The sequence below is a fragment of the Anomalospiza imberbis genome, chromosome 5, assembly GCF_031753505.1.
Source record: "Anomalospiza imberbis isolate Cuckoo-Finch-1a 21T00152 chromosome 5, ASM3175350v1, whole genome shotgun sequence".
Lineage (NCBI taxonomy): Eukaryota > Metazoa > Chordata > Aves > Passeriformes > Viduidae > Anomalospiza > Anomalospiza imberbis.
Window position 1 is genome coordinate 33,930,949 of NC_089685.1, and position 64,854 is coordinate 33,995,802.

The 64,854-nt window shown below is 39.5% G+C and overlaps 2 protein-coding genes and 1 long non-coding RNA gene across 3 annotated transcripts; 1 reads left to right on the top strand and 2 right to left on the bottom strand.

Annotated features, from left to right (window-relative positions):
- Positions 1 to 30,761: 30,761 nt before the first annotated feature.
- IFNG (interferon gamma) lies at positions 30,762 to 35,114 on the bottom strand. The gene is made up of 4 exons (XM_068192001.1): positions 34,954 to 35,114; positions 32,941 to 33,009; positions 32,429 to 32,608; positions 30,762 to 31,771 (listed from the first exon to the last, which is right to left on the bottom strand). The coding sequence occupies exons 1-4, from the start codon at positions 35,074 to 35,076 to the stop codon at positions 31,646 to 31,648; spliced, it is 498 nt and encodes a 165-aa protein (XP_068048102.1). The 5' UTR covers positions 35,077 to 35,114; the 3' UTR covers positions 30,762 to 31,645.
- Positions 35,115 to 47,951: 12,837 nt separating this feature from the next.
- On the top strand, positions 47,952 to 53,665 carry LOC137474985 (uncharacterized). The gene is made up of 3 exons (XR_010999608.1): positions 47,952 to 48,045; positions 51,782 to 53,230; positions 53,630 to 53,665. It is a non-coding gene; the product is annotated as an uncharacterized lncRNA (long non-coding RNA).
- Positions 53,666 to 54,616: 951 nt separating this feature from the next.
- On the bottom strand, positions 54,617 to 60,707 carry IL26 (interleukin 26). The gene is made up of 5 exons (XM_068192002.1): positions 60,537 to 60,707; positions 60,101 to 60,157; positions 58,499 to 58,630; positions 55,141 to 55,206; positions 54,617 to 55,055 (listed from the first exon to the last, which is right to left on the bottom strand). The coding sequence occupies exons 1-5, from the start codon at positions 60,705 to 60,707 to the stop codon at positions 54,969 to 54,971; spliced, it is 513 nt and encodes a 170-aa protein (XP_068048103.1). The 3' UTR covers positions 54,617 to 54,968.
- Positions 60,708 to 64,854: the final 4,147 nt, after the last annotated feature.

Below are 64,854 nucleotides of genomic sequence, written 5' to 3' on the forward strand. Positions count from 1 at the left end.
AACAGCTTGCTGCTGTTGGGATGGCAGCAAGTCCTGCTTGTCTGCAGAGTCCTCCTGGTTTTTTATTATTTCTTTTTGGAGCAATCTCATATTTAATAATGTTCTCAAAACACAACTGTTCTGATCAACTAAATGGATTGGCTGGATGCTAAGCAACATATTCTCTGAGTTCTTATAAATCTTTCTACCACACCTCAACACTGATTTTTGAAGTCAGACTTGATAAAGTAATTCTTTTTTCAGAAGTTAGTAAGCCGCAAGTGGCATTTGTATGCCCAGAACCTCTCATCATTTAACACTGGCACAGGAAAAATATGCTGGAAATAGTGAGCTATTGATGGGACATGTTACCACACAATGAGAAGGAAAATTCCCTACTTGGCAGACATTTAAAAATAATTGCCTTTTTTTGGATTTTATATAACAGCAAACTTGAAATTACAGCAATTTTAAGTGCTTTTGAGAAAGCAAAACCAATGTTTACCAGGAAGTCCTAAACATATCTTAAAAAAAATAATGGGGTCTTTAGGGTATATAATATTTGTAAGCATGTGGCTATGGATAAAGCATCCAGGCCTAACTCATCATTCTCATGCTAGTCTGATGTGACTTTATGAGGTAATTCTTATGAATTAAACTTGCTTTGACATTTAAGCTCCATCATGGAGTTCTGGTCCAGTTTTATGAAAGTTTGAGTATTAGCTCTTTGAAGGACATTCAGTGAGATGATGAATCTCAGAGAATTTGTTTTGTGGTGGTAAGACTTGCTCCCCCAGAGAGTAAGACGCTCTTCAGGTCTTCTCCCTCTCCATCCCCCTTCTGAAATCTATGAAGGATCAGGGAGATTTACAAAAAAAAAAAAAAAAAGGTCTACTTCTTTTTACTCATGGTCAGGCCCACCCAAATAAGAGCAAGAAGAAATGGCAAGACTCTTTCAAACACATCAGACAACTTCTCTGGAAGTTTAAGGTTGTTGTTTACTGCCTCACATTCATCACTTTCTCTAAATGCCTTCACATATTACTTAATTCTGAATTGTTACATTTAGAACACTTCATTAGTTTCTTCCCTAGAGTTACTCTTTTATAACTGTAGACTAACTCTGTACTCTCCATCAAGCCAGTGAGTCTTCTTAGCACTAGTTGTGCTATTTTTCCTTTCCATACTTACTAAACAGAGATCCTACCACTAGAAGCAAGAATGTCAAATCTCTTATCTACCATAGCAAATGCAATTTGAAACCCCACTTTATATGTGGGTGGAATGAGAAACTTTTCTGTAAGTCTGCAGTATACTAATAAAGCTTAAGAGTAAAGCTCTTTTAAGGTGAAATCCAAATGCAGTTTCAAGATAAGAATCTCCTTAGTGAGATAAGACTGCCACAAAATACATGCTGGTATTAGATCAAAAGTAACTGCTTACTCATTTCTGGAAGTTTAATTCTAATCACAGACACAAAAGACACTTTCCTGTGTGTCTCTCTGCTGAAAGAACGGAGGGTGAGGTATGTTTGTAATCAGCAGATTTTGGAAGAGAATAGCTGAAAATAGATGTCTTTGGTCATATTAAATAAACTCTAGTTTGTAATCAATTAACTTCCCAGTGATACTCATGCACCACTTGTTTTACTGTCCTCTCCATTTCTTAAGGTCTATCAACAAACCTAAACGTGATGATGTCTGCACTTGTATGAATTTCTGTATCTATGCATGTTCCAGTTTTTTTTTAATCCCTACTCGGTACATTTACCTAGACTGCTATTTTAAATTTTTCATATGGTTTTTAGGAGCTCAAATAGAAGTTGTATTTGTTGCAAGAGAACAATGTTTTGCAGAGATGCAAAGATGGTAATTCTGAAGTTATGGCTTTGTTGTACAGAGCTGGATGTGTAGAATCAAAGAAACATCAAGGCTGGAAGAGACCTTTAAGATCATCAGGTCCAAGAATCCACTCAGCACTACCACCGTAACCCCTAAACCACTAAACCACCACCCAGCTCCAGATCCATACACCCCTTGAAACACCTTCAGGGGTGGTGACCCCACCACCTCCCAGGGCAGCCTATTCCAATGCCTGACCACTCAGACAGTGAAAATTTTTTCCTAATGTCTAATGTGAATCTCCCCTGTCCCAGCTTAAGGCCATTTTCTCTGGTCCTCCCATTGCAGGCATGGCAGAAAATACCAACCTCCACCTCCTTTCAGAGAGTTGTAGAGAGCGATGAGGTCCCTCTGAGCCTCCTGTTCTTGAGACTAAACAAACCCAGCTCCATCAGCCATTCCTCACAAGACATGTTTTCCAGACCTTTCACGAGCGTTGTTGTCCTTTGCTGGACATGCTCTGGAACCTCATTGTCCTCTTTAACATGAGGGGCCCAGAACAGTCACAGCACTTGAGGTGTGGCATCACCAGTGTTGAGTACAGGGGAATGATCACTGCCCTAGTCCTGATGGCCACACTATTCTTGATCCAGGCCAAAAGGCCATCGGCCTTCTTGGCCACCCAAGCACACTGTTGGCTTGTATTGAGCCAGCTGTCAACCAGCACCCCCAAGTCCCTTTATGCTTAACAGCTCTCAAACCACTCTTCCCCAGCCTATAGTGCTACAGGTGGTTGTTGTGACCCAAGGGCAGGATCTTCCACTTGGCTTTATTGAGCCTCATGGAGTTGTCCTCACCTCACTGATGGAGTCTTTCCAGGTCTCTCTGCAGAACCTTCCTACTCTCCATCAGATCAACACTCCCACCAAAATTAGTGTCATCCACAAATTTACTGAATGTGCACTCAATCCCCTGTCTGGGTCATTAAAAAAGCTGTCAAACAGGACTGGAGCATTCAACAACTGGTGTAATTCAAATGGGACAAACTTTAAGACAATGAGTTCCCATTACAGATCTTGACAACCTTCCAGAACATGAAACACCTCAAGCTTCTCCTTTTATGAGGGAACATAGAAAGCATCCACTCACTCCTCACTACAGGGCCCAAACTGAATAGTGCATTCTTCCTCTCTGCCCCCACAACCACCTCCTCCTCTCCACATGTCTGGGTCATGGTGCTCTCTGAAACCAGCTCACTCACTCACCACCCCAAATTGCAGGAAAAAAATTACTCCCTCCAATGCTTGCTTTCCTTGAGTTCCTTCCAAGTTACATCCACCCAGAGGACACTTGTTGAGGGTTTAGTGCCACTGAGAAAGCCATCTTTAAAATCAGTACCCATCAAGTGAGCTGGTAGCCACAGGGGGAGAGTCAGAGTGAGGGTAGGATGAAGTCACCTCAGCCTTGCTAAAAAACACAGAAATAGCTGGTCTAGGAATTTTGTGGTTTTGTTAAATTTCTTTTAGAAAGATGCTTAGTGTACTGTGATGTTTGTACACGTGTCTCTCACTGCAGGTGTGTGTATAGATATGTGCATGTGTATGTACAAACACCACACATATTTATGGCAAAACTGCTTAACTGCCAAGTTAAAAAGTTGAAAGGGACCTACAACAATCATGTAGTCCAATTACCTGACCAGTTCAGGGGTGACTACACAGGACTGTTTTTGTCATGGGGTGGTGGCACATGCTGGGTGGGATGGGGAGAGAGACAAGGATAAATTCAATGGATCTGGTGGCACAGAACCCTCAGACACCTCACTGCAGAGTAGAGGAGTTGTAAGGACTACTGGTTTGAGTCTGTCACACCACACAAAGTCTAGCACAGAAATTCTTCTCCCACTACAAAATGGGGTTGGAGGTCCCTAGTCTTTAGTCCTGCTTTTCAAGATAGAAATGTCAAGAAGGTTTTGAACATTAGCAAAGCAATCTTTTAATCTCCTAAAACACAGTATAATGAATCCCACTCATTGTATCTGTCTAGATGAATGTGTAGAAACTCCCCGATGTATTTTTCTTGATGGCTAGATGGAAAATCAATATTTAGGTTTTAGTTAGCCGAAAGTTGATTTCAGCTGGGGAGCATCTGCTGAAGCAAAAGGTCACCTCTGAAAGACATTTTATATCATAGAGAGAAGAACGTTAGCAAGATCTTAAAGCTAAAAACGCTGCATAAAATTTGCTTAACAGCAAATCTAACATTTTCCTTTCATACTGTGCTGTAATTTCTGTATTTCATTCAGCAGCAATCTCAGCTCTAAACAGCATTTCACCCAGGGGGAATTAGCCACACATTTTTAATTAGACAAAAGTGCTCCAGGATTGGCAGTATTTTGGTTTATGTAAAGCACTTCTATTTTGAAAGTATTATGCATGAACACCACGTTTCTTTAGATAACTGCCTGCACATGTTGCCTCATCAAACATTTTAGCAGTACTGTTCTTGATGGTAAACTCATCCTGTACCAGAATGAAATACTGAAGAATATGCAAAAATGGTTTTAAAGCAATCTATAAACCACCAAATTTTAACTTTTGACCAAGAAATTTTAGTATTTATATTCTGAATAAAACAAGATTAAATTCTGGGCAGAGGAAGTAGTCTGGACTTTTTAAGCCAGCTTCTGCTCATACCCTCTAGCTATTTCATAGTGGTCAGGGAGATGATTGAAGTTCACACTAGAAACAAAGCTTTATTTACAGCTTGTTGGGATATAGAAAACATTCCTCAACATTTCTGAAAAGTTTTACATTGAAATTGAATGTTGCAGATTTTTAAGAAAGCAACTTATCTCTGATTTTATTAAGGTATGGAGGGGTTTGACCTGAATAAATCTCTCAGTTCAGCCAACATTTCCAGTTATATGCAGCCATAGTTCTTCCTATAGAGAGACTATAATTTGCACTGCATTTATCTCCAGGCACTTTCTGTAACCAACTTCCAGATTGTTTTTCTCCTACTTGGGGAACTACAGTAGTCTTTTCCCATTGCCTCACCAGGCAAAGGCTATCACAAGTCTTCATGTCAAAGATGGGAAGCCAACATAGTATTTATAGCATTTTTATGGTATTATATTTTCTATTGTAATATTTGTATTTATTTTATAATTTGTCCTTTATTAATTAAAGTTATTTTTTATCCACGTTGCAACAAAGCTGAAGCATCTTAAAGCTATAAATTACTCAGACAAGTAGTTTAAACCTGAATTCCCCCATACCTCTTCCATCCTTATTTTTTTCTTTCTAAAGTAAAAAGTCAGTTTGAGTGCCGAAGAGATTGGTTGCCATGAAATTTCATCTCCCAGTAAACTCTCTTTACATTTTTACATATAAAAATGCAGTAATAACACGTGCAAAAAATGTGCTATGCTGAAGGCAGAGCCGGTCATACTATCTAATGTTTGCGTGGCTGGACTCTCACCAGTAGAAGATTTTTTTTTAATGGTTAATAACCCTGTTAAATGCTCGAGTATTTCATGCTAGGCATCCAATCCAGGGTGATTATATTTTCTTAGTTCACCGAAAACTATTTAATCACTTCCAAGGAAATGTTAGAGGGGAAAAAAGCCCTGGCTCTGTCTGTGTTAACAAAACCTGTTGACCTTTCTGACAGCTTTTATGCTTCTCTGTCAAATGAACCCTAGTACTGTGTGCATTATGTGGCAGGATTCCTCACTCCTGCTGCTCTGAGAGCTAGAAAAACTATAGACATAGCATAAACACTTCAAGAAACTGTGGTTTACAAATGGTCAAGAAAGTGCTGTTTCTTTCACTTTAGGAGACTTCCATTTTAGTAGATAAAAGCTCTGATGAGCCTTTCTCCCCACCAAGCATTCTGCAACCTCTTGGTCCTTCCAGCTGTAAGCCAGCCATACATGCATTTTCTCAGAGCTCTAGCAGGTGGCAGGACTGGAGATGCACCATCCTCACAGAGCAGTTAAGCAGATTTCTCCTGGTTGCAGCTCAAAAGATAGCAATAGGATTTTTCCTGTAGAGTTGTTTCCAGATCTTCCGAGATAGGACATAGTTCAAGAATAAAAGTTCTCCCAGCTGATACTCTGAGTGTGTTGGAAATAGACAAACAGAAACAAGCAGTTTTGGCAGAAGTGTTTCAAATGTTCCAGTTAAAATTATTTGAAGAAGTTATTCAGCTTCTGCAAATTTGCAGAGCACAGAGGAGATTCCAACAGGATCTGTGAGATGTCCGCTAGAAATCTGCCAACTTCCCTGCCACCCACTGCTCCTATGCTGTCCCTTCATTCACAGACTCAGAATGAGGATACCTGTAGGTTGTTCCGCCCTCCAGTCTTAGACAATGCAAGCAGCTCCATTTCCAAGTGCTCTTGGCTCAAGGCTGGTCCTGTCTCTAATGAACCACTCCTCAGATTTACATCATGCTGGATACTCCAAATCTCATGATAAGTGATGACTATAACCCATTTCTATATTTGTAGTTTTCTCACTACTAAGAAAATGGAGTAGACTCCAACATGACAAGACCCTTGTTACCAGCTCTGCTGCACCCAACCAGGGCTGGATTCTGTTTTGGGGAGAGTGGCACAGGCAGCTCTGAAATGTGTTTTTCTAGTACTTCTATTTGGTTACTATTGTCCTGTGCTTGGCTTTCTATTCTGATTAATTAATTTTTATCTACTTTACAGAACAGTTTTGAGGACTTTTTACTTTATTTTCATGTGTGTGTCAGATGGTCCCAGTGCTGCAGCAGCAAATAAAAAACTGGAAGCAGTGCTGGGGTCTGGCAGGATGCATTGTGTCAGGCGCAAGGAAGGGGACGCTAATGGCGGCTCCTGGCATCAGCTCTGCACTGGGCCAGAAGGAGCTGGGCCAGACCCAGCCATGCTGAGATCAGGGGGTCAGGGGATGGTCACTCATCCAGCACATCCAGCCACTGCTTGGGCAAGGCTTCTGTCAGGCCCCTGGTGCCTCCCTCCTTCCTTGGATATTGTGTTTGCCTATCACGTGGTGTGGGCCCATGGCTAGCAAAGCCCCTAACCCTGCCCCAGAGAAGCAATGGGAGGGGAAAGCTGCACAGACCAGCTTGCAACTCAGCAGGGGGTTTTGATGAAAAAGGGGAAAATATCAACCAAACAATCTCCTTTTCCTCTTATTCAGAATCAGGTAATAATGATTTGAGTCATATGGGTAATAATGAGTTTGAGTCATATGGGAAAGCACATCCACCACTTGCTTTCAACAGCTCATAGTTCAGTTCACCATGGGTTTGGTATCTTCACTACCTAAATGCTATTTACTGACAGCCATGTTTTCTAACATCTGTCCACCCACTACTTCTACCAATAAACACTGTGAATGTTCACCATTTATCTTCTTCCTAGTCCAAACTTATTTTCCATGTCCAGGTTATACCTCGCCCACAAATTAGTCCACCATTTTCAAAGTATTTAAGGACTCCTACATCAAATAGAAGTACTTAAGAAATTTTTGTCATTCTCTGTGGTTAAGCAAACTTCTCTGTCCATCCAGAAGCCACTCTGACAGTCACTCTCACACCACCTGAGCTGGGACAAGAGCCCCTCCGCAGCTACACACCCCCCTCATCATGCAGCCACACCAGGTGTCCTTACCAGCTTGACCACAGGTTTCCCATAGCAGAGTCTCAGACATCCAGCTCCTTAGAATAATTTAATCATGGTGCAATAACTAAATAACAAAATAACAGGTTGAGCTAGGTCCAAGGAGGGACCCCAAACAGAGGAACCGCTGGGCTTTTATATCCCCAGACTCTCAGGGAAACAAAGTCTGAGGTCCTCAGCTCCTGCTGTGCCTCTGAGTGTCCCATCCCCTGGCTGCGCCACAGGTCCCCAAGCCCTTTGTTCAGCAAGGGGTTGGCAGTTCACAGCCTCTTGTCTCAGCTTAGGCTCCTGCCCCCAGAGCTCAGCCTACTGCTGGCACAGCAGCTTCACACCGAAATACCTGCACTGAATGTGTTCCTCAACACATCATTATCTGTAAGAGGCAGTATTAGTGTACTACTTTTAGGTTATGCCCTGACTAGTGGTTTCCCTGAGCTAAAAGGAATTAGTGCAGGCTCCAGCAGTAGTCCTTCTGCAGCAAACCAGCTGGGCTGCAGCAGTGATCTCATCATGCTTGACAACTTGCTATGGGAAAAGAGGAAATTCATTTTATGTGTAAAGACTGCATTTATTGTTAACATAATTGAAATCTTAACAGGGCATCAGTATTAGCACAGATGTAATTATTATGGCAAAAGAGAGAAAAAGTAAATAAAGAATTCTATTACAGAGAAAAAGATGAAATAAGAAACTACACACTTAAAATTCCTATACACACATCCTGGCTATTACCTCTTTCTTAGGTGTTGTGCTCAGCCTTTCACTGCCCCCCTGGGTCCTAATATTGATGGTTGCACTCTAGGAAGTGGGGAGGGATGTGGCAAGTTATCCACCACCCAAGTCTGTTGCAGAGAGAAATACAAAGCTAATGTTAATGGCTTCTTCTTCCTCATGGTGTCATCTGCAGACTTGCTGGCACTGTTCTCGATGCCACTGTCTCCGTCATAAATAAAGATATTGAACAATTACCATCCCAAAATACTGTCCTGAGGAAGACCACCTGCAGGTCTCCATTTGGACACTGAGCCATTGACTACAACTCTTTGGATGCAACTATCCAGACGATTTCTTATTCATCAAATAGTTCAATCCTCAACCCCAAATATCTCCAGTTTAACAACAAGGATATCGTGTGGGACCATGCCAAGGGCTTTACAGAAGTCCATGTAGATGACATTAGTAGCTCTTTCCTTGTTCACTGACAACATGGTTTGCCCCTGGTGAAGCCACTTTGGCTGTGTTTAATTGCCTCCTTGTCACCTATATGCCTTGACATACCTTCTGGGAGTATCTGTTCCATGATGTTTCTGGGCACAGAGGTGAGGCTGGCTGGCTGATATTTCCCAACATTGTTTTTTTTTACCCTCTCAATAGCATAGACATGATGTTTCCCTTTTTCACTGAGAAGGGACTTCACCTGACTGCCGTGACTTTTCAAATACAGTGAAAAGCAGTTGAAGTGCTAAATCTGCCAGTTCACTCAGGACTCTGGGATGCATCTCTTCAAGTTCCCCAGATGGCCTCAGACATGATCTTATCTTACCATGAGTGAGTCTTCATTGTCCCAGTTCATGCTTCGAGATTCAGAGGCTCAAGGTGTATTGAACCCCAATTGTCATTGAAAACTGAGGCAAATAAAAACTTGTGGTGCATGTTACCCCACAATCAGAAAAAAAAATTTGTTTAAGCAAGTGAAAATGAAGCTTCAGCCATGTCAAGATAAATTCAGGTAAAGCAAGGCCTGAGGCTTTGTAAACTCACTGCAAAATCTGTGGCCAGTTTGTAGGAGTGGCAATACTGTGTATACAGGCTGCAGGGCCACAGAAATCCAGACATCTGTGTAACTGAGTGAGTCCAAAAGTATTTCCCCACATAATCATGAATGTACTGAGATCCTTTTTGCTATTGCAGCCTTGCCTGAGAAGATCCAATTTTCACACACCTCACATATCCACTCAGAAGCACAAATAGCCATTAATTTCAGCTGACTTTACATTGTGTTTGATTCTTGCTGCAATTACCCCATCCGAGTCAGAAGGAAATATTCAGGCAATGAGTGCACCTCTTGCACACAAGATACCTCCAGATAAAAGGTTGTACAAAATATTAGCAAGCTGCACTGTCTACAGGACACATCCTGCCCCTATTAAAAGTAAAACTGGAGAATTCAGGGAGAGTAATTTAAAAATAATGACAATAAAGTTGGTGATGGAGACAAGAGCAGGAACTATCTAGGTGGTTTTGTATTTTGCATTAAACTATTGTCTTTCTGCAAAGATGTTTTCTGTATCTGCTAACCTGGAGGCAGTTTTGGTCCAAAGCCTTTGAATTTATGGAGAAGAACTTTATTATGATGATGTAGCAGGAGCTAGTTTTCAGTGAAACAGATGATGAGTAAGCTGAAACAAAGCAGTTTTCAAGGAAACACCTCAGTCAAACATGACCTGGTGCAGCCACAGAGGTATAAATGACTTCGCTGGGCTTCTCAACAAAGAGAAATACATAACCACAGGAAGCAAGCACCCCATTTCATGTTAAGAGCATGTTCTTTCTGCTCCTGAGCAGCTCTACAAAGAAAGCATACCCAAGGAAAACCAGAAGGTTTTCACACTTTTCAGTGGGTTTTATTTTACAGTAAAGAAGGAATAAGAAGTCCCAACCTAGCAGAATTGCCATGGAAAGCAAAGCCCCTGCTTTTGTGTCCTCAGCTTGATTCAGCTTGTTGCTTACTCCTCCACTATTGTTAGAACAGAAGTGAAAGCATTTGACAAAACACAAAGTACCAACCAATGTGCAGAAGGAAATATTTTTAATCCCACAGTTTTGCACAAATTTTGGGTTTCTGAAGGAAAGTACGGTTGCTCATTTTAAACCTGCCTGTGCTTGGTCTTCTCTGCACACCCAAGCTCTGAACTTGCAAGACACCACAATGGCTTTGAAACTGCTCCTTCAAAGCTTTTTCACACATTGCTAGATCAATTTACCTCTGCTCTACTTGTCTTTAGCAGTTCAAATGCTGATTTTAATCTATGTTGTTCTTCCCTAAGATGCCCTGTATAAAATCATATGAGAAAAATATTCCCCAAAGTTTTGTAGAATTTTACAGGAGGAAATACATTACACCTGGCAGCAGGAAGACATATCTTCACTCATTTTCCTTCTGGAGGAGCCAGAGAGCTTAAAATGAAAGTAGCAGGTGGGATACTTTTCCAGCTTTCCTTTCCTCTCCTAAAGAGGGAGTTAGAAAGCTGGATGGGGGGTTTTATTGGTTTTTGGTTTTTGTTTTTTGCTTTTTTTTTTTATGTTGGTGTTTAGGGGTTTCTTTTAACTAACCTCTTGGTGTCCTGGGCTGCATCCAAAGCAGCATGGCCAGCAGGGGTAGGGAGGGGATTCTGCCCCTCTGCTCTGCTGGGGTGAGACCCACCTGGAGAGCTGCATCCAGCTCTGGGGTCCCCAGCACAGGAAGGACATCAACCTGTTGGAGAGAGTCCAGAGGAGGCCACCAAGATGACAGAGGGATGGAGCACGTCTTCTTTGAGGGAAGGCTGAGAGAGTTGAGTTTGTTCAGCCTGAAAAAGAGAAGGTTTTGGAGCCATCTAATTGTGGCCTTCCAGTACCTGAAGGGAGCCTACAAGAAAGATGGAGAGAGGCTTGTTGCAAAGGCCTGTAGTGACAGGACAAGGCGTAATGGCTTCAAATTGAAAAAGAGCAGACATTATATTAGTTATCAGAAAAAATTCTTTGCTATGAATCTAGGGAGGCACTGAAAAATGTTGCCCAGCCAAGTCATGGGTACTCCCTCCCCGAAAGTGTCCAAGACCAAATTGGATAGAGGTTTGAGCAACCTGATCTAGTGAAATATGTCCCTGTCCATGGCAAGGGAACTGGAATCTATAGACTTTCTGCATGGAAGGTTCTTCACTTAACATCAAATTGAGTTTATTAGAAATAATATGAAGCAAATTTGTTTAATGGTATTACACATCTGTATCCTGGGCAATTACTTTTTTTCTGCTATACTGGTGGAGAGTCTGGTTTTCATTAATATAGAAATGTGACTGAGGGGAAAAAACTGAAGATGGCTAATTAAAATATTTTTTAATTTTTTAAACTTTTTTTTATGATGGTAACATCCCCAAGCCTCGTGACCTGTTCTGTGTTTTCCTCTATTCCTTTTGCCAGTTATTTTATACTTTTCTCTTTCCATTTCTCCTGATAAAGACAGAGGTAATAATCCCTACCATCTCCTGTAAAATGCTGTGAAACCTGGCAAATTGAACTGCAGCATCTGAATGAGAAGTTTTTATTTCCTCGAGCACATCTGTTAAAGAAAATCCTATGCGTAAGGTACTGAAGATTTAACATCTGGTAAAGAATGGTCAAAAATCTGTGGAATTTTATTGTGGTTCACCTTGAAAGAATTGGCAGTAAAATAAACCACGCTTTTCGGTTCCTTGTATAAGAGAGTCAAACACTTCCTCTTTCAGGGATGAACTGTTGTCACACTGCGACACGAAATAACTCACAGAAGCAGGCTAGATGTAAAAGGAAAGAAAAAGAACCCAAAAAGCCAACTTTATTTTCTGACTCCACTATATATACAATAGCAAAAGTGACAGTGGATTGGAGGGTGAAACTGCCACCTCTCCAACCACACTGGTCAAACCAACAGTCCATCAATTCTCCCCACCCACAAAGAAGAATGCAAAACAATCATTATTTACATGAACCTGCCTGAGAAAACTCAGTTGAAATATGTAAATATCAGAAGGCATAGGAACTTTTAGAAGAACTTTAAAACTCTAAAAAGAACAGGGCGACAAACTATGAACCTATTATACTCTCTATGAGAATCTTCACACCTTAAAAAAAAAGGTAGGCTTCAAATGCTTACCTTTCCTGTTGAAATTGCCTGACTTATGCAAGAATTGATCGAACCTATAGTCATCCACAACGACTTTTAGACAATTTCCTATTAGTCTGTTGTGGTTTTGCTTGCTGCAAAATCAGCTGAGCAGTTTTAAAACAGGTTTAAAGGAGGCTGAAGGAGCTGAGTGCCAGACAAAAGTGGTGTTTGCATACTTTACATATTTCTCTGCAAGGAAGACATTATGGGAAATTATTGAAAAAGTATTATGAAACACTGGCAATAATCTGAGAAATATACTTGAAGTCTTTGTCTGACAGAGTTCGTGCTTTTAAGATTTTATTTACATTTGGTTCAGTAGATATTTCTCTCATAGAAGTGATACTCTAACAAGAAAATAACACATAGCCCAAAAAGGTATTGCTTTACTTGACTGGAGAGAAGCAATTTCTGAGTCTATGCATGGAGTTTACGATATCATATGTCTGTGACAAAAATAACAAAACTTTTAAATTTAAACATAAGAAGTCAGTTTCTTTTCCATTTGACTAATTAAAGTCCCTGTTGCATCTTCACTGTGACCATGATTCAAAGTTTACAGAAGTAAAGGGAATGCTATTCATTGAAATCTGGACATACTGGATTCGTCCCTGGTATGTTTAGCAGAGATATCAAACTTTTATATAACGTTCAGCAAACCTGATTAGCTGTTGTAGAAGCCTTTTTGTGGTTAATCAGCACATACACTTGCTGCCACAGAGGTTACTGGAGACAAAGTCTTGCTTTTTTTTTCTCTTTTTGACAACCAAGTTCCTGTATTGTAACTTGAAACTCTACTTGAGGATACTGGATGAGGTTTTCCTTCTGCAGTTCACTTGTCCATCCAAAGCAACCTAAGAACACAGGAAGTTTCCTCCTGTGCTTGAAAAATTATTCCTCATCTGCAGCTGAACTACTTTGCTCCAATGAAGTATAAATACTATGTGTATATACACATTATAGTACATGGTACAATGCACTACCACATACTAGTAAACAGCAAGAAATAAGCTCAGTTGCTGGTATGACTATTTGACCATTTGAAAAATGGTCAAAAGGAAAGTAATTGCATTCCAATTCTTTATGTGTATATGAGCTGTCTCAAAAGCGTTTGGGGAGTTTTTTGGTTTTTTTAAATTTTGGGGGTTTTATATATTTACATTTAGATATTTTCAGGTATTTAGGAGACAGGAATGCTGAGCTCACTTTCAAAGGAGGACAAAATGTCACCCTTAGCATTTCTCATCCCCTTTGGCCAGCAAAGCCTGTTCCTGTGATCAGGTGGTAGCTGTAGTTAGTCTCACATTTATACCATTTTTTGGTATGTTTTCCTGAGGAGGAACTTCAAATTAAGCAGTCTTACCAAGCCAGAAAAATTGTCACCTGCCCTTGCACTTTGTCTAGTGTGTTCTGACCTCCTGCAGGCCCTAATGCCTCGTCGGTCATACACACCATGTGCTGGCTCAGCTGATCCAATGTCAACTCCTTAAAACCATCATGTCATTCATCTTCATGTTTTGCCACGGACAAGCCTGCTGTTGCTCCTCAGCTTATTAAGGCTATGTTTTCCACAAAGCCGGTGGAAAAATGCTCCAATGCTTAAAAAAAGTTGGTAAGTGGGTGAACTGGATGCCACCTGGAAAGGTGAAGATATGATGGTTAAAAATCCTGTTTTCCAGAAGGTGATGGGATGAATTGCTGGTACCTTACAAGTAACCAAAACAGACTACTGGGTTTTTATCAGACTTTAGATTCTCATAGTCTGCAGTGGGGCTGCATGAGGCAGCTGCTGGCACCTTGTGGCTGCCTTTGGCTGAAGATTTCATGGTCGTTCATCCCCAAATCCCTCATTTCCGTGCTTGCTGGTGTCATCCAGTTGGATCAGGTGTTTTGCCTGACCAAGCACCTGAAATGAAACCTTTCACATTCCTTCCCTCTGTGATTAGTTTGGAAGTCATTTGAAGGGATTTATATCCTGCAGGACAGTGACTGAATTCCCTGGTCATCTTCTGTTGCACTTAGCCACATAAACTCCTGTCCCTTCAAAGATGGGTGTGGAAAGGCAGGGACAGGCTGGTCCCCAAATGCAGTTGCTTGGGTCAGTCTTGTGACATCTATTATCAATTTCATTTGGGAGTAACTTAGATGGGTATTTGTGTGGTGTAGGTTTGTTGGGTTTTTTTTACACAGCAAACTGAATTAATAGTATTTACCTTCATAAATGATGTTATCATGAAATTCCTAAGTATTATTTATTGAGATCCTGAAGACAAGACCACTGAAGTAAGAACTAGTGAGTTTTAAGGATGAGTAATAGGTGATTTGGTGCTATGAAGACAGATAACTTTAGACACAGAAGATGATGTGAGGAGAGGAAAACACAGCACAAAGAGCCATCAGAGAGGTCAAGGGCAGTGTGATTAAGGCTGAAAGAGGGATTCATGAAAGCAGAATCATGATGACTCAACAGTGCTGCTTGTCCTCTGCCACTTGGAGGAGGACACCAGCCAGCTGTGGCACTGGCAGTGTTTCCACAGCAGAGCAATGAGATCTTCAGCTTCAGGGACAGCCTGGGATGCTCGAAGCCTAAGCTTCTCCCATAGAGCAAAGAGGAGCTCTCTGTGATACTTGCACCCAGTGTTGGTGTCTGAGCCTGAAGTTAGAAAATAGAGCTTTTTTAGCTCTAAGAGCTCTGCTTGTGGTTTTTGTATGAGGCCTCACATGGAAAAACACCTCTGCCCTACCGGAAAGAAGGAATGCCCCTGGTTGAACTTTGAGCTCTCTGTGCCAGTAGCCCCACCAGCCCTAAGAGAGGCATGATATACGGTAACAAAACAAAAGCTTAATTTTTCTCTGCAGTTTTAACTTTTTCTACCATTTGTCTTCCTCCTTATGGGAATTTCAGCAGAATGTGTGGTGTCCTTTGGAGCTACAGTACACTTTTTTTTTCTGCGACTTACAGGTTCAAAAACCTGTGCTAGCATCAGGCAATTTTGTTTCCTGTCATTTATTACCCTGTTAGTGCAAACGCTTTTTTTTCTAAAGCACATAACTTGTGGTCAGCTGCATCTGGTACTACTACACAATTACGGTAAATTTATATTTTACCAGCTGAAATTTCCTGTAAGCCTTCTGTGGGCTAGAAATATAAAATGAAACTAAGCAAACACAGTCTGACAAATGAGAAATATTATTTTATTTTAATTTTTTGTTTGTTTTTTTCATAACAGTATCTGGACTGACTGCTGTCCTACCACAACTTGTGACAGGCATGAAAAAAATCATACAACAAAAAATTATTTTCAAGATATTTGCAGACATTGTCCTCTGTCACAATAAACTCTGCACAGGCTTATGGGCTTGATACTCTGCACAGGCTTATGGGTGGGAATGTTTCTAGTGAACAGTCAATTCTGAAGGAGCTTGCAAAAGGTCTGTTTTACTATGTAGTCTTCTAAGCTGTGCATAAGAATGAGAACATCATCACTTGTTACTTCGGTCTCACATAATGTGTGAAAGCATAGTCCCCAAGGCCCATGGTGTTTGCTTTGTTTGAGTTAAATTGAAGTGATTGGTGCCATTAGGAATATGTAGTATAAGGTATCAGTAAGTATTAAATATTACATGTAGCTGAAACTTTATTCTGTAGGGCTTCAGCTGTGACTGGAGATTTCTGACTGAGATTGCATGCAAAGAATAATGTTGGTGATGAAAATTATGGGTTTTCTCCTTCCAAAGACAAAAAGGAAGGTGATCAGAAGTAGTAGCATCTATATTTGCTAGTTACTCCTATGTAAAATTCTTTCCTATGTCTGCGTGTTCACCATCCAGAAGAGAAGAGAATTCAGTTTGTTCAACTTTTTGTGCTCTGTTTTGCAAACACAAACAAATGTGGAAATTTTTTTCCTCAGCTGACAAGCTTTCCTCAAGCTGATCTTTCATAATCGGGCTTTGTGCCTATCTAGGATGGAGTCAGAGGTTACTGAACCTTGCAGCCACCAGACAGGCTGAGCACTTTGCCCTCCTCGAAGGCTGAATCCAGATGGCACTGCCTTGACTCAGTTTGTGCCCAGGCTGGCTGATGTAAAGAGATTTGAGGATTTGCCATTCAATTCTGAGTGGTTCTTTGTGCCAAGCTGTGTGGTATGTGATGATTCAATGTGTGAGCTTTCTGTTGGAATTGCAGAAGTCAGTATAGAAACAAGATGCATAGTGCTATGTAGTCCCACACCTCTGCTGAACAATTTGCTTTTGTTTGGAGGAAATTGCTTCTTCAGTGCAGAGGTACTAGGGAACACTGCATGTTTTCTTCAAACACTGCATGTTTACCTCTTCAGAGGTACCAGGGAACACTGTGTGTTTTGGGCTGGGATAGCAGAAGGTTGGGCAGCAGAGGCACTGGCAACACTTTGAACCAGCTAACAGTGGTGAAGAGAAAAAAAAGTACTTTTTTCTAGGGTGTACTTGCTCATTTTTTAGATATCTTTGCAATGTGACCTTTTGAATCTGTTTACACATCCCACACACAGGCTGAGGTAGAGAGGGATGGACTAGATATGCAGAGCTGAGTGGTGTATAGCCATTGCACTCACACCATGCCACCCTCTCCCCAGATGTGTGCCAGGGGCTGACTCAGGCCTGGAATGTGGTGAGGCTTCTACATCCTCACTGGGGCTAGTGTAGAGGCTTTGACCACACATGCTCATTTTGGCTGAGGTAGAGTTAATTTTCTTCACAATGATTAGTATGGGAGTACATTTTGGATTTGTTCAATGACAAATGACTTCATCATCTCTCACAAGTTCCCAGCTGTTATGTATGACATCTCAGTGTCCCCTGGCCTGGGTTAGATCAGTCATCAAAGGGCTCTTTGCAGCATATGGTGAGCAGCTGTGACAGGATGAGGAGGCTGTGAGACAGCCCAGCAGACTTCTTCCTTGATGTGTGGCACTGTAAGCCTTTCCCCCCCAGATGACCTGGAGTGTATTCCTTTTCATAGCCTTTTTCTGCATATTGACTGTATGAAAAACCATAGAAGAAACAGTTTCACTAGCTTGACTCCTGATAAGTCAGAAATTTATGGCTGCATGTTGCTATAGTTGTATGTTACATGGAACAGATTCATAAAGGGGTATATGGAAAGGCATGGTGTTAATTGGTGCCATAGTATTTTTAATTTAGTCACACAAATCTGGCAGTGCAGTTCCCACAGCATCTGCCCTCCTCACGCATAGGGGAAAAAGCTTTCCAAGAAAGTGGATTTCTTTGCAGCAGTGTCACAGAAACTGTGTGCAACAAAGAGATTTTTATGGCAGGAGCCATATATAGCCTAGCTGTTGGACTAAACCCACAAAGTCATCATTTGAATATCCATGCACATATGGGCATGTATGGATAGCCCAGGCTCATATCAGGCTCTTCAAGCAGGAGATTTTTGGATGCAGTTTCAAAATTACTGACTGTGCTTTGTTCCAGTAATAGTAATGGACAAGAGCTGTTCAAAGCTGTAAACTGGCTTGGGCAACAATAGATCCTCCTCCAAGGTCTGCCTCAGCTGCACGCTCTTTGCCTTCCTCATCACAAGGTGTTACTTCTCAGTGTATAACTAACTTGAAGAGCAGACTTTGATTTGGGAGGACGCATCTGACAAATTCACTGGGGAACATAAACTAGGTGAGAGTACTTTCAGAAGGTCATACTGTACACAACAGCACAGCAGGGAGGTCTGGCCTCAGCAGGTGACGTAGAAGGTGCTTCACTACTAAAGCAGTGGCAGGATGATCTGTAAGCAGAGGTGATAGCTGTCTATTGGCCCCCAGAGCTGCTGGAGGTCACAAGTTTATAGGAAGAATTCAGTGGTCTCTTCTCCAGCACTTGGCACAGAAATGTAAAAGGAACTTAGTGAAGGCTGGTGCACATGAGTGATTTGCCTTGTACTTTACCAAGTCTCAAAGAAACACAAAAATGCTTTCATACCACACCAAAGACTCCCACTAAATATAATTTGGTATTTGGTGTTAAATTGGAAAGAACAGCTCTATAGTTTGCATGTAGAGCTACAGTTTAGGAAAACTTGATCCAAGATCTAGCAGGGTCCTTGTGCCTTGGGCTAAATGTGCAGTTTTAGACTGACCCTTATCTGGAATTAACAAGTGTGAAATCTTATTTCACTGTTCTGAAATTCAATGACTTTATCCTTCCTGATTTAGCTTTCATTTTCATTCCCCTCAGCTGATGGTTTTAATCCATTCTTAGAGTCTCTTTATCTCATATGTCTTTAGTCATACTTTTCATGTTTTTTCATGCCATATCAGGGGGTTGATGCCATTGAGGGTTGATAAGCCTGGCCTCATCTCATCATGAAAAACTGTGGAAAGAGATGATCCTATCCATGTATAAAACAATAGGCTTGAAAAGGTCCACCTTTCCAAATGATAAATATGTCTTTTGCTTCTTGTACTCCACTGGAGTAAATGTCCTCAGTCTTAACAGACTTCTCCCTTATCAGACTCACAGTTAGTATCCCAAACTCATTCAACAGTTAACTGGCATTTTTTTGTCTCTGATACTGACACTTCTGATACTTCCCTTGCCCTACCTATATCTTCATCTGTTTAGGCTGAGGATCTTCTTCAACCTCATGACTTATTCCTGTGGTTTCTGTGAATGACCAACACCAGCTTTAATTCAGTAGTGTCAAATGGAATCCTGCTTCTTCCTGGATCCAGGCTACCAACCTTTCCTCAGGCCTGCAAGTCAGGTCTCTCTCTTGGTCCACTGTCTAGGAGTCGTCACGCTCCAGTTGTCACAGAGTCTTGTAAATTCTACAGAATATACAAACACAACAGTATTTTAATCTACAGTCCTAAAAGTTAACAGTCAGGTGTTTATCATCTATTCATTTTATTCTTGTTCTGTTTCAACACCCATTTTCTGGCTCTCAGCAATTCAGTCTTCTTGTTTATATTGGCTCAAGATATGTCAATCTAAGCATTCTCCATGTGCCACATGAAGCAGGTTCCCATTCCCTCTGCATCACCCAGCAAATTTTCCTTTCTCCTTTGCATCAAAAATCTACCTCTATACTTTGGCATGGCTCTTTACCCTCCCTCTCATCTTCTGAGTGCTGCAGAGATGTCTTCTACCCCAAGGCCATTTTTCTTCTGCTTCACACATTGAACTATATCATAGCCATACAGAATTTTTGTGAAAAATCAAGGCTGTTTTAGAACTTGATGGTGTTCAGTCTCCAGCACTATGGCAAAGTGGACAGGAGATTCCTCACTCACCTACACATATGCTGGCTTGGTATAAATTATCAGTAAATACTGGGTTTACTTTTAGGATAAAAGTTGTATAGGACCACATGTCTGCTTCAAATTGGTCTTCTAAACTCTGTGGAACCATGTTTCAGTCAAAAGCTGATGAAACAAATCTGTATACCAAAATTGGTAAGACCTACTGGACCTACCAGTATATATATATTTTCTTGACTTTCATGGTAGAAACTTCCTGGATAAAGAGTTATGCACTTACTTGAGGCAGGCGTGCTCATAATATGAAGTCAGCACTGGCCTGTTGGGAGTGGCTTTGAGCCCACAGCCTACTGTATACACAAGGCTCAGGAGCAGCCTGTGGTTTCACTAGACATTTTTTGCAGCAGAAACACCTCTCTCAGAACTGTAGAGTCTGCAATGGGAAAACTAGTTAGCCTTATATGGCACACCCTGCTCATGTTTCTGAAGAGCATAGAGCTGAGGCAAAATACTAAAAGGTCTAACATCTTCTAGCTGGAAAGTCCTGTGTCTAAAAGCAGAGAACATGAGGCCAGGCAATTTGTCTCAGGAATCCGAAAAGAAGCGGACATTTTTTAGCCAACAGAAATAACTAATTTAGTGAATCTTGGCTGTTTTTCTACAACTTTTGCATTAGCAGGAAAGTGGAGAGATGAAATACAAACCTCCCAAGGTTCTTGTTGTAGCTGTGAAATTCTCTTGTGTATGGTCTCACAGCCTTGTGTACCTTCACTTTAAGATATCTACCTTACTGTTTGTCTCAAAAGGAATTTGAGTGTAATAATAAATATCTAACCTTAATGTATAAGCAACTTGGAATGAAGGAAAGTAAGAAAAAAGCTCCCTTTTTATTTTCATCCTTCACAAAAATGATCACAATGAAACATTGTGACACAGGACTCCAGCTGGGAAACTCCAAATTCCACCTTAAACAAAAGTAAATGAGTCTTCCCAGGTAAGCTCTGGTATAAAATTTAGAATTTATTCAATGTAAATTAACAAATTTGAAAATTCTGCAAAAAGTAATTTAATTATTCCCACAGCCGCTGCAGTCCAGGTTATTGTCTCTTGGGAATCCAATTTGCTCAGCAAATAGGCTCAATGGGATGGGAGTAACTGCAGGGACCGTTTCTGAAGAATGTGAGTATGAGTCATTCCCACCCTAAGTCACACGTCATCACTGTTCCAGCCTAATGGCAAATGAGTAAAGACACCTAGAAAAAACAAGAATTAATTAATTTGCACACTGAATTGCTTTATTAGATATCAAACATGGGTAAATCAGTGCATGTTGGTTTTCACATAAGGAAAAATGTTATCTTCCTTGGAAAACTGGTGGAGCCAGGAGAGGAAGGCTTGAGGAGCAGTTTACAGTGTTTCACAGACACTGTAAACCTAAACCCATTTAACTCCAGCCTTGTTTGCCTTCTCATTCTTTAGGCAAGAATACCATTTCCATGACATTTGATTGCCCTGCCTTCCTGCATCTGCAAAACAGATATGTCTGAGTAATTTTTAATTGATTGAGGTGATATTTTAATGCATTGTTTTAAAATCTGATTTTTGAAGGATATGAGACATTATTTTTTTCTTGTAAAGCATAATCAATTATTAGGTGATACAACCTCTCTCTATGTCCTTGAAATACTAATAACTACCCTTGACTTGACAATAGCCACTCCTTTTCCCTGTTTTCTTTACTATCATGGAAAAGTAGCCATAAACTGTGTTTTGTTGTCCATATTTTGAATTACTCTATTATCACTTGGCTGTTATGAATCAGCCAGACGTGATTAATGACACTGTGACTAATATAGTGCCTTTGTTTCTACAAACAGCTACACCAAAGAGCACCTAAATAAGATCGTTCCAGTGATACTTTAATGTGTTGCATTTGAAGTCATTGCTCCTTTGCTGCAAACTGTGCTCACTGCTTAGCTTTGACCACAACTAAGATCACAGTACGATTCATTCTTCTTCTTAATAAAGGTTTGTTCACCCCAAAATTTATTCAGTTGGCTAGACCATCTCTGCTTGCAAGGGGTCCAGCGAGAGCCAGTATGTAATGCTATATATTAGACACATGCAGGGAATCCAGGGCTGCTTTGAGCCCTACTTGCTGTGAGCTTTGTAGCAATTACCCTCCATTTTACAAGGTCTATGGTTTGGTTTTCTGTTGGTTTAGCCACCTGTGCAAACTGAAGGCAGGCGGGGGCTGGAGCTGAACTGCGTGTGGTGTTCCTGGCAAGTGCTTTGCCACTCAGCCCAGAGGTGAATTTCATCCCACGCGGCTCAGTAATTCTTAAAATTGTGCAACTGCAGGAAAGAAAATTTGGCTCCCCTCTGGCACTCTGAGACAGATGTGGTGATACAAAAACAGGCTATCAGATGGTGGTATTGCCTGGGACCTTTTCTCCTGAATTTTGTTGCAGATCTTCCCCTCACCACAGCCTTCTCAAGTACATGAAAGCTAGCATTTCCTTTTCAACAATTTTATTTAATATTTTAACTCAAGTGTGTAGTCCAGCTGCTAAGCAAAAATGAATAAATCCTGATGCAGAATAGTTAGGTTTGGGGTGAATTATACGAGTGTATGCACCTCTCAGTAAGATAAAATTTTGTGTGCCAGTACTTTGGGGTGGCAAAGCAGGATGACAGTGAAAAGGAAATTCATCTTTCTTCTTGAACTAACCCACAGTCAGATAATTTTAAACTCAAGTCCATCTATCCCCTTTCACTCTTTCTTGGAGGTGAAAAACTGACAGTGCTATTCTGATATGTCAGAATAGCAGAATCTGCTTTGATGCTAAATTTGTTATACATGTCTTTGCATACTCTTGTGGCAGGAGGCTTTTTCTAACTTAAACGCAGACAAGCTGAGAATAACTACCAGGAAGAAAACAATAACAGTAAAAAGGAACAAAACCCACAGACTTTCCTCTGAACCGATTAGCTGCAGGTAAGAAATAGCCAGACAAGAAGTAAAACTTCCACACTTAATGATAGACTCGTTATTTCTTATGTTCATAAGAATCTCTCCAAATAAACCACAAAATATTATAGGGACAGAGCATTACAATATCAGCTCAACTGAATTAGCTACCAATACTTGATTGGAGCCCACAAGGTGCTAATAAATTTCATAAACCCAGGGTGAAACTGGGTTTGACAAAACAGAATAAAGAAAAGAGACAACGTTAGAAGGATCATAATAAAGTCAAACAATTATTTTTAGAAATGGCTAAAGTATGTAGCTGAATGATGTGCTCTTAATATGTTGGGGGGCAGAAGGTGGAGAAAGGATGGTTTGGACTTTTCTAAAAATAGACAGGTATTAATATGTATTCATGTTTGTATAAATACAAACACAAATCCATTCGTCTGACAGAGATTTCCTTTGTGTTCAGCCAGCATTATCTGGGTCACATCACATGGGAAGCGGTAAGCCCTGAAAAGAAATCCATAGGAAAGGGTGAGTTTTGGCCCTATTCATAGATTCAGGAAGGCTGGGCTCTGGGAAGGGCCAAGCAGGAAAAAAAAAAAAAAATCAGGGAATTTTCCTGGAAGTGGGAGAAAATGAGTCACAGGTGACTGGAGAGAAAAGTGACTGGTTAGAAAGAAAACATAGCAAAGCAATGGGAAATTGAACCAGAAACAGGGGCTGAGGAAGAAGGTAAACTCCAGAGCCACGTTCATTTACCTATCTGAATGACTGAGCAAATGCTCTGCTGTAGGTTGTATACTCTGAATTTAAGATTAGAGAAGATACAAGGAAACACAGGCACCAGGAGGAGCAGAACTATCCAGGTGGGAGGAGGGTCAGGGCAGATGTGTTTCCTATTTTGTCCCACCCAGAGGGAAGTGCTGACTCAGATGGAGACCCTAAATTAGTATTTCCCAAGATCCCTGCCACATTAGTTTTGTGCTTTCAGAAATGCCCCTCAGGGAAATGCACACAACCAGGTCCTGAAAATGATAGATCATCCTGACAAGTAAATCAAAAATAAGTCTATCCAGTATTAAATGTGTCCTCTTGAAAATTCTGCTTCTATACTGTCAGTCATCTTCTTGCCATTTCAGAAAGTTGATCAGAAAAGCCCCTTTGAAGTAGAAAATGGCCTAACAAATTTGCAAACTTATTAATTGATGTTGTACATGATCTAACAAAGTAAAAAGTATGTGAAATGTGTGCTCTATGGATTAAAAGGGTGCCTATGGCTATTAAAAATTGTGGAAGCAGCACAGCTATTCCTTAACTTCAGTCAGTCAGATTAGACAGTGCTTCTCATACCCTCAAAGAGCACCTTTGGTTTGAGACAGAGCTTTCAGTAAGTGGGTTCCACAGGCAGTCAAACACCATTTCTGTAAAATGTGCAGATTTAGGTTCGGGGTTTTTTTTGTTTGGCAGGTGAAAGGCTTGTTGAGAAGAAACTTCTGTCACTGAACAGAAACTATTTAGCTGAAGGGACTTTAACTTTTCACCTGAGACTTTTTTTTTTCTCTGTGCAGATTAAAAGATACTTATTTTTCCCATCTCTGTGTAGCTTATTTTTCATACAGGCACAAATGCATGAAAATTTCTTTTTTTAATTGCTATTCTTTCCCTATGATGTTTTCATGTTGCATTTGTACGGTTGGTTTACACATAATTTTAGAATTCATAAGAACTTTCTGAAATGAAGAGCTAGCTTACTAAGACCAGCTCAAGGTTTTAAAATGAATAGTTTTTTTCCACTTATATCCATGTCACTAGCCACTTGTGATAAACACCATCTGAAAACCACATCAATTTTTTTCACCATCTAAGAAACAAATTATTTTTGCAAAGTCTATGGAAAAAAAAAAAGCCAAGTTACTAGATAGGCAACATGAATTTCACCAGCTGGACTTATGGTCTCATTGCTTGTTTGCATCAGATGAAAAATCACAACAATTTGTTCATTCATAGATAATTGTTATTAAACTGCTCTGTTAATGAACAAACTAAGAGAACAAGCACATGAATGGCATAGGGCAGTTGACAGCATTTTAAGTATTTTCTAGGAATCTCTGAAAGGTACTGTATGCATTTTAAATGAATAAATTTATGGTATTTATGTAACTTGAGAATTTTGTCATTTATCAATAAATTATGGCCTTTCCATAAATTCACAGCCACTGTATTCCAAACATTTTTCTACTCTCCTAAGTAAGGGAAAGGACGTTAGCATATTTATTTGTAACCAAAACCAAAGCAGTTTATCTTGACAGTGAGTAATAAAATCTTTCCATCATTGAGTGAAAGGTGTTGCCTGAGTGTCTGGAGTGGCCAAAAGAGAAGCATGATTCAGGAACCAAATGGTGGTAAGCCTGGTCCATCCAAATTAAATAGGGACCATGGTGTGCTGTGGGTTTCTGATGATGTGAAGCCACTCACATTCTTCATAATTCTCAAGGCTGTACATACCGGGTTCTAATGTGAGGAATTTTGAGGCCATTTAGGGAAAACAGGAATATTCTCAGCAAATAGTGTGAACATTGCTGATTTGCTTTGATACAAATTCATCAAACTGCAGGATCTATTTTAAACTATCAACCTCTTCTATACTTTTTCATCTATTAGAGACATTTGTTTGGACATCCCACTCTATTTATGAGGGTTTAGTTAAAAAAAAACACCTTATATTGGTATCCAGAATCCAGTTTCCCAATTCCAATGACTTTAAAACCAAAAGGAATCTTTCCATTGACTTTTATCAATTTTTGTATCAATCTACCTGTAACAGAAACCTCAAGCAGCACCAACTGCACAAGGAATTATATACCTCAAGTGAAAAGCATACCACTGGCTTTTCACTAGAGACAGTAAAGAACTGTACATTGTTATTGCAGTGAATTGGTTAAGAGGGAGTTCTCTAGCATTTGTTTAGCCTGATAGCCAAATCTTCAATGTAGGTAAGTATTTCAAACTCAATTTATCATCATGGTTTCTTGAAATAGTGTATGCATGTAGCTCAAGTGGGGATAAAACATCTTATAAATTTTAATTGCTAGAGCAGCATTATTTGCATAGTGTTCCTGTTTAATAGTCCTAAAGATGCAGTGAAAGTGGGATGTCTATATTTGTCCTTATCATAAATCATTGGTGTCTTCAGTTTTTAAGAATGCAACCAGAAATCTGTGGAGGAGGACACCAGATGATAATGCAGAAAGACATGAAAATGGAATGAAGACAGTTGTGCATACCCCAGAGGGACAGCTGCCAGTTAGCAACACATGTTTGACCTTCAGGAACTTATCAGAAGGGTGACTCTGGGGGGGAATTTCCTTACCTCTGGTGACATTAACAGGATAAAATAAAATCGTCAATTGTGAAATTACTTTCCTTCACTGTCATTGGCTTTGGGCTCATTGTATATGATGACACATTTTTCAATAATACTTTTCCACAGAAATGTTTATGTATGGAGATATATTTTATTGCATCTTTTTGATAACATCAATCCAATCTGTGAAGAAATACTGAGTGTCATTTGTTAAACTCACAACCCAGGGTTGATTTAGAGACCAGATTTACCTGACTGGTTTGCTTTCTGTTTTATAAGGTGAAAGTCATCTTTGACCAGTGATATAGGGAGGAATCTCACAAATGACTTTTTTTTGCCTGCGAGGGCAGTGTGCATGGAGTGGTGCAGGAGGCTTCTCCCCACTTCGTGCAATGGGGAATGGAGCCCTCTTCAATTCTTGTTTCCCTCTGGATAATGTGACCACCATACAGCCACAGATAGTTTTGCTATGCATCAAGGAACTACTCTACTTTTTTCTGCAGGTAGATTTTTGGCACACACCTTCTTTATTGCTTGCCAGGAAGTCTCTGCTCAGTGTGAGAGGGAACTGTGTAAATAAAAGAATGAAAGAGGAAGCTGGAAGACAGATGGCCTTTTTTTGCTATCTTGCATGAGAATCAACAGCTAGATAAGACACCCAGAAATAACATTTTTGCTGTTGCAAGGCCATTGTGCCTCCTCAAGTAGGTGACATCCTCACCTACTTCAGCAGCCTACATACATCCAGTGCATTGCAGAAGTTGTTGTCACTCTGCTCCACACAAGATAACAAAGAGGTGAGAGGTTTTGTATGATTAGCTATTTTTGGGCTGAAAATCCCACACTCGTCTGATAAGTTTGGGTTTTTTCACCTCCAGACCTTTTTAGAGTTTTTTATTATTTCTACTTCCCACTTACAATGGTCACTCCTAGACTAGTGGAGGAAGATAATGGCAAGGACAGATTTGAGCTGACAGCCTTCACCTGGGACTCCTGCCGGACTCAAGGAGAAAACAGCTGAACTACAGATTTTGAAATTATGTGAATGATGTGCTCTTAAGATATTGGGGGCGGAAGGTGGAGAAAGGGTGGTTTGCAGGATCCAACCCACTCTTGAGTCTGCCCCTACACCAGGAATGCACAAAGTGGACTTCCTGGATATTAATTTTCCAAAAGGCCTCAAGGGAATTGCAGAAAACTGCAAACCAGTAAAACTGGTTTTAAAACTGACATCCTTACTGCACAGTACCAAGACAGAGTGGGCCCATGGATAAATGTGGTGCAAAAGGAAATAGTAAATATTGTTACATTTGTGACATGATATACCACACTTATTGTTTATAGTAGAGTTTAGTGAAGAGTCAGGGAATACAGATGAGGGGGAGACAAAATTAAACTATGTCTTTGAGCTTCAAAAGAATCCCTGATGAGTCTCACTGTAAAGCTACCAAAGAAACTGAGCGATTACATGATAAGAAACTCCTTATATAAAAATACAAATGGTTAGAGTATAAGAAAAAAGGAGCAGGAATCAGTGAATGGTTTTTGCAGTTAAGTGGCTTCAGTCATGAGAGGGCTTGCTTGAAGCCTGTGCCATTGGTCATGCACTGGAATAGGCTGCACAAGGAAGTGCTGGCATCACCACCTCTGTCAGTGTTCCAAAGGCATGTGGATGTGACACTTGGGGATGCAGTTTAGGGGTGAACACAATAGTGTTGCATTAACAGTTGGACTTCATGGTCCTAGAGATCTTTTCCAACTTTAATAATACCATGATTAAAAATGTGGTCATCAGCAGTTTGAGAAAGGGGAGATGTGAATTAAGCTTGCTGATGTACTAGGTTATTCATGTTAACTTCATCATTCATAGTCACAATTAAGTTTGGTGACATAGTAAGCTATTAATATTCATAGCTAAGTTTGCTGATGTACTAAGTTATGCAGGATACAGAGGAGGTCCAGCTCCAGAAAACTGTTGAAGGACTACAAAATACAGAGTGACAAGGTGATAAAATGGCAGGTTAAAATTGGGGCTAGTAGTATGCAGGAATAGAGAGCAAGGACAGAATTAATGTGCTATGGAAGTGATGCATAAAACAAAGTGAGATTCTTCAGACAATTGTGTTTCCTTTTGATTTTTTCTCTTTCTAATTTTAACTACTAAGTAGTCAATTATGTCATTTCACACCCAATTATGTGCACGTGTTAGCACTCTCAGATCCTGTAGGTGGAAGGAATTGCGCTGACCTTCAGTCAAAAATGTTCAAAGCTTTGCTATGTATTTCTACAGAAATATCTATTGTAGCCATTAAAATTAATTTCGCTCTTACATTCAACTTAGTTGGAAGTGCCCTCCTCACTTGTGAGGAATGACGTAGAAAAGGAGATCCAGGACTCCTGTAGAATGTAGACATAGGAGATGACATGTTTTCATGTTTAAAGTGATTCACCTAATTTGTATAGTATACAATTATATACCATACAAAAAAAGACATGGGATGGGATGGAAAAAATGGCTTTGTAGAGGCTGATTTTTATTATATTATTCTCTAACACTATTATCACAGTAACAGAACAAAGTGAGGAATGTTCAGCAGTTTATCTTAAGCACCTTGTGGAAATTGCACAGACTTACACTGGGCAGGGAAAAGACAGATCAATATGAGAACTTACTGTTTAAAATTCTTTGAATGGTTAGATAATTATGGTAGCACCACTGAATCTCTACAATTTGTAGTGTCAGATTTAACATGAGAGGTTTCAACATGCTTTAAAAAATTCCAGTTTCCTGGAATATTCCAGGAAATAAGGATATTTTGGAGAAAAAAAAAAAAAGAAGAAAAAAAGAATCCAACTAATCAGTTAAACAAACAAACAAAAAACCAAGTCATCAAACTACTGAAATGAGAGCATACAAACACATTTTGTCAGCAGTGACAGCTGCTACTCCATCTCTGCACTGCTCATTCCTTCACTACTTCTCTGCTACCCCACACTAGGATGAGGAGAACTCAGGAAATTGTGTGACTGAGCAAAACCTCCCCACAAAGCACTTGCTGTTTTGAGCCAAATTTAATGTGATAACTTCAGGAATGCAGGGGACAGCAGAGCACAGTGTTGGGTACACACAGCTAAAGCAGGCTGGATTGGGAAAAGTTATTTCTTCTGCATGCAATTGCCTTAATTTTGTTACCATGGAATCATACAGCAGAGTGTAGAAGGACTGTAGATTTTTCAGCTAATAGTCTAATAAAGTAGTTTCTAACCAGTCTTTGTTTTAAATTCAAGAAAGAGAGTATTAATTCACTCAGGAGTGGTGGGGAAACACACTGTCTCCCTGCCAATGACTAATGAAATGTAAACTCTTCTGTTAGGTTTTTCATTTTTCCTTCTCTTCTCTTCTCTTCTCTTCTCTTCTCTTCTCTTCTCTTCTCTTCTCTTCTCTTCTCTTCTCTTCTCTTCTCTTCTCTTCTCTTCTCTTCTCTTCTCTTCTCTTCTCTTCTCTTCTCTTCTCTTCTCTTCCCTTCCCTTCTCTTCTCTTCCCTTCCCTTCCCTTCCCTTCCCTTCCCTTCCCTTCCCTTCCCTTCCCTTCCCTTCCCTTCCCTTCCCTTCCCTTCCCTTCCCTTCCCTTCCCTTCCCTTCCCTTCCCTTCCCTTCCCTTCCCTTCCCTTCCCTTCCCTTCCCTTCCCTTCCCTTCCCTTCCCTTCCCTTCCCTTCCCTTCCCTTCTCTTCTCTATTTTCTTTAATTTCTTTTTAATTTTCTTTTTTTTTTCTTTGTGTGTGGGTTTTTTTGTTTGGTTGAGGGTTTTTTGTTGCTGTTTGTTTGTGGTTTTTTTCAATAAGACTTGCTGCACTTGGCTGTGTATCCCCAAAGGAGAGTTAGTCTCCTTTAATAGCTCATGAAAGAGCATGAGCACGGAAAGACACATTGTCAACATTAAATGCTTACTGAGGCTTCTCATGCTTAGTCCTTGAAGTGGAGAAATCCTACAGGAGGAACTTCACTTGCATCTTGCATGCATATGCATGTCTGTGATGAATATAAACAAGAACAGCTGTTTCCTTCAAAATCAGTTGGAGTCTCCAGGATCACAGTCACTTGTTATGGCTGTCAAATGTGGATATGAATTAAGGTATCTTGAACAGCAGGAGACAGCTGAGCCCATGGGAGTAGGAATAGCTGCAACAATTACAGCTAACCTTGTAGGACTTACTGCAACTAAACTTCAGGCATAATGTGATGCTATTTCTGGATTTTATGGATTTAGTCAATGCTCAGGGAGTAGTTAGAAGTCTTATGCTGGCAGGAATGCAAAGAAAAATCTGCCCCATTCCCAGTCAGTTCAGCCAGCCTACCCCCAGAAAATTTCCATGGTAGAGCCCTGAGGAACCGAGAATTCAGAAACCTGTGAGACCTGCCCAAGCTGCCCCATTCCTCCAGCTTACAGCACTTGCAGAGACCCCAGCAGACAGCCTGAGCTCAGTCTGGGCTCTGTAACTTTGACATGCAGAGAAATTTGAGAGTGTTTTTTATCTTAGATCAGAATAACAACAAATTTCAAATTATCAGTGCCTTCCCACAAGCAAAATTATGTTTTCTCAAACAGATACAAGAAAACCTTGAGAATTTTAGACTCTTCTACCATATTTCTTTAAAAATATGGAGGAAACAAAATACGTTTTATATGTCTGGGCAGGACTGACCTTTGTGAAAATGTAGAACAAAATTAGAGTTTTACTTTTCACATAGATGATGGTGAATAAACATGAAAACACACTTTTAAAATTTATCTATTTATTTATTTATTTAAAATTCAAATTTCAAAAAATCTCTATTGAAAAATCCAAACTTTTTAATAATATTCCAGTGCAAAAATATAGTCCTTGAGATAAAATCTTCCATACTATTACCTCCAAATAAATTAAATTACAACAGACACATTTGAGTGGTTCAGTACAAAAAAAAAAAAACAAGAGAAATTTTTAAAATCTGAGAGTTTAAGTTAAGTCAGTGCAATACAGTTAGTCACATTCTCCTGAGATATTAAGTGGACTGCCCTCCTGGTAACGTCAGTGCATAATAACAATAATAATAATAATAATAATAGGAACCAGCAATTAACCATTAGTCCTCTAGTTCAGAAATTTTCTTCAACATTTGCTTATCTTTAAGCATGTCAACTTGCTTGATTTGGATTTAGATATGTTTAGTATTAAGCAGACATAAATACGTTTTTCCTGAAAGGAGTAACTTCCTCATACTGGTGCTTGTATCTCCATGCCAAATAGATGAGCCTAATCTCATAACATCCCTCTCTCAAGACAGCACCAGATGGAAAGCTGGGTACCATTATAATGTCATTTCAAGATTTCCATAAGGAACCTGGGTAAACATTGTCTCATTCTCTGTTTTCAGGTCAACAACATATAACAAATAGACAGGATTTTAAGACAAAGTTATTTCTTATATAATATTAGGGAGTATAAATACTTTTATTAGTATTTCTTTATAAATAATTACTTAAGACACTTAAATATTAATAAATAAATGTATAAAAATCAATAGAAAGATTGAAATTTAAAAAAATCTTGTCCCAACAAGATTTGCTCAGTAGCTCAGTGCAGAAGATCATAAGATGGCATTAGCATTTGCACAGCCTCTGAAACTGGCTTCTTTTTCTTTTGTGAGAACTTGAGGTATCCCCCAGTTTTTGTAAGACGCTAAACAGCTCATTTACAGCCTTGCGCTGAACTTTCAAGTCACTCATCTGTAATAAGCAAAAAACAAATGGAACAAAAGTCATGCCAAGAGCTATAATTGTTTACTGACCACAACACATGGGCTACCCTGCTACCAGGGTAAAACAGATGGACATCTGCTGTTTTCAATTCCCTACTACCTAATTCCCATAGCAAAGAGCCACTGTGTCACAGATTTTTGTTTTCCACTTTCTGTGCTACTTTGCAACCTGCCACAGAGCAGCCACACTCTGTGAAACAGAGCTACCCTGCAGTTAAAAGCAGTGACTGTGCTGGGGCATTGTCTGCAGACCTCTGAGGAGGTCGATGGTGTGTGCCACTGGCACAAGCACCATAAGCCAAGTGCTCCCACAGCCACAGAGCATTCCATAGCCAGGCACAACTTTCCCAACCAATTTCTATACCACAAAGGGCTGTGTCAGTGGCAGCTCTGGTGTACAGACTGTGTGACAGCGCTGCCAGCACCTCCGTGTCAGATTGCAGCAAAACTCAGCACTACCCCTCACTGTAGACCCTGCAGCTGGAAATATTTGGTTTTTCAGCATGAACTGAGCTCCACAGGGATTAACATATAGGTTACTGAAGCGTTATTAGCTTAAATCACATTCAAATCACAACTGGAAAATATAATGCCACAAGCTTTGGAGGAAAAGGAAGAGCCTTACCTGAAGTTTTGTCAGGTCCTTGAGATCTTCTATCTTCTTTGAGCCATCAGAAAGGCTTTCTTTCAGAGTATGGAGCTCCTCAGCTATGTTCCTGACATGAGCCTTTGACTTGTCAGTGTTTTCAAGCATTTTCAAGTACATGGAAATAATCTGACTCAGGATGATCCTTTTTTCATTTCTCTGTTGAAAAGTATAATAAAAAAGAAGGGTCTGTGAGTGCCCATCAGCAGGGAAAGGAAGGAAGGAAGATAAAACACAGCATACAGAGGTTCTCTGATGCTTGAAACAAAATGATAACAAAGATGTTGCAACTCATCTCCTGGGCTTGACCATAGCTCTAGGTCAGTTCATGGTGTGGCATAAAGTTTTTTATGGGGATTTTTGACTAATTTCCAAGCTATCAAAAGAACTCTGCTCTGTTCATTCTACTGCAGCTGATTATGCTAGTTCTGGGAGCTGCTTTGTACCAAAAAAGTGCCTGAGATGCTTCATAATATCTGGTTTTGACTCACCTCTGTCCAGCTTGACAGCCTTTCCGTAAAAATAGGTCCACCATCAGCTACATCGGAATGACTTGAGTTCTGCAAAAAAGAGCAACATAAACAATATTTATCACAAGGCAAATTTGTGTTCTTTATTCAAATGAGCATCAATATTCAGATTTTTGCTCATCTGGGCTATAGCTATCCCAATGCTTTCACTTCTCTAACCACCAAGTCCCATTGCTTGGCTGTCTGGTATCAGAAATGGTATTAGTCCTTTTTTCAATGTCTTCTCCTGCTACAACTCATCTGAATAGAGATGTTTAACACATCTATTTTCCCAAATGCTCCCTGTAAGTTTTGCTATTGACAGATGAAAATAAAAGCTCATAAGCACAGCAACTGGCTAGAAAATCATTAGGTCTGATCTTGGTATGTTTTCTGGTAAGTCAAAGTCCAGCAGTTTGTAATCTGTGACCCTAAATTCATACAGTCTCAGTAAAATGTCATATGGAACAAGAATGAGTTGTTTTTAGAATGAAACTATAATTTGCAGAACTGGAGAATATCCCAGTAGCCCACACTCAGGTATGGGGATATGCAAGATTAGTGGGCTACTGAGAGGCTCACAGGGATGGAGTTTAACCATCAGATGTTGGCAACAGGTTCTAGGAAAAAAAGAGCAATGAAACTCTCCTACTAAGGAAAGACAAACTGCATCATTTCCTCTTCTGTGTGTCTTTTTTTTTTCCTTTTTGTATACAACAGTGTCTATTTCCTTTTTTTTTTTTTTTTTTTTTTTTTTTTTGGTCTGCTCAGTAATTTAAACACAGTGAGTGCAAAAAGAAAACTTGCAGTCTGACAGGAGCCTCCTAGGCTGATTGGCTCCCCATGATGAGCACACTACCAAACTGATTTTTTTTCTACTTCTGAAAGGTGGGGAGTACTTGTTATGGACCAAAGTTTTAATGTCAGTGCAAAAAGATCACTATGGCTCAGGATCTCTTCCACAGAGTTTATATATTCTAGTAAGACTCTCCCTGGTCTATGCTAATCACAAATTTAAGACATAATGCCACTTTTACAGCCAGTTTCCTGCAAACACTGAAGTATCACACTAGTCTACCACTTCAGGTTCTCTGACTACTGAATTTCAACTGTCATTTGCACAAAGTTATGACAAAGCCATGGAAAAGTCAGAGCTGAAAAGACTGTCGCAGTTGTTGCATTGCATTTAGAGGGGGAAAACACCAACAAAAATATTTTGAAAATAAAATATGTCAATTAAAAGTGACTCTATTGTAGATCTGCTGTCTCTGTGACTAATCCCTGCTGAATTCAGCTGTGTACTGCTTTAATGCCTCCCAGATGAAGATTGGTGAATTAACATTACAGTTATCAAGTTACCAAAATTCTATTTGACAAGAAAGAATATCCTGCCAGATTACATTCCCATGCCAGATCACAGTCACACATGTGAAGTAAAATGACTAGAGGATGCAAAAGAATAAGAAGTAGAAATCACCTTTGAGTAACACACTACTACAACTTAAAATAAGTGGCAAAAGCATTTGTTAAAGCAAAAGTTCATCTCTAATTTTTTTATATTGCTAACTAGTACTAAATCTCCCATTGACATTGCTAACATAAAATTTAAAAAGTCAGTAAATTACATCTAGTTAGAACTGAATAAAGATTAATATATTCACCATAAATTGCATTAAGATTTCTTGTTACAAAGTGTTCCATGTAATCAAGGCTGAGTTGAGCTAGAAGAAGCTATTGTGAAAGAAACATCCTTAAAACAAATGCAAATTACTACAGTAACTATAACTATTGAAAAACTGAATCAAGTAAATGAAAGAACTTAGTAAAACAAAAAAAAAATCCATATTCTTGTTTAAAAAAAGTATGATCAAAAAATTATTTCCATGATTACCCTCTGTTGGTACATATTGAGTATGTCAAGCAGTGCTCGAGTTTGGACTATATTTAAAGCACAAGCAGCAAGAGAAGAGAAATGCAGTAGAAGACTGTACTTACAAAATCAGCTTTCAGTTTGTCTATATCATTTTGAAGTTGAAGAAGATTCAATCTATTTTCAGCATGTCCAAAAGAAATCATGATGACAGACAGAACAAACAAGCTGTAGGTTTGGAAAGCCATTTTCTTTATGATGGTTCAGTTAAACTGCTCAGATCAGTCAGATTAAGTTTAGTCCTGCTCAGATTCAGAGCAGGACTAAGAGCAGAGAGCTTCAGCTTCTAATAGTTAAATCTATTAGAAGCAAGTAGACGACTGAACTTCATCATCCTGTCAGTGGTATTTATACCTGGTCTTGATTTTTTTTTATTTCATCATCATAGGCTGTGTATATTTAGACAAGATAGTGTTAGATAACAACCCATCGTTTTTTGGCTAATCAAGGGAATCCCTCGAAAGCGTCTTTGTTAAAGCATGGTCCTGGAAAAATTTTCAGTGGTTCATCAATGGGTAACGTTTACGTGGCAGACTATGAAGTTTCATTTACACGTGGTTGGGGAAAAGGGGGAAATTACGGTACTGGTCGAGGAATATGCATTGTGGCTCAAACCTATTCTTACACACCATCTGAAAAAAAATCTTATCTTGTGGTTAAAGGGTCAGTGCAACAGTCAACTCATTTCTGGTATTCTTTTAAAGTAACCACTGAGTTTGCCATGGCGTTCTATGCAGACACTTAGAGATTTAAACATTCCTTCTGCTGCTTTGTGAAACACACTCCTTTCCATGTTCTAAAGTGAACTTTTGCTTCTTTTGCATTCTTTACCTCCAGATTCAGAATAAGATGAACAAGTTGCCAGCGTGAATGCAATGATATATCATATTAAATTCCTCTATGCTTGTCTACTGTCTGTGGGAGCAGAGTATTTAGTACTTAGGACACTCATTTCTGCTTGGCAATTATTAAAATTCCCCACCTGCCATTACACTTGCACTAATGTGTGTAGAATATGGAAAGAGAAGGACACAGATGAAAACAAGCCCTATTGAAGAAGACAGGGTGATCTCCAAGTGCATACAGACCCTGAAACAACTCCATTGAAGATAGCTGGGAAAAACATTTTTGTATAGGAACTGAACTCTGCTTGATGGATATAGTGGGAAAAGAGCTTGTTCTGAGAAATCTTATGAAGAAATCAGATAATTTTAGACTGCAGTACATTAATGGAGGGTAGGTAGGAGCCTACAAAGGAAAGAAATAAGGAAGGGGCCCATAGGGAAAAGAAAAGAGAAAGAATCAGGAAGAGGGCACTTGTGGGCTCAGTTCACACAGGCTGCAATGGAAGAAGTCTGTAGTTCATCAGAAACAGATGAAAATTAAAGTGGTTCCAAACAGGTAAGATTAGAACTCTCCATCTCAACCCCATATGACTATTTGGATATTCCTTGGAAGAAACTCTCCCTTTTCCCAGAAGCTCCTTCCATCTCAGCTAATGACCACGAATGCCATCAAATCTTTTTCATTTGCCGCTTGAAAGAGGACGTCCATCTGTGGAATAGACCTAGACTACTACTACCAGGGAAATTGTCATTTTTCAGGAAGAACCAAATTTCACCAACAATGGTAGGCCCAAAAGCTGCATGCAAGAATTCCCTGGGAACAGCAGCATAGACAGATGGGACACATCTCACAACAAACATGGTACTGCACAAAAATTTGTGCTGTAATCTGCTTGAGGTGGTAACATGATTCAATGCACATCTTTGATTTAGTTTAAGAAGTTAAAACTGATTAAGTAATAACTTAATTGCTGGAAGTGTTGACATGAAGGCAAGGTAATAGTGCTATTCAAGGATGCTTCAAAGCACTGTAAACAAATGCAAAGTTAACATGCCCACCCATGGTGGAGAGGTTAGACTAGATGATCTTCAAAAGTCCCTTCCAACTCAAACCATTTTTATTTGGTGTTTCTGTGCCAAAAATTACAATCATAAAATCATTTTGTTTGGAAAACGAAGGTCATTGAGTGCAACCTCTAACCTAGCACTACCATTACTGAGTCCACCATTAAACCATGTTCACAAACACCACATTCACATGCCTTTTAATGGAGGTTCCACCAAAATTCAAAGTGGACTCAGAATTCAAAGTGAATTCACAAATGCCAGCACACTGAACAAACCCATTGATTGAAACATCTGGTTTGCTATGTCAAGAAAGCACAAGGATATGGTATGGCTCAGATAAATGTAGTCTCATACACACAGGAAGATCAAGCATATTTTACAAGATGGGGACACCTACTGAGGTTCATTGACTGGCCATGAGTCAACAGAGCGATTTTTTGGCAAAATTTTAGAAAGCACATGTGAAGTGGGAGAGTGAAAATGATTCCTGTTACCTATGGCACTCTTTATGCAGTCAGAGACATACAACTGGAAGAGGGACTGAATCATGAAGCCCAGATTTTGCCATTACACATTCTAATTTGAACAGTGCTTTTGGGCTGAATTACCTAGAGAGAAAAGAAGACCTGAAAGAAGGAAGTTTGGGAAAGATTCTTTATTCAACCAGCTCAGTCTTCCTAATGCATTAAGAACAAATCACAACACAGTTGAACACAACTAACATCTGTAATTTTCCAGCCAAGCAGATGTAATTCCAAGAAGTGAACTATTAAGTCAGGAATACTGCCTTCTACAGAGAACTATTTGCCCAGAATGACTGCTGGGTTAGGCTGCCCTGTTAAACTTGTCAGACACACATCTCATCCATAGCAAGCTGTGCCACTCAGATGATCTCCCTTTGGTCTCACATTACAATTACTCTTCTAAGAATAGCAGGAGGATAAAGTATCGGAAAAAAAGGATTTTGCCAACTCACGTTTTGTCAGTACTTATAATTGTTATAGTTTTGGTGGGTTACTTGGCTAATTTGATCACAAAATCTCCTCACACTTCAGAGAAGGCCGCTTGCCAAGCATCCAATTTTGCAGGTAAGAAAAAAGAAGCACAGAGCAATGGGATGATTCATGACCATTCAGTCTCTGAGAAAGGCAAATCTAGGAACACAAATAGGGTCTTCTAGTCCCATTGTAGTGCTTTGCCCACAGTGCAGTACTACAAGTATTTTATCATAGACTGAGACAAGAAATTAAGCAAAAAGCAAAGAAAAAAGCCATGACATCTGTCTCTGTTATGGTATCTTCTGAGTGCAGGTCTGAATTTTAGGTACACTCTTCTGCCTGTGGAGGCTAGAATCAAATATTTTACTAACCTCCACATTCAAATTATCCCATGAAGTGTTGAATGTTCTGTGGTAAATCATCAGCTGCACTGAAATGTATTTTAATACAGAAATATAGTACCCCTTTTCCAAATTCCTTACATTTTAATAAATGATGCCACATTAAGGTTGACATACTAGTCTCATAATATTCTCTTCTGTTGACACACAGTATCATGTCTCCAAATCATTCTGAAATTAGGCAACAGCCCACAGCAGGTGGTTAGAACATGAGGGTCCTGTGTCTCTTCCAGCCATTTTGCTTCCCATTCTGCCCACAATTTATGAACCAGATCACCATTGTCCAGTGTGTGTCTTGTTGCTCAAGAGCTGTGAATAGTCAGGTTTGTGAGGAAGACCTAGATTCAGATGGTTCCCCTGCACTGCCTGCCCTGAGAACCAACATCATTACAAACAACGCAGGAGGTACCCTGAAAATCACTGCCCTTTCCGAGACACCTAAAAGCATGCCTTTTTTTATTTGTGTTCTTTAGCAGATATCTGGGGAGTGCCTGCTGGGGTGGACTGAACACTCAACACTAACACAAGCTCTTTGTCTGAACACTTGTCCTAATCTAGTTGAAAGAGATGTCAGAATAGGATTGAAAAATCTTGTGCTGCATAGAATTGAAGTGGTCTTCTGTGAGACTCCATTGTCACAGCTGGATTTTCATCTGGTCCAAACGCAGAAGGAAATGAAACCAAGGCATTTTTTCATTTTGTTGCCTGGAAGTCATCTGATTCTTCATGCAAAGCAGAGGTTTCACACCCTTCTCTTCATACAACACCTTACACCAAATACCTGAATTTGCCCTTGCAAAGTCATGTCAGATTTCACTATGACCCCTGATTACAGCTTTTTCCCTTTCATTTTTTGTTTTATGCATACTCCTCAGAGTGCTGAGTGGTTTAGTGAGCAACTGCCCATGCCAGTTCAGCAGATCTCTGCCTTTCATTTCACTAAAACACAGTGGCTTTCTCTATTGTCACTGCCCCAGGAAAGCAGACCATGGTTGGAAAACCCTCTCTGAGCTGTCGTTCTGACCTTCTATCACACTTCACCTCTCAGCCTCCTTTTCTTAACAAAGCAGCAGAAATAATTCCTTTATTTCCTCCTTCACAGTGCTGGGGCGGTGAAGTGGGGGCTGTCACACTTGAGGGTGTTAAGTGATTAAACTTTGCCTACACATTGTACCAGTGCTATGTAATTACTAAACATTGTTATTCATGTTGCTATGATCTGCAACGTAGATGTCTTGATAATCAGGCTTCATGACTAAGGAGGACTTAAGGGAACTTAAAAGAAGCTGTGAGAGGGACTTTTTACAAGGACATGTAGTGATAGGACAGGGGGGATGGCTTCAGACTGTCAGAGGGAAGGGACTGTCAGAGGGATTATTCAGCATTAGGAATAAATTCTTTACTGTGAAGGTGGTGAGACAATGGAACATCACAGAGAGATGTTGTGGGTTCCCTGTTCCTGGAAGTGTTCAAGGCCAGGTTGGATGGGTCTCTGAGCAACCTGGTCTAGTGGAAGGTTCCCTGCCCATGTAGTTGGAACTACATGATCCTTAAAGTCTCTTCCAACCCAGACCTTTCTATGATCCTACAAATTTGCAACTGACCCTTAAAAACATATTGTAACACTGTCATTTTCCTTGCTAAAAAAACCAAAACCAACCAAACAAAAAAATAAGTAAGAACAAAACCCCAAAAACTCCCAAACCAATAAACAAATAAAAATCAAAACCAAACATCAAATAAAATAAAAAGAACCAACCTACCACTCTCCTACAGATAAGGATATGCCTATACATCATAGAGGATATAATTGGCTACTCCTTCTGACCACTGGATCTCTGTGATTTAGAGGATGTTTCCAGTGATCAGTAAGGATAATGTTGTTGATACTTTGTTTTATATGATGCCTTGAGAGGCTACCTATAACAGAGGCTAGACAAGTTAAAGGAATAATGTGGGTATTTATTAAAAGGCCTTCAAAGGATACTCCTTGGGCAGTACAAGAGCCTGGCCATGGCTACACCCAAGATGGACAATGGGTCATGAGTTTTTACACTTTTATAAGTTTTGGTCCATTTACATACTGGGGTTAATTGTCCAATTACAGCTTCAGGTTTTGAAGTCCCATCCTCCCAGATTGCTCTCCTCAATTCACTGTTGTTTACACTTTTTGGGCCTGAAGCTGCGATGGTGTCCTTTGTTCTCACACTCGAAAAGGATTGTTTTGTCTAACTAAACTGTGAAGAGATCTTGCTAACACTTTATATGAAGTTCAGAGTTATATATTAATGCAGTACAGAATCTGGAAAATATGAAAGCTAAAACTTAAGGCATCAATAAGACAAAATTTCAGGGTAGAGGGAAGTTCTAAAATGCTCAAAATTAACTGTTTTTAAATTTTCTAAACAAAATTTCAGCCCATTCCAGGGATGGGGTAAGCACATTTCTTTCTCTCTTAGGATTTTTTTTTATAGAGCAGCACAGAGGAAAGAAAGAGAAAACAATTTCTATTTCTGTTCCTTGTTTTTCCCATGTGGAGTGTGTTCAGAGAATTGTTTACCTGGGGTGATTGCTTGATTAGATTCTGGTGAGGATTGTTTGAGACTGGTGGCCAGTCAGATCCACCTGTGTCTGGACTGTCGAGAGAGGATCACGAGTTGGACTTTAGTTAGATACAGTAGTTAGAACAAGTTTGTAGTTTTAGTATCTCCTTTAAATACTATATTAATGTATTATGATATAGTTATAATAAAGAAATCATTCAGTCTTCTAAACTAGAATCAAACATCATCATTTCTTCCCATCGCGTTCACGTGCATTACAATACAGGGACACTTTGCAGTGCTGGAATAGAGAGTTGGAAAACAAGTTTGTACAATCTGAAATATGACAGAAGGAAGGCCTTTGGCCTCCATTACGTACTCCTGTATGCATGTAAATGCAGACAGGAAAAATCATATTATTGATTCCTCTTTCCTCTCAAAAATTTCTCATACACATTAACTGTTGAATCTTCTGAAGAAAGGGAAGGAAGAAGAAACTAACACTCAAGGGTGATAGACATCTAGAGGGACAGACATCTAAATAGATAATGAGCTGATGGGTACAATTTAGATTAGAGCATAAGTTCAAAACCATTAAAATCTTGATATGTTGACTCACACAAGACTCGTGTTTCATACTTTCCTTCAGTTTTTAATTTGGTAACCCCATGCAGGAATTCCCCACCAAACACTAATGATTCCTTTCTGAATTAGCAACAGGAAATAATTACCCCTCATGGTGTGAGTACTCATCTATCCTGTAAGTAAGAGTCTAAGCTTTTGCTTTGCCCAAGAAGAAGAGGATAGCCAGGAATAGCTGTGCTGGGCTGGCCTTTCTCACACAATATGGTGGACTTTATGGAAATTCTTAACTGTATCACTATCAGCTCTGTATTGTCTGAGCACTCCAGTAATAACACAATATAAATATTCAGGACTCGTGTTAAAATAATTTTCTGGAGATGATAACAAATATTTTCCTGAGAACATCTGTCCTCATTGACAGCTGTTCATATCCCTGTTTCTAAAATCAACATAATTCTCTCTTCGTTTTCTTTTCCTTGAAAGACTGTTGAACTGAAGAATATTAGGAATTCTGAGCCTGGAAGGAGAGACCTAAAACACACGTTTTCTCATTGTTAATTCTGCATGGACTGCAATATGCAGTGGAGATCAAAGTTTTCTTCTTGTTTCTTATGCCATATTTCAAGTTGGTATAAACTGGTATTCCAGCTTTCCAAAAAAACACAGTCTGCATGTACGAATGGTTTGGAAACTATAAGGTACTCATGAGAGCTAACCATGAGAAAGTCAGGTGAAATTCCAAAGTATTCTTTTTCTTGTATTAAAATATAGAAAGAATTGTGGCAATGTAGCAGACCGTGATGGACAAACGTGGTGTACATTTTTACTCTGTATTCCTACTGTGTGGAATTTTTCCACATATCCAAATTCTGATGGAAATCTATTGCCTATAAAATAGAAGAAAATTCTAAATCTTATTCAATTTTCATTTCAGTCCATATCAATGGAAAAGCACCAAAACTGGTGGCACAGCAGCAGTCTAAATGATGGCTTGTGTAAAACCTCCTGTGCTACAACCATGGAGTGTCTACAGGTTTTTCTACATATAATCTTCCATTTTCACCCTCTCTTCTTCATTCTTCCAAGAGGAATAAAACATTTGAAAGCTTTCTGTTTTCCTTTGGAGGTACTTCCCATTATGAGCATTATATCCTGTGTATGACAGTATTTATTTCCACTTAAAAGCACCAGCTTCCTGTTTTACATGATTTCATGAATCTTGGGATATGTTTTAGTGTTTTGGGGTTGGGATTTTTTTTCCAATCACTTTTTAATCAGTATGGTTGCAGGGAAAGGACAGAAAACATGGACTTCTAAAAGCAGAATAAAGCAAATAGGAAAACATATTATTTACAGACAATTGTTTCAAAGTTTTTTCCTAATATTTTTTAAATACTTTTGCCTAGGCTTTTTAGACATTAGCACCGACAACATTCATGTTGTTGATTTTTAATGTTAGGCAGGCAATGGTGTCTATCCCATGCTAACAGTGCAAAATACTGATTTCAGATAAGGCATTTTGCGCCTTGGTGGATGTGAAGCATTCTAGAAAATAAAGATATATTTTATTAAATTAGTTCTCCCCAAAGTGATTTTCCAAGGTTTTTTAATTCTTCTGCTCCTTCCAGTTTGGGATATTCTATGATTCTGTGATGCTCTAATATCCCTGCTCTTCATAAGACCAGCATGCTAATATTATGATAACATTCTCCACAAATACTTCCATTAGTTTCAAGGTAATATTTTAATTCACTTTGAGAGAGCTAATTCATGGAGAAAGCAATTCCACCGTAATTTGGCCTGTGTTCTGTGGTTTTGACTTTCTGATATTTCCTGTAAATATATATGTATACATCTACTGTTGCTGTACGGTACTGACAGAAAAAATGTCATGTTTTGCTCACAGTGTCTTTCCCCAATTCCCAGTAAATGGATTCATGTTTTGCTCTATACTTCAACTCTCCATACAGAGACATCTGCTATTTTCTGTCCGTTATTCAGTTTCATTTTCATAGGATCAGATCCACCTTCAAAAGAAGCAAAAAATCTACCAGAACTTCTACATCAAAGTATCTGTGATAATGGCCTAAGGCTCTTTTTCAGAAGGACTATGTCATTTTTAAAGAGAGAAGACCAAAGGATGCTAGTCTGGAACCAATTGTTGGTTTCTATATGTGCTAGGTCAATCCATTCAGGGATTTCCATTAAAAACCATTTGGTGAAACCTCACAAAATAGCATGGAGTGGACTGAAAATTCATTGCAGATTGATAACAACCTAATATTTTTCATACATTCTTAATACTATATCAAAATAGGACTTTTTAGACTATCAACCTGTCAGTGAGCCAGTCCTGCTCGTCTACCTCCCATTATACTTATAGAATTTTCTCCACATATTGGGATTTTTTTCCTTCTCCTTACAGTGATTTTCTCTGCTGCTCACTTTTATTTGCATTGGAGCTTTTTAATCTATTTTTTTAATCTAATTTTTAATTAGGAATTCAAGTCCATTTGAGTTTTCATTTTACAGTTGCATTTTTTTCCATAGTGTAAGTACTTTATCTTACAGACATATTTACTGTTAGTAATTAATGCATATAAATTCAGAAGTATACAGTAGTGAAAGACACCTTGCTTTGATTTTTATTGAATATTCTCAGCTGAAATGTCAGCATTTGGGGGAAAAATCTGATCATTTTCTCATTATCGCTTACACAATAATCGCTAATTATCACCTATGTGCATGGAAACACAAGTGTGTAGGTGTGGGCACATGTTGGAGGTTAAGTCAATGATCTGTTTCAAACATCAGTAAGAAAATATCCATTAAATGTTTCAAACCAGCCTCGAGAGTGGACATTTTCTGTCATAATCATTTGGAAACCTCCACAGGACGTTTCTTAGAAGAAATCTACTACGTGGTGCATTTTCCTCTAAAACAATCCAGGAGACAGTTTGGTGGGGATTCCCCTCACCTGACAATCTCTTTAGTGCCATTCATAATTGTGTGACTAAGCAAGCTAGTCATCTTTACTTACAGAGAAAAAGCAAATCAGTACACAGATTTGGTCCTACCTGTTTCTGTCCAGCCTCCAGGACACATATGAGAATGCCAAAGTCAAGCTTACAAGAAATTCATCCACAGATAACATTTTACTTAGAATTGGACTTCTTGAGAGGAGTTTACTTGCAATCATTTTTCAGTTAGATTCAGAATTTAAAGTGAAAGGAGAAATATTCAAGACCTTTGCTTTTTAGTAGTTAAAAAATGAAGGTGCTTCACACCCTAAGTACATTTCCTCTTCATCTCCACAGGAAGTAAGGCTGCCTATAGAAGAGCTACTGTGGGTCGAGAGTAGATGCACTTCACTTTAAAGCTGCTCATCTTCCTTTTTCAAAGGCCTGAACTAACAACTATGAACTGCTCTGAATGAACATATTCTAGTCCTCTTTAGTAAATGAAAAGATTGAATTAGTTATTAATAAATACTTTTTGAAAAAAATGAAACACAAGAAACTGAAATCTGTTGCTTTTTTAAAGAGACCATTAATTTTAAGACCCCAAGCTGAAATAAAACAAGGTTTTAAAAATACAATAAAATAAACAAATATTGCTCTTTCTTTTCCTGCAAACTGCAACAAAAATGCTCTTTTCAAGAAGAACAAAATACAGTTTCAAGTAGTATACTTTTAAGTAATCAAAATGTGGCAGGTTGACTTGTTAATCTTTTCCTAAGGAAATGAAACTTTTGCAGTTTTTTAGCTGCTGTCGGTTCCTTCCTTGTCAGTAGCTTTTGAGCAGTAAGCAGTTTCTTCTGATTTTGAGAGATTCAAAAGCCTTGCAGCTAATTCAACTCCTGCAACCAACTCCTTCACTAAATTTGACAGCTAAGGAACATCAAGATTGGTCTACTAATGATGGACCATGTGTTGGTATTTTAAACTGTCTATATGAGTTAGTTACCATAAGGAGGGAAATACCTTTCCTAGCACTGCTGTTTAGTTGTGAAAGAATATTATTTTCACCAATTATGCAAGAGTTATTAATTATTTAGGAAAGTATTCATTTTTTTTAATATCCCTATTAATATCTAAGAACGTCTATATGGAAATTATGAAAAACTTCCAAAACCTATGAAAAAGAGTAGTGAAAGGAACTTTCTCCTGACACTTAAATTGATCGTTCTATATTATAATATGTCCAGGGCTCTGGGCTCTCACTTTATCCTTTTTCAGTACCTCTGTTTTTGCCACACCAGCCTATTCTGTGCATATCTATGCAGCAAAATTGAAGGGGAAACTGTATCATATTGCCACAAGAGCAAGGGTGGGTTTATTTTAATCTAGCTAGTGTAAATATCAGTAGCAGAGGAGCTGTTGATACTCTAGACTTTAACTGTGGTGTTCTACCTCTGCCTCCGTGCGCACAAGCAAAGTACAACAGTCCTTTCACAGCTTTGCAAAAGTACACAGACAAGTTGAATATTAATTGCAGAGAGCTCAGAATTCAAGCACACCAACTCTGGTTTCCATCAGCATACTTGAACTGCTCTGCCCTTTCCATAAGAGAATTTTCTTCTGGAAAACCATCAATTCTGGTTCAATAGTTGCCAAAAAAAAAAGACCAAAGATGTTTTAGACGGATTTTTTTTTCTGCTCATATAAGGCAAAATGGCATACCTGTGAGATCCTCTGTGTTTGTGTGCCAGTTGTTCTACGTATGGGAACTTAAAACCAATCCTGGATCACCACTCACTTCACTTTGGCTTGCATTTGGGAGCACTTTGGGAGCCAGTAAAATTTAGTTCCTTTCAGATAAAATAAAACTGGAAAGTGTTTTCAGAAACTCTCTTGATGTTATCCAGTTGTTAACAGGAGCTCAGGACACAGGACCGCGCTAGAGTTAGTTCAAAATAGGCTCGTAACAAGCACAGTGTGGAATTTGGGTCCTGTAGTTTGTAACCTACTAATCTGCTCCTATAATATTGCTCCTTTTGCTACTGAAGACATAAGGTATCTTGCAACAATTTCTGATCTTACCTGAAATGGTTAAGCACTGAAGAGGAATGGTCTAAGCAATGGGAAGCATGAAATTAAAATGTTCTTTGTACTAAATCCTGAACCAGAATAATCAGATACAGTAGACAGATAAGTGTATAGCAATGAATATTTATGGAAGAAGCAATTAAATATTTTGAAGAAGTAATGGGTCTTCTCAGGTCTTCTCATATATAGGTACACATGGAAATGCATAAAAAAATCCCTCTAATTTATGGCATTGCAGCTTGAATTGCACTTAAAAGAGCCTGTGGTGGAATGTATTAATTCCTCCTCTGGTTCCAAGGAAGTTTGTGGGAACTGTGTGTCTAGGAGTCAGTCACAATTAAGTGTTGCTCAGTTGAAGGAATGGATTAATTTTGTTTTTCCAGTCATCCCAAACCAGAACGTTACGTTTTGCTGATATTCACAGATTTAGGATGTGTGTGGGTCTTTTTGACAGGTTAGTACTACTGCAAAAGGTATCATTACAGTAGATGCTCATTCTCTGGATAAGAATGGATGTTGTCACCTGGGTTGTTACTTTTCAGTTAAACAATTATATTTTAATTTCAAAAAGAAACCTTTTGTTCTAACTAACATTTCCAAAAGAAACATTACTTAAAGGAACTAATCTGTGGGCCAGAAGGTAAACATGAAGCAAGACGCCTTTCTGCAAGTCGCAAATGCAAAATTATTCTGACTCTGCCTAAAAAGTTAACGAAAAAAAAAAAAAAAGACAGGACTGTAAGTCTGCTGTTGAGGACCTGGAAGTGCTGGTGGATGGCTGAATGGAAGTGGATTTCACCTTTGCAGCTGCGAAAGCAAACGGTGTCCTGGGCTGCATAAGCAGAACTGCAGAACTGCAGCCAGTGGCCTCCAATGTGATGAGAGGGTTGAAGATCTCTACTTATGAAGAAAAACAGAAGGAATTAGATTTTTTTTCAGCCATAAAACAAGAAGGTTCAGGGGTATCTAACTGCAGTTTTCCATTACCCAAAAGGTAGTTACAAAGAAAGTGAAGGTACTCTTGTCACACAGGGCATAGTGAAGGGACACTGTGCAACAGGCTCAAGATGTTTCAGCATGAGAAACATTATATGTCAGAGTGAGTTGCCCAAAGAAGGGGTAGAACCTATCTTCAAGTATTCAATACTGGGCTTGACAGGATCTTAAATAACTAACATACAGTGGCACTCACAAAAGATGGTTGGAGGAGGAGAAGAACTCCATGATGCCATTGCTCATCACAGGAACGATCAAGGCAATGCTGCAATGGAAATGGACACTGTGAAGGTTAACTGGGCAAGGTGTTTCCAGAAGACTGAGGGGAGCAATGCCAATGTACATTTGTGGGTTAATCCTGTGCTATATAGATCAGTTCAAACTAGAAATGATCCAGAAAACAAACAGAGCTGCCGTTTTATAAAAGAAAACTAGAAAAGTTGGTATTGCTCTGCTTTAGAGAAACAAAAGCTGAAAAGACCCAGCTGTTATTTGAACTACATTACAGCAAAACAGCAAATTCAGTTAGTCCTATAGGCTAACAGAATTAACTGACACTAAACAAAATTTCTATAAACTGTCCCTGAGTAAACTCAGACCAGAAAATGAAAGACTTCTGGCAATCAGAATGTGAAACTCTGCAACAGCCTTCCTAAAAAAGAAACAGAGATGGGTTCATAGGTTAAACATTTCAGAGGACCTCATTTCACTCCTGTGCTCAGTATCTGGAGGGTGTAAATTGTGAGATACGTAGAGATTCCATTTACAGTCTTAAAAGTGGTCATTTATACCAGTTGGCCTGGTCAGTATCTGTCTTACTGCTAGTTCCAGCCTAACTGTATTTCCTGGATTTAGCACTGAAGAGTACAACTTTGTTGTGCTTTCTCCCATCTAACTGAGGAAACGTGGAGTTTCTTATGAAGTCATTTCTGTAGATGAATTGCAATTGGCTGATTTTTTTTATCTTCCCTCTCATTGATGGGATCAAACTAATATCTTTAATGTCTTGTACCAGAGGGCAAATTTTCATATAACTTTTCTTTAAATTCTTTGCAATATTCCAAAGTTTCAAAGAAAGGAAATGCTGGAGCAGACTCGGAAAATCAACAGTGAAACCACATACAAAAATTAACTCTTTCTGCTTCCTCTCAGTAGTTCTCATGCACGGACAAGTTGAGCACATATATTCACTCTTTTTGCCATGCTACAACACATGCAGTCTGTAACAATTCATAAATCTTTTTACACTCCTAAGTGAAACCTTCACTCTAGAGTTCAGGCTGGGGAAGTACTCTTTAATAGATTGCCACTAAATTAGTATGGCCTCTTCCCTTCTTTCTATAAAACCTCCCCAATGATTCCCTTGTCTTTTCTCTATACAGAGGAATATGCACCAGGATCTTGGTTCAGACGGTCTGAAATTAGATTGTGCTGAACTTATCTATCAGCTGAGTGCAGTTCGTATCAGTCAGATATTTGCCACAATCACCCTTTGGTATCAGCAGGCTTTTTTAGCTCAGTTTGCTGGTCTTGAAGAGGCCAAACCACTGACTCAAATTGCAGCTCTGCACCTGATGCTGCAACCCCTTTTTGTATCCTTCTTCAAGCCTGCAATTTTCTTCAAACTTTCAATTTCTCCTTCTGCACTGCAGTTGCGCTCCATCTTGGGATTCATATCTGTGACCCTCGCGTATTGCTGTACGTGAAGCACTCTTTCCCCTACAGCGGGTAGAAAAACAGGTTGTCTTTTCCACTGACAGCCTGTGGTTTCTCATTCAAAAAAAAGTTTTTTCCTCACATCTAAGAGGCTCACTTGTAAATAGCTTTATCAAGTGACTAATTTAAGGCACCTGCGGTTTATCTCTGTAGGCTTTCTTCATCACTTAGAAATTGCTACTGGTTATTCCTTAGTCACTATACAGGAACAGAGAAAACATTTAGACTGACATGACAAAGTCTGCATAGGAGATGTCAGTGGGTTCTTCACGCGTGGTTAGGGACAATGAGCTGGGCTGTCACAAACCACTTCGTCTTTCATGCTGGGAGGGAAAAATCAGAAAACAATGGATGATGCTTTATCAATGATCGACATGGGCTACAGGCTTCACCTGCAATGGAACCACCAGGGTGTATTCTGCTGTTAATGACTGCTCATTGACTCCTTAGAAGAAACAAGCAAAAAAAAGACCCCGCTGCACCATGGCTTCTTCAAGGAAGTTATTTCCTTCTCATCAGCTCGTTTTAAAGCACAGCCAAAACAACTTGAATAAGCAGCAATGTCAGAAAGTGGAAGGAAAAGCATACATTGGTTAATAATGACAAGTGATGTATGCCATTAACCGCAAACTCTACTATTATGTCAAGAGTGCTAAAGCCTTTTTAAGGTCTTACATAGAAGAAAAATAAGGTTCTATTAAATATGAAGAAACAAAATTGATTAAAGGGCTGTTTGAAAAGCAAAACCAAACCTGTTCACACCTCGATATCTTAGTATTTATAGTATCTACAATATCTATGTGCACCTTAATATCTATATATAACCTTATTCATCATTTCTGTTTAAGTTTCATTCTTTTCTCTGCAACTCCAGCTGCTAGAAACTTTACATCCAGCTTTCTTTAAGTATTTTTTTTTAATGTGCAAAATACAGCAACATGCTGAAACATACAGATAAGACCCAAACACCCCAGGCTCCTCTGTTCACCCATCATCACTCCTCTTCTACACCCTTCCTCCTCAAGTTGCCTCTACATCTATTACACCCTCTTCCACTAAACAGAATTAAATTTGTATTTTCTCAGGTTTCTATCTCTGATGATTCAAAAATCGGGGAATGGTAATCAAATAGCTGATATTACTTAAATATCCTAGCTCACCATGGTTTTTTTTCTCTTTGCCAGTTTGCTGAGGCAGAAAACCTACCAGAAGCCAACAAAACTCTAAAAAGAGACTTATAACCTGGGATGAGAAGGTGGGGCACTCTGGGGATATCCAGAGACAATGGCCAAGGAGCAGGGAGATCTGCACGACCTTTTTATGGGCCACACATTAGAAACTACCCTGGCAGTGCCTATGCTGCAAGTAGAGGAGCCAGGAGCCAGGTCAGGAGTGGGCTGGTTTCCATCTCCAAGGCTTTGGATGAAAAACTTCAGTATAAATTGAGAGGGGCCTGCAACCTTCAGAAATAATTTACCAGAAGTGAAATATCTGTGACTTCTCATCTGCCTTAATTCTGTTTCAAAATTCATTCAACCCTTTCCTCTCACAGGACTCAACATTTGCCTGCAATTTGTCATTCACCTCACACAAACATTTTGTGACCAGGCCGTTCTCATAGGTTTCCTTTCAACTATGGAAAACTTCTTCAGCTGTGGCTTCATTCAGCTCTGTAATACCTTACCCAACTAGAAATTATGCAATGGCCCTTCAAAGTCAGCCTGCCATCACTCCTATCAGAGATTTTTCAAGATCCAACTGTATAAAGCCCTGAGCAGCCTGGTTTGATCTCCTGATGTGCCCTGCTTTGAGCAGGAGGTCGGGCCAGAAGTCTCCAGAGTCCTGTGACAGCCTTATTTATCCTGTGGACCCTGTGGCTTTATGATCATTGATGCCTTTCTTCATCCTACTCCATCCAAAGAAATGAAAAAAACATTATCCATAACATTTTGCAATTCAAACTTTCTTCTGACATATTTCACTTTATTCCATGATAATCTCCACCCTCAGCTGAAGGTATTCCTGTGGCTCCCTTTTCCCTCTGGCAATCAATGCTCCTTTAGAGCAATAATCCTACCAGCTGCCTTTATGTTTCCAAATCACTCTTCCACTGAAGCCAATAGGATAGGAATGTCAGCCAGTGTTTACACTGATTTTTCAATGAAAACAGCTTTGAGGTGAGACCATTCTTCACAGCTCAGCAGCTCCTGGCAGTATTTAGGAGGGGGTAGCCCCAGGGCACTCATTATTTGCAACATGAAAAAAGATTGGCTAAAGATGGGAGAAGCTGTAAGGTGACCACTGCATCTGTACAAGGGCTGCTGTATCCTTCCCATTCCTGTACAGCATCGCCTGCCCAGGCACCCCTTCTCTTGGCAGCCCCACGACTTCTGAGAGGAAGATGACTTGACTTAAGTATCTGGGCTCACTGGCTACTGGGGGTTATTTGGAGAGCATCTCATTAATCACTAGGCCAAAAGTTCAAACATTTCACCTTTAGCCACATATCTTTGCAGTGAAGAGTCTGCTATTGCAGTCCCTAGAAATCAATGTATGTTGTGGGCACAAAGAAACTGTGACCAAATAGCCAAATCCAACACAGGTTGCGTCATTGTCCAAATGCCTTTCTTAGTTCCATGTTTCAGGAAACAGTCTTCTAATCTAATCTTCTAATCCTTCTAATGCTCTCCAAGGGAAACTGTCCCAGCATTTGCCAGGACTTGTTTAGATTGGAGATTAGGAAATATTATTCTCTGAAAGCACAGTTAAGCTGCAACCAAGAAAGGTTGTCAGGCACTGGAGCAGGCTGCCCAGGGAAGTGGTTGAATCACCATCCCTGGAGGTAGGAAAAAGACCTGTGGATTTGGCACTTGGGGACATGGTTTTATGGTGGACTTGTCAGTACTGAGTTAATGGCTGGACTGGATGATCTGAATGATCTTTTCTAACCTGAACAATTCTATGATGTCATAATTCCATGATACTATGACTGCATTATAGCACCAGGGTTGCAGCTGAGATCAGGAATTTGCTGTAGATGGTTGGGCCTACAGCAAAAATTATTTATTAAGTGAAAACCTCTGCTCTGAAGATTTTGTGCTTCAGAGAAAAAAAAAACACTTCATGCAAACCAGAAAATTGTACATGATCTTGTATGTGATGGAAATTGTCTTCGCTGACTGTTGCTGTACTATTTACATAACACCAAAACTGCATGTGCAGCTGCTACTTTCCACTAGATCAGTGTTTTTCAAGAAGTTTTGATCTAGTGACAATTTTAATGCACAGCCACATATTTTTCATTCTTGCTTTTGCAGTAACAGTCATAAAATACCTTTTTTTTCCACGTAATAAGTCACTGCTTCAAAAAGACCAAAACACTGTGATAAGACAAGCCATGCTAAGCAACAGTGACATCAATTAACACTACATGGGAAATAATTTCCTTCTGAGGATTTCTGCACACTAAATTAATTTGAACAAATAATTGAAAGACAGTTTTTCCATTTGTCAAAGGAGAACAGTACCTTAATAAAGGAAATTATCCATAGTCACATAAGAATTCTATAGTAAAACTAGAGACTGAATTCATAATCAGTTTGTTGCTATATGCCCATCATTCTTACCCTGCATTTTTCATTTCAATTCTACATTTGTGGCGATTGAATTCAAATAATTCAATCTTTTTAACTCAACTGCATATCTATCTCAGTTTTCACTTAAGAGAACTACTTATTAATGTGCTCTAACACTTTCTCCATCAACTGAAGTCAGCAGTTAACTGAGACTAACATGAGTCTTCTTTTCTAAGAGTGACACCTAGAGTCTCATCTGTAAAATTAAAATTTGCTCTTTCACTTTTCTGGTTTTAAAAGGTAATAAGCTTTTGTCCATACTTATTACTTTGAATTGACAGTTGAATTTATTTAATACCAATTATTTTGCTATGTTTCTGTGAAGACTCAAAGCAATATTTATTGTTAGGTAGCCTGCATATGGCATGTATCACTTACACAACACTTCTGGATTAGGTAATGTTCTTTATTTTGCAGATGCTGTATTTTGGCTTTCATCCAGGATTGTTTAATTGGTTTGCAAATGTGATTTTCACTACTGTATGAAGGGATACATCATTCCCAGAGGTACTTTCATTTTATAGACAAGGCAACTAAGAATCTGCAAAGTGTCCCAAGCCATATGGAAAATGAGGGCTGAAATACACAAATCCTAGGTTTTTATGCCATAAAATAGCTTGATTTCCTTGTCAGATGAATGGAGGCTGAACTTTGCTGGAGCCTGACCTCAAACCCTGCTGTGAGAGGTCTGCTGGCTGCCCATATCCACTGCAGGGCTGACCCCAGGAATGCAGTGTGGCAGGGAAGGTGTTACCTGCCCTTTCTAGAGGTCATGTGTCTCTTCATGCATCACCCACTGACCGGATGTGCAAAATTTCCACAAGAGAAGTATTTGGCAATCTGAATCACCTGAAACCTTTGCCCATGGATCTTCCCAGCTAAAGGTGGAAGTTTTTCTGTTTGCAGCTGTCACTGGCTCCCTTCTGAGGCAGAGAAGCAGCAGTCCCTCTAACTCCCACAGACACAGGGCTCCCAGATCCCAGCTCCCTACCAGTGGCAAGTACAAGACAATTATGTCTGACGAAGGCTGGAGAGGCCATGCCCATGGTCAATTTTCTATTCCATACAACAGAGTTTGGACAAAAAACACTGAAACTGAAAGCAAACTTGAATTTCAAAAATTAATGGGTGTGAAAAAATCCATGAAAAGGGATACTGTGTTAATTAAAAATTTAATTAAATACGCAAAAATACCATGACATCAAATTTTCCACTGTCCGTCTAATTAACCATTTTGTCTTCAACTGGAAAAAAATGCATTTTTCATACCAACTCCCTTCTATTAGACATTTGCCAGAAGAGGAGCTAGCTCAGGCTCATCAGTGTCATCACACTAATGGTTTCAAATGCTCCTGACATAGTAGAACTATGAAATTTGAAGATTTGCAGAATCTCAGCCCCATGGAACTGCCAAACATACAGATTGGGAATATGTTCATGGCCTAAATATTTTCTCCTGGTTAATCTTTTAAAATGTGAGAAGACGAGAACTGCATCTTCATTCTATACTATATGAAAGACATTTTGGAAACCACTACCATCAACTTCCATAAACTTCTCGCAAGTAATTTTATAATTCCAGTGAAAGCAATCCATTTATTGTGTTTTCTGAGTGTCTGATCTCATGTAGATCCTGTGACATCTAAAGCTCATGCATGAGTCTGAAAAAAAGCTTTTACATTAATTGTGTATTTTTATTAGGGATCAATTATTACCTTAAATTAATAATAAAGATAAGCAGTACATAATTATTTCCCTTATTTACATGTAGAATGGCTTGTGTATACAGTTATATATCTACAAACACAAGCCCCAAAACAAATATAGCTTAGGGGAAGGATTTTCCAAGGTGATCCTCGTTTCTTTGAACTGTATTCACACAGGGTGGCACAAGCCATGGCAAGATCATGCCCACAGCACATGGGACCTTGTGTCTGATCCACAGGGTAGCAGATTCCACTTTCTGGTGGTGCGGCACGTTTGGGGGCTGCCTGCGAGGCAGCAGGCAGGCAGGATGGGAAACACAGCAGGGTGCTCTAGCAGCTCCAGAGGCAGAACAGGCAAAGCTGCTGTGCCAGGTTAACCATGAAAGCTTATGAAAACCCCTCTTTATGCCACTTGTGTTACACAGGGTCTCTTTCCATGGGAGGGAGTTACTGCCAGTCACATTGATCATCCGGCTCTCAGTTCATTTTCAGGCTTTTTGCTTACAGAAGCAGCACACTGTCTGTCACCTCCTCATTCTTCATATGATGGTTTGTATGTAGGCCTGAATCCAGGGAAGGAGAATGTCCAGTTCATGGATGGCCTTGTAGATTCCCCGATCTCCAAGCTGTTGAGAAGATAAAAGCATTAGAAAAGAAACGAGTTACAGCCCTTGAACACTGCAGTGGGGAGCCAGCACCTCCTGTTCTTACCTTAAGAAACATTCTCTTTAACTTTTTGACAGCAGAAGTTAACCTTGTGGATGGAGAACATGGAAGCTGAAGGATGAAAAAAACCCAAAGATGCTGATATAAAGACACAGTGATGAGGAAGAGTCCAGCCCACAGTGTGGCACTGTAGGGCTACCAGTAAAATGGTCTCAGCAACACTTCAGTATCTCCCAATACTTCAATTGTGCTCTTTTACCTGCATTCTTCCTGACAAGCTGAGTTCACAACACCCAAAATTGGCACTATGAGTACCTCTAAGTTTTCATATTAAACACTTTTTATTTATCTCAGGAATCCTTACATAAATTGCAGTTACAGCTTTTGCACAATTTTATCCTAGCTCTAAGATTCAAGGTCCTTTAGCTCTGAACCCTCAGAATCTCTGAATCTGAGAGAAGGCAAGGGTAAGGGCCAAAGACCATTGCAAAGTACAGGGAGCAAATTTGCACATTTCTGCAAGCCCTCCAAATATGTTTATAGAGCTAATTTATGTTTTTCTCTGTTTCCCTGCCTATTTCTCTACTGTCTGACTAATTAGATTCTGGAGGGCTTAGTTGTCTATCTCTGGCCACCCAGCACTGGCCACCCAAAGCTGTTCCAGATGGGTTTTTTAGAGTTGCCAGACTAAGCTTTCCAAGCAACATGGCCTGCTGATCCTCAGCTACCTGGACTGTCAAAAATACATTCTTTCAGAGAAAAAAAAAAAAAAAAGGAAACATTTTATGCTTTCCAATCTACAAACAAGGACAACACGTTTGAAAAGAAAAAAGGCAAAGGTCGTCATCTCAACACATGGAAGGAAATGACTCCTCTGAAATGAATGGTTAGTCCTTTTCCATCTCACATGCAGTACTTTAAAAAGGAGCACAAACATTTTCAGGTTACCTTTTTTGCTTCCCAAAGTCACCTCATATGATGAAAGTGGAAAAGAAAAGTAAATCTTTGAAAAACATTAAAAGACATCTCTTTTAAATAAAAGTAAATTTTTAAAAATAAATATCATTTGGTAGCAGAACTGACCTTAAATGAGTATGTTTGCTTTAGTGGTGATACACATTACAAACTTATCTTCCTGCATCTATTGCAAGTAACTAAATGAGCTGGCCAGCAAGTTAGCATATTGAAGACATTTCTCTAACTCAGCTTGAGGTCTACAAACTCTGCCTAAAATGATAGAGAAATACTAAAGGCTCTGCAGGGAATATATTGTCCTTCTGCACTCCATTCAAATATGAGAAAACACTTCTGCAATGCACTACTGATGTAGGAACATAAGTCCAACCTCAGAAGCAACTTCACACTGTTCTCAGCAAAGCTGACCAGGGCACTCAAGCAAGTAATGAGGTCAGTGGTGCTGCAGGTCGGTGCTCCAAGCATCCAAGGGAAAATGTCTGTTCCCTTTACCTTGCAGTCATAGTCTAAATGAAGAAGTCTGACTTTATGGCAGAAAATCTGTTTAGAGATTTTCAAACTTACATATTTCTAAGAAACTGAACTTGGGCATCTATATCATTAAAAAATATTAATGCTTCCTTGTTTGGACAAAACCAAGAACTGGCAGGGTGAGAATCATAATATTGTAGTATAAGTCTTTGGAAGTGCTTGAGTGGCAAATATTGTTAGGATTTCTAGGTAGCACACATACCTCTAGTTGGCTGAATTACAGCCCAAGATTGTGAAAGAATATAAGGCAAATATATTTATAAAGGTATCACTGTTTCCATTGGTTGTATAGAGAATTTCACTATTGAAAGGCAAAAAATTAATTACATAATACGTTGTAATGGTGAAATCCCTTCAGATAAGCATCTTATAGCTCAATAGTTAGGTAGCTAACTATATAGCTTTAGTTAGGTAATAACTAAAGATCTATATACATGGATGAATGAGTGCTAATTTACTGAGGAATAATATATGAAAAAATCTCAAGTTTACTCTTAACAAAGGATCCACTACTTTTACTCTATTCATAATTTTTTTTCACTTGGTTTTGTATTGCTGGGTTTGAATTAATACAAACATTTCAAAAAATATTAGTTTCCAGAAAATATGTGTCTCCTAGAAAATCATGGCAAGCCATCATTTTTCAAAGAGCTGTTGTTTTTCTGCTAGCAGGGACAGTCTTATCTCTCTTATCAGTACTTTTTAAGACCCAAAAAGGTAAGTTGTTATGTTTAGACTTCTCTTAGGTAAAACACAAGCATTAATTATGAAAAAGAATGCAGGAGCTCTGAGAAACCTGCAGCATTCTGACCTATAAGTCTGCAAAGAGATCTCTGAAGCTGTTTTTTTTTTTTGCATTGCAAACGTTTTAGTGTGTGTAGAACCACTGTCCTTTTCTTTCGTGCTACCATGCAGTTCAGATTAGCCAAAGTTTCAATTAATTTAATTCATTAATTCATTGACTTGCTATCCTCCTCTCACTTTTAAAATCACAATAGACATTTGCCTTGATATCCATGGCTATATTTCACCCTAGGTCAGGCTCTGCTTTCTGGGACACTGTTATTTGTGAGGACTTCAGGTTTAGGGGAGGAAAAAAAGATATCCATAGGATATTTAGTTTCAAGACACACCTAATCACTATTTGTTTGCCCTTAAAAATTATGTGAGAAATGACCAACAAATGACAGCATCATCTTAGTGTCTCCCTGGTACGTTAGTGTGTATATTTGCACAGGCAAATATAAAGGCTCTAACTGCTGTCCTGTTGTTATTTGGGCAGAGTTGGTAAAAGTGCCTCTTCTCTGGGGCACCTGGAGACATTTTGCCAGTGGCAGCATCACTCTCTGACAGCCTGCTCTGACTGTGAGGACAGGTAATACATAGGAAGTGCTCCCACGTGTTTCATAATTGTGGTCCCTGCTTACTCATGAGACACCACCAGTTCTCTCAAATTTCAGTATGGAGGAGCAGAGATGACATGTGAGTAACGATTACACACCTGTGGGGGGTATGTTGTTGAAGAAGGAAAGCATTACCACTGTTACATCACAGAAACTTGAGGAGCCACATTTCCCCCTGAGATCACCCTGTTTCTTTGCAGCTTTAGTGATGAGAGTGCAGCACAAGGTGACATCATCAGTAGAGAAGTGGCTTGGCTCCATGGGGTCTCCACCACCTTGCACACTCCCCACAAGATCACTCTGGGAGGGAATGAACAGTGTTAAACTTCCCTGGGCCCTGGAGATGCCCCTGTGAAGTTGGGTCCCCTGTGGCGTGGGTCACACCACGACTCTGAATCACCCTCTGCCTCTCCATCTGCTGAAAAACTGAGATGAAGCCCTTCCCTAACTTTTCAGACAGACAAAGTTAGCTTAGCTCTCAGGAATATACTCACACAGGCATCCATGTTTGCTTGAAGGACCTGGAAGGCACTAATAAAGTACAACTTGTCACTTCCTACCTCAAGACGACTGAAGACATTTTTCACATAGAAGGAGAGGAGCTGATCTCGAACACTGCAGTTTGTCTGAAAACAAATCAAGTAATGATTTGCCAAATGAACACCTTACAAGTCAACTTCGGCCTAAAATTTCAGCCTCGTAAAACTTGCATGTTTAGAAAGTATGCAATCAATAAAATGATTTTTATGAATTTTAGTATCTGATTTACCTGCTTCCTTTTGTTTTAAACAGCTCAATCTGCCTCTGAGGTTTCTGAAGGAAAGGCAGGAGGGTGGTGTTTTGGCAGGCACAGGAGTATTGGTAAGACCAATCATGGTCTTAAAGAAAAGAAGTGACAGCAACAAATGTACTTAACACACAAAGAGTAAATGGAAGATAAACTGGGGAGTTAAGCCAGGCCATTTAGGTCAAATTGTAGGAGTCATTGTATGTGTCATTTTTCCACTCCTCCACATCACTATCCCATGCCATTTGATATGCTGTAGGGCATCCAGCCCATCACCAACTGCTGCTCCAGAAAAGACCAGTCATCCTGTCAACTCTGTGTTGTATCTGCTTGACCTGTGGGTTCTCTTGGACATCTAAAGGTATTTCAAATGACTATATGCCTATCTTTAGGCAATGGAATGAAGTGTCAGGTGAGAGATTCCTGTCAGGAAGCTGATGCAGCAGCAGATGACACCACTCAAATGTGGATATCTGTGTGTAAGTGCCACAGACAAGCGAGGAGCCTTCGCTCCCAAGGTAATCAGTGAAATCCAAGGAGCATCAAAGGCCAATAGATCTATACTTACAGATAAACCAGCTAAGTTGGTCTTGCTGACTAGACCTCTGCATGAAGAAAACTAAAATATCTCACGCACTTACAGTCACTTACAATTAGACGCCCCAAGGTTTGTTTCTCACTCCCATGCTGAATTGCACTGGGAACTCTGATGACCCTCTTCCAGTGCACCTGCAGAGGTCTAAGCTCAAAGCAGCTCCTTGGGTGTCTCAACTCTCTGCAGCATCCTCAGGCTATCCATGGTACTGCACACCCTCAGCAAGAAGGTGCCTCAGCTGCGGGACAGTGGCTGTGGCTGTGGCTCTGGCCTTCCTGTCAGGGCTGCTGCCTGAAAGCATTCCTGGAAGGCTCACATGCAGCCAGGGCTCACAGGAGGAGTGCTACCACAAGCACACTCCTCCCAAAAATCAAAAAAACACCCTTAGCCCAACTTCCCTGGCAAAGCATGACTTCAGCTGCCTACAAAGAAGTGCCTCCAGGCAGGCTTTCCAAATTCACCTCTTTCTCCCCATACCATGATCAACTGTCCCTTCATGTCCCAGGGGAATATCCCTTTCTTGAGACAGAAATAGCACTCTTCCTCTAAGCAAAGAACTTCATTAAGCATGTGGCTTTCATAAATGTCTTTTTCCCAATTAAACACAAGTGATTTTTGAATCAGTTGTCATTATTTTTGATCACATATTCCTGTTTCTATTGACCAAAGGAAAGTTAAAGTAAGAAAATGGAAAACCGGTAATAAAAATCTTACCATAAACAGCATTTTTGTAGTCTTTTTAAGCAGTCTCGTGGTCTTGATGAGGTCCCTCTGTAAAATATAATGTGATAGTATGAATTAACCCAAGCAGAGGAAGTGCGACAGTTTCAAGTCTGGTTTGTACAAAACTCAGTAACAATAATATTAATCTTCATCATCTTCTTCAGTTGTAGGGTGAGGACACAGTAAATCTGTTTTCCAGTCCTAGCCTAGCTGCAAATTTCTTTTATGGAAAACTCATCCAGCTGCTGTATGCATCTTCTATGCATCATTTTTTCCCACCTTTACAAAAGAAGTAGCTGCATTAACCTGTCTCTCAGGACTGTAGAGATAATTCAACTTATTAAAGTTTCCAGCAGCCCAGTAATTAAATGAATAAAGAAGCATCTATAAATAAAATAAACTTTTTCAATTAGTGGGATCAACTTACAGGAACAGATGATTTTAAACTAGTTGCCTTGACATACAGGTTCTCTGTCACCTGGGAGAGGAGTCCTTTTCGGCAGGTATGTTTTCCTGTAGGTGACTTTTTGCCTTCCACAGCAAAAAGGCAAAGTAGAAATAAAAAATGCCCAGATCTGAAAATAGAACATCCTTTCATCTTCGCTCCCAAATCTTCGAGCCTCTACAGTCACAGCAGCATGTGTGATGCAGCCAGACTGGTTAGATGACAGAGGTTAACCTAATTTTGTTAACCCTCAAAGCAGCTTCTTCCCCGAGATGCTCACGTAGATAACCTATTGCTCATGTGGTGGCTGATCGGTATTTTTGCTGTGCTTTTTTATATGTTTTGCTCCACTTTCAACAAATTTGACCACAATCTTCTGTGACGTTTTTCTAAACGATATCTCCATATTTACTGGCAACAGGGTCAAGGTTTCCAAGAAAGAAGAATTTTCCTATCATATGCGAAGTCTTCTTTCATTTAAGTGGTGGTCAAGTGAGGAAAAGGTAGTTGAGCATTAGTTTAGTTTTGCAACAAAGTATGCCAAATGTGTTTTGGGGCTTTTTAAATTTTTCCACAAAACCTTATGGCAGCACTTTTCTGAAAGGTAATGGCCCAGAAAGGAAAAAAAAAAAACTTTCCTAATTTACCCTGAAAAGGATTAGAAAATATGTTATCTGTAAGGAAGCTGGACTGCACGGTGTTTAGAACTTCCTTGTTCAGTTTTTGAGAAGGGTATTTTTTCCAGGATATAGCATCTACTAGCAAAGGTGTTTGCTGCCTATTTTAAATTCTGTAGTCTTTTGCCAGGGCAGACTTTGCCGCAGTAGGAGCAGTAGACTGCTTAGTGTGAAAGGGAGGGCTTCTGGGAGGGCTCTGTGGAAGGACCAGGACATCCTTGGCTATCAAATCACTTTGAAAGCCCACTGAGAGTTGTGGGCACTGGGAAATAACATGCAAAACCCCAGCATCATGGAGGTGGTAAAAGTAAAACAGTAGAATCAGATGATCACTCTTCTACAAAGGTGGTCAGAGATTGGTCAGTCTCTGTCTCTGGCCTGTTTCCAACACAGCCAGATGCTGCAGGTTTCTTAGGTACCACTCCAGACAGGCAAGAACATGACTCCAAGGATAGACTTGGAAATCGTGAAGCAACACCAGCCATGTAAGGCTGTTAAGCCAAGGACAGTTTTAAGTCAAATGTCAAGATCCTGGGTGAGACAACTGGCTGAGGTGTGCGCAAGAAGAAGAAGAAAGCAGGTTTTGGTCTAGAACAAATTTTCCTTGATACCATTTTTGTTGGATATAAAAGGAAGCCCTTGAAATATTCACAAAGGACAGGCATTTGACTTGTTTAATGTTTCAAAAGCAACATAGAAAACTTTAAACAGATCAGAGAAAGTGATTTAAACTTCAGCTCAAATGACTCAAAGGGACCATAATCTGTTAGATCCAGCAGCAGAACTGTTTGTCCCTCTATGGTGCCACAAGTGTGCCTGTGCCCAGGACATGTGCCAGCTATGGGAAGAAGAAAGGTGAGACAAGCTGGGTAATTAATTCATTCCAGCCTCAACCCCACTGGCCTTTTACACAGACAAGCATGCATTCAGCCTACAGGCCAAGCAGGGTTCTTCAAGCATCCCACCCATAACGGCTCTGGGAAATGCATTTTTTCACAGAACCATGTACACACCACAGTAGCTTAACCAGCACTGAAGTGCTGATGGGGTCCGGGGACAAAAACAACCAACAAGGAGAGGAGATCTTAGACTTTCAAAAGTGGAGGTGATGATGGTCTGAGGCTTTATGTGCATTTTAGTGCTCATGTGAACTGTGGTCTGTTTTTTCAACACTAAATGCTGGTCAGGCTTGCCAGATGAGGCGCACTGAACCTCAGCACACATGACATGTGGACACCAGATTAGCCTCTTATTGCTAGTTTGTTCCTAGAAGAGGATCTTGACTGAAAGCAATACAGTCAGAATGCAAAACTGCCTTGGTGTGGTACTCCTTGGTCAACAGTTTTGCTCTAAATTGAAAAAATGGGTCATGTAGCCAGTCTGTAGTGGCTTTTCATAAGAAAATTAATAATTTTCAACATCTCTGAAACTTCTAATGTTGCTGGAAAACCCTTGAGCCCACAAGTTTCATTTTGTCTCTTCTGTGAACTTCTATCACTATACTTACAGGGCTGCAAATGACACTTTTTCATTGGGCTCTAGACACCTATGGATGTGAATCAGTAAATGTCTTACTGAATTGGCTAACTTTTCAACTAGGTGGTGTAAACAGATGCAAGTGGATGCAAGTGCAAGGTAGTCATACTTAAAAATAAAATAAAAAATAAAATAGGGCTTTCCTATCACTCCTTTCATAAAAGAATGGGAGCTACCATTTAATAACCAATCCTATAAAATCAATTACACTTCCACAATTTTTGATAAGATGATTTGATTTCTAGCCAGAAAATAGCTAATAGTCTTTAACTGTTTCGTGTGTTACTGGTTCAGAACAAACATGGTCTTTTCTTTCTGGGTCCTGTGTAGCACTTTGTACACTGCATTTTAGTGCTGCTTCAGCACTCAGACATAACTATGGTATAAGTAATATAGAATACCAAAGAACCAGTATTACTCAATATTTTTAAATTATACAAAGCAGAAGAAAAAACAAATTCAGGCACCAACCTTTTTAGCAATGAAGTCAGAAAATACCTGCAAAGCTTTGTATGGGCAGTGGAACTGATGCATCCAGAGACAGTCTGAGGGCAACAAAGCACACCACAAAACATGTTGGTCTCCATGAGTAGCCTGGAAACTGGAGAAGTTCAAGGACCCTGCCCCAGAGGAAATGGGCTCTCTCTCTAATGGAAAGTTAGATGTACACTATCAGCAAATACTTCAGGAACAATGCAATTCTGATAACACAAGTGAAGTTCATGTGTTACATCTATATAGAATGTATAAAGTTTATGAGCATGAGAATGAATAATAAAGAAAATAACTAAGAAAAAAGTGTAAGAGAAAACACCAGAGTAGTCAGCTTATTAGATAAGAAAATCTTGCCTGATTTACTCTGTGTATCAGCTAAGCTTCAAAGCAAGCTGTGTATGACCTATGCTCCATGTGAGTGCATGAAAACAACACCCTGATGAAGATTCTTTCTTCTCTGCCTTATTGTGAGCCACAGAATTGTCTTGATCTACATAAGCTTATTAGATATTATTAACATTAAATTCTCTTGATCTGTGGAGAACAAACACATACAGCTAGCACAGCTGCAAAATTCTGTTCGCCCATTTAAGGTATCAGTCATATGCACTGGTTGTTTTGCAGCCTAAATGGCTTTTTGATCTCCATCCACAAAAAGCCTTATCTAGTTTCTTACTTAGGAATCTTACTTACTTACTTAGGAATCTGCTCACTTTTCACAATTTCTGTTTATTTCATTTCCTGTTAGAATTAAATGTCGTGTACTTCCTATGAACATTACTCATATTTGCTTAACTGCTGCTAATGTTATGCTTTCTCTTAGGACTATACTTTTTTTTTTTCCTTATCCTGTTTGATTCACTTTTGTCTTCCAAAAAATAAGAGGTCTTCATGAAGAGGTGCAGTTCTTGTCCTCAGAAACAAGATTTGATGAACAACAAAGAAGTTTACAGGGATTTTACAAAAACTGAAGGTGACAACACTACTGTTAGGACATAAAAAATTGAGATACCCTAGTATGTCCCTTGAAGAGAGTAGTTTGGAGAAGAGAAGCTCCTAGCATTCAATACTGAGTGCAATTTTCTAAAAATGGTTGTAATGAGCACATAAGTAAGCCCTGAATACCCACCAGAGTTAAAGTTTCTTGTGACCTTCTATTAGAATAGGAACCCTTGGAGGTCTTACAGATTTTTCAGACATTACCCACGCAAACTCAGCACATAGGCACCCAGTGACCCACTACCAGTAGCTTCAGTAGTCATCAACATCAGGGGAACAAAAGAATAGCGCAAACAGATGGTACCAGCAGCTACAGCTTACGTATTATACACAGTGTGCTCTGGTTAGGAAAAATAAACCCACATAAATGAAATAAGGACAGTGCAAAGAAAATGAAAATCACTGGATGTCCAGGACTGGATGTCAGCCTGGTGTTTTTCCCATCCTTACACACAGAATCCCTACATTTGTTCACCCACTTTTCATGGTGCCTGTCTGGGTGCCCCTCAACTGCCTTTGCCAAGGAGCAACAAAGATTTAGGTCAGAAGTGACCTCGGGAAGTCACCTTGTCCAACACTCCTGTTCAAGAAGG

Bases quoted from the DNA above. Each gene is read 5' to 3' on its own strand.
- IFNG (XM_068192001.1), bottom strand. From the start codon at position 35,076: ATGGCTTTCCAAACCTACAGCTTGTTTGTTCTGTCTGTCATCATGATT. The intron at 33,010-34,953 runs GTAAGTACAGTC...TCTTTTTTGCAG, and splicing joins ACAAACTGAAAGCTGATTTT to AACTCAAGTCATTCCGATGT. The intron at 31,772-32,428 runs GTAAGGCTCTTC...TGCTTATTACAG, and splicing joins AGGACCTGACAAAACTTCAG to ATGAGTGACTTGAAAGTTCA.
- IL26 (XM_068192002.1), bottom strand. From the start codon at position 60,707: ATGAAAGGATGTTCTATTTTCAGATCTGGGCATTTTTTATTTCTACTT. The intron at 60,158-60,536 runs GTAAGTTGATCC...TATATTTTACAG, and splicing joins GTTTAAAATCATCTGTTCCT to AGGGACCTCATCAAGACCAC. The intron at 55,207-58,498 runs GTGAGTATATTC...TTCATCCTTCAG, and splicing joins AAGCAAACATGGATGCCTGT to CTTCCATGTTCTCCATCCAC.